The sequence below is a fragment of the Sander vitreus genome, chromosome 13 (assembly GCF_031162955.1).
Source record: "Sander vitreus isolate 19-12246 chromosome 13, sanVit1, whole genome shotgun sequence".
Classification (NCBI taxonomy): Eukaryota; Metazoa; Chordata; class Actinopteri; order Perciformes; family Percidae; genus Sander; species Sander vitreus.
This window is the reverse complement of record NC_135867.1, coordinates 22,022,459-22,094,547: the sequence shown is the minus strand read 5'-3', so window position 1 is coordinate 22,094,547 and position 72,089 is coordinate 22,022,459. Positions and strand designations below refer to the sequence as shown.

The 72,089-nt window shown below is 39.8% G+C and overlaps 3 protein-coding genes across 3 annotated transcripts; 2 read left to right on the top strand and 1 right to left on the bottom strand.

Moving 5' to 3' along the window:
• Positions 1 to 9,605: 9,605 nt before the first annotated feature.
• On the bottom strand, positions 9,606 to 13,351 carry spata22 (spermatogenesis associated 22). The gene is made up of 7 exons (XM_078266675.1): positions 13,231 to 13,351; positions 12,756 to 12,893; positions 12,268 to 12,457; positions 11,526 to 11,865; positions 11,317 to 11,437; positions 11,138 to 11,235; positions 9,606 to 9,797 (listed from the first exon to the last, which is right to left on the bottom strand). The coding sequence occupies exons 1-7, from the start codon at positions 13,268 to 13,270 to the stop codon at positions 9,606 to 9,608; spliced, it is 1,119 nt and encodes a 372-aa protein (XP_078122801.1). The 5' UTR covers positions 13,271 to 13,351.
• A 4,161-nt stretch (positions 13,352 to 17,512) lies between these two features.
• stip1 (stress-induced phosphoprotein 1) lies at positions 17,513 to 26,012 on the top strand. Its single transcript, XM_078266206.1, has 14 exons — positions 17,513 to 17,613; positions 19,751 to 19,960; positions 20,058 to 20,199; positions 20,514 to 20,655; positions 20,926 to 21,091; positions 21,212 to 21,338; positions 22,329 to 22,431; positions 22,741 to 22,861; positions 23,010 to 23,106; positions 23,198 to 23,322; positions 23,421 to 23,457; positions 23,608 to 23,711; positions 25,463 to 25,635; positions 25,723 to 26,012. Exons 1-14 carry the CDS (start codon positions 17,605 to 17,607, stop codon positions 25,793 to 25,795), a joined length of 1,629 nt encoding a protein of 542 aa, XP_078122332.1. The 5' UTR covers positions 17,513 to 17,604; the 3' UTR covers positions 25,796 to 26,012.
• A 2,687-nt stretch (positions 26,013 to 28,699) lies between these two features.
• On the top strand, positions 28,700 to 43,404 carry rps6ka4 (ribosomal protein S6 kinase, polypeptide 4). Its single transcript, XM_078266208.1, has 18 exons — positions 28,700 to 29,748; positions 32,030 to 32,101; positions 32,597 to 32,664; positions 32,775 to 32,925; positions 33,123 to 33,238; positions 34,218 to 34,325; positions 34,475 to 34,555; positions 35,877 to 35,980; positions 36,255 to 36,405; positions 36,507 to 36,668; positions 36,871 to 36,996; positions 38,036 to 38,169; positions 38,330 to 38,423; positions 38,590 to 38,760; positions 39,942 to 40,133; positions 40,218 to 40,377; positions 40,645 to 40,808; positions 40,909 to 43,404. Exons 1-18 carry the CDS (start codon positions 29,661 to 29,663, stop codon positions 41,161 to 41,163), a joined length of 2,397 nt encoding a protein of 798 aa, XP_078122334.1. The 5' UTR covers positions 28,700 to 29,660; the 3' UTR covers positions 41,164 to 43,404.
• The last annotated feature ends 28,685 nt before the right edge of the window (positions 43,405 to 72,089 follow it).

Genomic DNA, 72,089 nt, shown 5'->3' with positions numbered 1-72,089 from the left:
ACTGGCTCCTTTTCTTGACAAATTCAGTGTTTTCTTCTCCCTTACGCCTGGCCATTTTTCTATTACCTCTTTAGGTGTTAAAGCTGCATACTTTTCTAATGCAGGACGAAGCTGTTTGGCAGAGAGGACAGTGATTCCGAATGTGTGTATAGCTTGTGTTTAGGTCGTCACCATGCCCGTATCCTGTTTAGATTTTTAAATGATAATCCAAACTTTAAAAAAAATGAATATTTCATTGAGTTTTCTTCACCGAAATGACATAGACATAGACCAACCTCCAAAAAAAAAGTCTCACACCCGTTAGTCTCACGTTGCCAGACCTTCCTCCACAGCACTGTGGAGGAGGGTCTGGCTAGTCCACACAGCATTCCGAGATGGGAGAAAAAGGGCTCCGGTTTATTGTCATTTCTTGAAACCAATCACAATCGTCATGGGTGGCGCTAAGCTCCAGACACAATGACGGTGCATCTGCAAAATAGCCTCGGGAAGGAACTTGTTTTGGTGGAACGTGTGGACGTTCAAAGGTTGTTTTAGTCGTGATATAGAATACACACCCCTTAAAATCAAGAAGGCCTCGCAACCCCCCTATGAAGCTTTGACAACCCCTGGTGTGAGTCAGGACCCCCAGGTTAGGAACCAGGGAGATAGTAAGGCAAGGCAAGGCAGCTTTATTTGTATAGCACATTTCAGCAACAGGGCGATTCAAAGTGCTTTACATGAAAATAGAAGAATAAAAGTTACAGTGCAGTATAAGAAATTAAACATTAAAGAACAGTTAAAACAGTTAAATATATAAAAGCAGATAAAATAGTAATTTCTCTTTATATGCTTATATAGATTGTTATACAGTGTCAACAATGCAGCTTGATATGAACAGTTATTTAAAGAAAGGCAACATCAAAAAGAAAGGTCTTCAGCCTTGATTTAAAAGAACTGAGAGTTGCAGCAGACCTGCAGTTTTCTGGGAGTTTGTTCCAGATATGTGGAGCATAAAAACTGAACGCTGCTTCCCCCTGTTTAGTTCTGACTCTGGGGACAACAAGCAGGCATGTCCCAGACGACCTGAGAGGTCTGGGTGGTTCATAGTGTAGTAGCAGATCAGAAATGTATTTTGGCCCTAAACCGTTTAGTGATTTATAAACCAGCAAAAGTATTTTGAAATCTGTTCTTTGAGGCACTGGAAGCCAGTGTAAAGTCTTCAGAACTGGAGTGATGTGATCCACTTTCTTGGTCTTAGTGAGGACTCGAGCAGCAGCGTTCTGAATCAGCTGCAGCTGTCTGATTGATTTTTTTAGGGAGACCTGTAAAGACACCGTTACAGTAGTCGTGTAGTAGTAGTAGTAGACTTGGAAAGCTAAGCTACTGTTCAGCTGTAAATCTTCCCCATGCTCCTTACAAAGGTTTAACAATACCATATTGTTTAGACAGTGAATCACTCAGTTCAAGGCTACTGTACGCACTGGGTGGTCGTCGTCTCAGCAGGCGTCTCTCTGTCTGGTTGACAATTCATTTTTATTTTTTATTTTATCAGTTTATTTGTCAGGGACAATACGTATAGGCATTGTTACATCTGAAGTGCAACCGATGCAATGTATGTGGGACTTCTAGCCGTAGGCTAATTTGCACTCCTTGTTCCTGTAGGCTTTTAGAAATAACACACATGGTAAAACACTATAAAATAGACATACAAACTAAAAATTGAAGCAGAAAAACAGGCAATTACAGATGCATAAAAACTAACAGTAAAGCAGACCAGCAGCCACATACAGTACATGCATGAAGATGAACGATACAGCAGGCTGAGGCAGCAACCTAGATTAAACTTATCAGTACACTTAATATATTTCTATGTGTTTGCCAGAGGGAGCAAACACTTACAGACAACACCAACAAAACATGAATTAAAGAGTGCTACATCTACAGTTGAGGAGCCACCCAGTTCCTGTTGAGTTTAATTCAACCCCTCCCATCGCTAACAGAGTTATGACAGCCAGCACACAGTGGCAATAGAGTTTGATCCAAACGCAGAGGTCTTGGCATCGTTATGAAAGGGGCCTCGAAGCTCACAGAATTGAATTTCTTATTAGGAATATCTTGAGTAGAATGAAGTAGAAGCAGAAGAAGGAATTCTATATTACACACAGGGTGTATGAATGTCTGCGAAGAGAGTATATTGGATATCTGACATTTTCTAACAACAGTTACCAGATTTCTACAGCTGAACTCAGGCATTCACATTGAAATACGACACATGAGTGATCCTATGATTGGTGTGCTTCTAGGTTTGGGTAATAATCTAAGCCAGTGAGTTCTGTGTAAGAGTGATGGAATTGATTCAGTGTCATGCTTGGACGTCAGGTTATCACACACCTTCCTGCCCCACAAACCCATTCAATCTCTTTCTCTCATTCTCACTGCTGTGAACCTGTTTCACTGTCTCTGGGAGCAGCTTTCCACTTTTCACTACACCACTGAGAAAGAGATTTAAGGTTTTTTGGCCTGTCTTTCTTTGTATGGTAGTACAATGCTTTTTTTCTCTGTTTTATTTAATTTTGCTTCTTGTCGCAAAAAACCTTTACAAGAAAACAAAGGAGCAAGCCCATGAAGCTATTGCTATTCATTAGGGTGCATAAAGGCCTCCACAGCCTTGCAGCTACCTGAAAACAGGTTGAATGATGAACAATGAAAACTCTGTGCTCATGGCTGTTTTGCCTTTCCAAATCAATATTTCTCCCCCTCAGTCTGAAGTGTGCATTCAAACAAGTTGTCAGTAATAAGAAATACAGCAAGTAACTCAAGGATGTTTTATCCTAGATTAACAGACTGTAAGTGTTGTGAATGAAAAAGTAATTTAAGAAACATAAAAAACAACTATTGGTTGCCATTTTTGCTTATAAGCAACAGCTCAGATTCAGGGATGTTAAATCCTAATCCCCTTCTTTGGCACTGTGTGTAAAGTTTACAATGAAACTGGGACACATTAGTGCCCAGCTAACTTCTCTCCATTATTCACTGTCTCATCATCTCTGAGCCATTATGATAGCCTCGTGTATTTAGCGGCACTCACTCACATTCTCTCCACACCTCTTCACTTTTATTCCTCTCTGTGGAGAAAGGACTGGACTTTCCTCCCTGTCTTGAGTTTGTACAAATGCAGACTGTTATTTGGGGGTTGGAAGGTTAGTAGGGCAGCAACTAACGAATATTTTCATTGTTGATTATTCTGTCGATTATTTTCTCGATTAATCGATTAGTTGTTTGGTCTATAAAATGTCAGAAAATGGTGAAATATGTCAATCAATGTTTTCCAAAGCCCAAGATAATATCCTCAAATGTCTTGTTTTGTCCACAGCTCAAAGATATTCAGTTTACCGTCACAGAGGAGTGAAGAAACTAGAACATATTTACATTAAGGAACCTAGAATCAGAGAATTTAAAAATGACTCAAACCGATGAATCGATTATCAAAATAGTTGCTGATTAATATAATAGTTGACAACTAATCGATTAATCAATTAATCTTTGCAGCTCTAAAGGTTAGTAAACTGTCCGCTACTTGGGTCTATTAGGAGGTAATTGATGGAAGCCCTTGTAGCTTTTTACTGCCTGGTGGCTACTGTGAACAGCTCTTTAAAACCTGTAAGGGACTGTACGGAAATTATTGGGGAGTTGAATCCTATTTTTCCCTCCCCAACGTTATTTTCATTTTTTAAATGTAAAGATCGAAACAAAAGCTATCTTTGTTGTGTAACTGTTAGATTCACTTAGATCTCAGAAGAAAGAAGAAAAATAAAAGTTGAGTCTACCCCTGCTCTTCCCAAAAATGTAGACTAACTTCCCTTCAGCAAAAATAAAATATGTATATTTCTACCAATTCTCTGACCCCCTCTCCCCCCTAATAATTCCCATACAGTCCTAAGAAATTTGAGTCTTTCCAAGTTGACCAGTGCCGTATCTGTTTTAAGCTCAGTCTTGAATTTTTTCAGTTGTTTTTTGTTATTCATAACAATAATAAGGCAACTGTTGTCACTGCTTTCTTATTTTAGCCAATGATGTTGGAACAACACAGAGGTATTCAGTTATGGGAGTCCACATGCACATTGCTCTCCTGTCTGCACAAGTAATGAACACTTTTAAACTTCAGCCTCCCTGCATGGCATCTTGGTGTCATGTCAGCCTCTTTCATCACACTGCCCATTCCTCATAGGATTAGATTACTGGGCCATTTAAGACCCTGTTGAAATAGGGTTGATCCACCCTGCAGTGGAACCTAGAATGCTGTTTCACCTACCTTCATTTGAAGGTTTGTCAGAAAATGTAGACCTCATTGTTCTGCAGTATGTATCCTGTACAGGATGCAATACATGCAGTCTGGCATTTGGGCATTGCACTCCTACAATGTTGATATACTGGCAAAGGACTTTTCTATTCCACACATCCTTGTTCTTGTCAAAACCTCGACTGCCAACAGTTTGGTCGGAGATTCAGGTGTGTTATGCTAGTAGCAGCTAATGTAGCCTTTAGCTGCCTGCCTCGAGCAGAGATAAGAAGCGGGCTACAGAGGTCTGGTAACATCATTTCTTTCTAACTCCACACCCCCAGATGATTTTTTCCCATTTTCAAATGTGTAGTTTTCAACCCCATCCGACACTGACTCAATTGACGTCACTTAAAACAATTTATAGGACTTCATGCAGCTCCCTCTGGAGCCACAAAAGGCTTTATACAACAGTAGCACACCCCAAGACCTGTAAACAGTCTTTGATGTGTAAAATCAAAAAGAAAAGTTCCCCTTTAGTTTGGTTTTATCCCTCTCAGATCTAAAAGGATTAAATTTATCCATTTCGAGTTTGCCTCTGATTTGAGGTTGATTTTACAGTTTTTCAACAGTTCTCTTCTCATTAAAGGCTTGAAGACTCCAGTCAGCCCGAGCTGCAGCTTATCTGATCCAGACACCCGCCCTGCATACTCCTGCTCTGATTGATCAAATCCAGCCTTCACCCTGCTTACCTGACACCTGTTAAAGACTGCTGCCTGGAGATCATTTCTGTATTGATTCTTTGGGGGTTGTGCTGTGTTGTTCATCATTTATCCATTCTACATTTGTGTCCAAGTTTGCTTTAGATGCCATCACTTGTTAGAGTAGCAGGGTAGTGGCCTTGGGTTGCGTGCACACGCCTGTGCCTTTGTGTTTCTTCCACAAAAGCCAATGATGGTTTGATAAAGAAGGTCATTAAAGTGTCATTAGGCAGTGAGCTTTGAGGCGCTGGGACGCTGCAGATAAAACCTAGGGCCACTCTGAGAGCTGGGAGGGCTGGTACAGGGTTGGGATACGCAGACCCTCAATGAACTCCACAGAGAGACACTACGGCGGGCTAGACAAATTACACTCAACAGATGCCTCTCCTCCACCCATTCAGACCTCTTTCTTTATCCCTATCATCCCTTTCCTCCGCCTAACAGTCAATCCCTATGCCCCCAGTGTGCAACTAGAACATCAGTGAAAGCTTCCTACCTCCTCATCCCTGTTCTACCAGCACAATCCTTCACTGCCCACACAAACCCTCAATTTGATACTCATACAGCTATTGCAGAGTAGCTCTCATATGTGCATTGTCTCCCACTGACCGCAAAGCTGCTGCCCTTGGAAAACTGACATCTCCTGAAATCAATAGAGCGTAATAAAAGATGTGTTTGTTGTGTTTTCTAGAGAGCTACTCACTATCACAAGTTCAAGCTTTTCCAGTAACCTCAGCTCGCCAAAGCTAAAACAACTATGACACCTGACAATGTAATGGGAATCCAGCCGGCACTCAGAATGACTAAGAGCAGCAATGATAGCCTGTAGCGCAGTCCATACCTTGCTTGGTAGCACGGGCTGGGAGACTTTACTCAATTTGTAAAAGTGAGCCGCTCTCTGGCTGCATGGGCGCTGAGGATAGTGTGATGAGAAAGCTGATCGCAGCAGAAGTACACAAAGCCCCGGAGTTTTAAAACGATGAGTGCAAATGGATTTAAGGAGACATGAATCATTTTGCATTAGTTTCTGTCAATTACAGGTCATCAAAGCGTTTGTTGTTCAATACATTAAAAGCACTTTTTGGCCACTGTTGGACTTAAACTATCTAGGTCGTGATTTATTTTTACATGTACACATGGCAACAAATCATCAAGTGTAAGTTCAAATGGAGGTACTTCAGCACTAATGAAGTATCAAAATTACACACTGAGACTGTAGGTTTTTCTGCAAAACCTCTACTGCCACCAAGTGGCTTTCAGTTGACACACCAGTAGAGTATACAAATCTAGAATAATATATGTGTGTTTTATTCGAGTGAACCAACCCTTTAAAATAGTTGTTTGTACTTTTGTCTTAATGAATCCTTAAGATTTTATCTATGAAAGATTAAACATTTTAGCTGTTTTTATTTTATTTTATCTTTCCTCCTTCCTTTTCCTTCCTTTCCATTTCTTTGCATTCTACCCGTTCCGCCTCCTTTCTCTTATACTAAACAGCTAAACAAACTTCTGTATTTATTGTTTAATTCTTATTACTGTTTAATATGTTTGTTGGTGTGTACTGTATGCACCTATCACCAAGGCAAATTCCATGTAGGGTATTTACTGCGGCACTAAACTCCTTTCTGATTGTGATTGTGATTCCAACAGCCTATATGAATATACTGTTCGCTGTCTAACCCACTCTGTCTTCTCTGCAGTGTTCATCATGGCTGCTGGACTGCTGGTCTACCCCTTCGGCCTAAACTCGTCACTGGTCAGGTCCTTCTGCGGGGACTCTGACATCTACTACGCTGGCGAGTGCCAGATCGGATGGGGCTACATGCTGGCTATTGTCGGAGTCATGCTCACCGTCTTCTTGCCCTTTTTTGCCAAATATGCACCGAAGGAGCAGCTGTCCCCCACCCCTCTGCCCACGCTGTTATAGGGCATTGATACAAAGTCTTGTTTTCCCCCTTGTGACCACTCTCTCTAACCTGGGCTTGATGTCATGGAGAGACACCTGCATCCCGTTTTTAAAGGTGATGCTGTTTGGGACAGCGATAGCGACAGTGATAACTGAAGCTGACACTCAACAACAAACACTGTCTTCCTGCATCTGTTATGTGACTATTTCAAATTCAATTGTAGATGGAATGTTGTTATCCTTTTTATTATCAGTTTTCTGCAGTTTTGACGTAACTGTTTTCTTCATGTCAGTTCTGCACAACGATGCAGTCAGAAGACGCAAGGACCTCATTTCACATGATTTAAGCAAACATGACCACAAACATAACAAGTACTTGCTAAACATGTAAGTGTTTTTTCCCCTTCTTTTCTTTTGTGGGTAACAAGTCAACATATGTAACATTCCAAAACAGACTAGAGGCTGGTTGCATAAAGAGAGTGGAAGCATGATGTTATGTGGCAGTACGACCCGTCCAATCCAATGTTTCAATAAGAGGTTTTGAAGAACATTCGACTCGACGAGAGAGACACTTTGAACGGTCGAAGACTGAGAATATTAATGGGTCAGCTCTTAAGGAGTTGCATCTACTGACGATGTATTGTGCTAAAGTGTTTGGACTATACAGTACATATGGTCTGGATATAACAGAGCTGATGTTTAAGCTTTCAAAATACCCCATTGAAAAGAGAAATCTGACGCGTTAAAGGATTTTTGCTCTTCAGACTTTGTCTGCCTTCCAGTCTTTTGACCAGGCAGTGAACAACATTGGGAGTCAAGAAGATGTGTTAGCTTTTTAAAGACTGTCTACTAACTGTCTCAAAGAAACGGACAATGGACACAGCATCAGACCTGCCGAGAGGACAAATGGAAATCTCTTCTCATAACAAAGAAGTGGATCATAATAATAAGTAGTGGTTTCAGAGTAAAAATGTTATGTTGGGATACTGCATCCTTTTGTTAACCTTCTCCCCTGAACTGTTTGTGTAATGTAACTAGCTTGTCAAACATGTCGAACAATTGTTTTCTGTCTACAACACACAATACTAAACACTCTAATTCAGGAAAAAATGATTGCAAAAGGCAGGGAGATGTAGGAATTTAGTCAAAATGCATGATGAGATGGGCTTTGTTAATGGTAGAACAAATGATCTAGATTTTAAATGTGATCTGACCAACTTGTGCCTTTTAACATAACCAAGACAAGAGTTCAATACAATTATCTTTTTCTGCTGAATAACTGTGGATCCTGTTGTGTGATGTGTTTTTTGTTTTCTCTTCTATTATACTTTTTTCCTCTGAAATGTTAAGTCTTTCTCCTGTACTTGCAGTACTTAAATGGCAGTATGATCTCATTAACTTGAGAAAATGTTCTTGAGAATAAAAAAAGATGATGTCTTCTAATCCTTAGAGGTAATGGCAGAGAGAAGGGAAGAAAAAAAAAGGAAACCAGTGTACTTGTGTTCAATTATGCCCTGAGACATTTTTGCCAATTATCTAGAAGAGGTAAATCACTTGAATTGCTATATTAAAAGGATGTGACATGCAGCTAACAGATTAATTCCTGGCATCCTTGTCTTTTGTGATTTAGAAATTGAGTGGTAGAGAAGGGAGCTGTACAAATTGAACTTCGCCTTTGGTTATCTGCGCTGAGCTGACACATTATTCACATTATGTGTAAAACGTGGCTTAAAATAATTAGCTCCTCAAGTAAGCTAATGCATTGCTGTGTTTTTGTCAATCCACTTCTCCTTTTAAGACGCTGGCACCATTCCTGTCATGTTTCAAGGACAAAATGTCTACTTCTCCACTTACTCTCCCTGTACACTGCCAATTTTATCAAGCTAGACTCCCTTTTCTAGTAGGTGTTTATGTGCGTGTTAGTGTTGAATACTGGGTCGGATTTTGCTAGTGGGTTAATCTTTAAATATTTCCCAAATTTTGGTTCCCATAATGACATGTCTTGACATTAAGAAAATGAGTGTGATTATGTTGCCATATTTGAAAGAAGGTCAGGAGAGAAATGTTGGTGTGGTATTGGACCTCATACTGTGCTTGACTGTGGGAATGACTGGCGTGACTGCACTGGACTTATTCCCCTATTTGTTGAACCATTGTATGTAAAGTCTCAGCACTGGTGAAAGTGTTTTGGTAGAGTAGAATTATTGTTTTGTCCATTGTGAAGTTTGACTGTAAATAAACTAACTGTACTTGATATCACATGTTATTCTTAACTGCCCTGCTTTTCAAAGATATATTTTGAGATATTACCTCATCGTGTTTGCTTTAACTGAATTAACCTCTAAACAATGTTTGCTGTTCTGTGAATTTTCTTTGTAATAAAAATATTTCAGAACTTACAAAAAGAGAGGCTTTACTTTCCGTTAAACGAAACAACTCTTTATATACTTTATGGACAAGTAAATACAAAAACATTTACGCCAGAACATGCAATTGAATTCAGCTGTTAAAGTTCAGCACAACATCGCAACATGCTTGTTTTTCTACTTCTACCCATAACAAGACATATAGATATATTACTCTATAGCACTAAGCTTGGCTCTCATGCACCCTCATTAAATATTGGTATACTTTCTTCCGATTCGTCTTGTATGGCTGTTGATACATACAGTTTTGATGCTCAGACTTCACTGAGTGATTTGACCAGCGCCCTCATTTCTGCATCGCAGGCTTTGACGGCCTCCTGAGCGTTCCTCTGCTCTGAGGGCAGGCCGGGTCTGACGGACACACACATCAGGACATCTCTACTGCGGTCATAGTTTCCCACACAGCGATGAACTTGACCCCGGATGAGACGGGGTAGTTCCTGCTCCTGTTGGACAAGAGGCACATTAAGTCAGATTCCAGTGTTACTTTATGTTTATACTTTGCATTGAATAAATATATTATTATAAATGCCAGTGTCTGGTCACCACTTGATATAAAGGGAAGTTGATGTTGCTTAGCACCGGAAAACTTTAAAGAGGTTGAAGAAGCAGGTTGATATGCAGGAATGAGAGCAAAAAAGGTTGCATTTATTAACAAATATATTAATAAGACTGAGGGAAAATGGACCCTGGGAAATTAGACAAAAATAACATTAAAACTATAGAAAGCTGCAGCCTCCGGCAAGCTGCCACCAGATTGAATAGCTGATTTACCCCAACATCACATGCAGAAAAACAACAGAAAAAAACATCATACACACAATAGGGTGGACCCTTTTTTTTAGCTGATCATAACCCTGTGAAACAAAAATAAAACGAATGAAACAGTATTGTGTTGTAATGTAATAAACTGCAATGTAATAAATAATTTAACAGAGTCACTGGTAATGTTGGGAAACAGGGTCAAGTGAAAAGAGCAACCTTTTCACAGCCAGTATCAACAATATTCAGTAATTCCTCAAAATGTTTGAGTTTGATTAGATGTGAAAGCCTCTAAATTCAAACTAATGATAGTAACATATTCATACATTCACACTAACAGGTTTACTTGTACAGGAAATATGCAGTATAACCAAAGTGAATCATAATCATGGAGACTCAGGGAAAGTTATTGTGAGCAAATTTACATTGTCCTCTGATAAACTCAAGACGCATTCATTCAATTTATTTCTTAAAGCTACATTGTGTAAGAATGTCTCCCATCTAGCGGTGAAACTGTATATGATAACCAACTGAATATGACTTTCTAGTCCTTCCCATTCCGAGCGCGTTTTAACTCCTTCGGTGGCCAAACCCGAAATTAGCTCTTAGTATCTCCATCGTTTACATGCAGCTGTTCTAGCCACTCCAATATTAACTTTGGTCTTGTTGCTTTGCCTGTCGTTGTCGTTTTAATTCTCTTTTTCGCTTCCATTGTGAGTAATCTCCCCCTGGCACGGTGCCACTGAGTGTAAGGGTGAAAGGCGGAGGTATGTCCCTCTTTGGCTAATGTATTTTAAAGATGGAGGCGCAACATGGCGGCCGTCATTCGAGCGACCCGCTCGTATGTATTCTGAATGATTCTAAATGGCAGATTCTACGCGTACGAGAATACTTTGATTAGTTGGAGGAAGTAATTACACATGAATAAGCACATATTTGTGAAAGAACAAAGGGGTTTTTGCTAAAAATCAACTCAAAAAATTACACAATGTAGGTTTAAGAGAAAGCTTTTTTCCCAACTCACATTTTCATAGAAGACACACGACACTACCTCCTTCCCGTCTCTCATGAGGAAGTTCTTGGCTCCGTGGTGACCCAGTGTGACCGCAGAGTCGAGAGTAGCTGAGGGAGGAGCACAGCCTGTCAGTTTAATGGTGTTTAAAAATACACATCAGCGACAACAGAAACTCCTAATCAACTGACCAAATATCTCAAATAAGTATGGGATTTTGTCTTTAAACTGGCTCCAGTGTCTCATGCCATCAATAACGGAAGTCAGGATCCTCAGTGAGTTCTCAATGGCTGGCTTCATTGGAAATGTGTCCTGTTAAGCACACATACAAATGCTGCAGTGATCAACAATTAATGGCAAATTTTCAAATCTTTGTATATTATTATACATATTTTTTTACCTGAGTTTTAGTCTGTCGTGCAGTCTTAGGTTGATTTGTGCTCCTGTTTACCACATTGGGTGATTTCTGCGGCCCAAAGCTGTTAGTAAACTTCCAGGAGTTGTTCTGTGGCTGCGCTGCAGTAGCAGAGGGCCTGCTGGGTGCTGGGACAGGAGCTGGCAGAGGTCTGGGCTGATGGGCATACTGATGGGTGGGATTGGGCGGTCTGTAAAAGGACTGCTGACCCATCTGAGAAAACCCAGTATGGGGCGTTGGCTTGATTTGTGCACTCTCACTGATGTTGGGAGCTTGATATGTGCTCTGTTGTCTCATTGGGTTGCTGGCCGGTCCCATCTTAGAACTGAAAATGAAATTACATAAACCTATTTTCAAATACTGGGATCTCAAATTGAAACCAAGCACACAATAAACTCATTCAACTTTTTGCTTTCGTCTATGGCTTTTGGTCTATGTTTTTCATATGTTTTCTGTGCCAGGTACACTCTATTTAGTGAGCAAATCAAGGTACATTAAAATCATGGCTCAAACACAATTTGTTTGCTGCCTGTTGCAGCTATGAACAAAGTTGTGTTGTCAATATTTCTGTAAAGCTTTTCAACTGTTTCTCAGGTGTCTGGATGATTAACCACCCATGTATTATTTGAGAATATAAAGGAAAAAATTGTCCAGTTTAAATAGCGTATTTGGTGATTTGGGGGTTTATGATGTTTCAGCATTTTTCATTGTTGTGAATGAAACATACCTTGTACCTCCAAATTTGTATGGATGTTTTATGAGTGTTAAGGTTTTCATTGCAGGGGCAGGTCCAGGAGCAGGTCTGTTGCTGCCATATTGCTGGGGTGGAGTAGATTGTGGGATGGCCTGCCTGTTCCACTGGTGGCTTAGTGGAGCACCAGAGGACGGACCTGAGGCCTGGTAACATCCATAGGTACCTGAGGAAAGGTAGATTCTCAGAGGAAAATCTTATAGCAGCCTCCTCTGTCTGTAGCTGTGTATCTTAATTCATGGGGAGACATTTTACAATATTGTCCTTTTTTAATGTAAAAGGTTCTCAATTGTGTGATTCAGCAGAAGACGGTGATTTTAAACAGTCAGACATTAAACATTAAATTAGACATTAAGCAACATTCAAGAGCAACAATTGCATTTCTAAAATATATTTACATTTTATGTTTTTCTTTGGGTATACTGCCACCTAGTGACTGAAATGAAAGAGCCTGAATGCTTCACCTGATGTGTTGTGAGATGTGGCTGAGCTGCTGCTTGCCATGTATTCACTGTGGGAGAAGAATTCGTTCTCCGAGGGAGCAGATGTCAAAGGAACTCTGTTTCTTTTCTTCTGGTTAAAGAGCGGCACAGACAGGCAGCCTGATGGACACAGCAGAGAAAACATATGTGAACATCAACATCAGACTGCCCAGTACATTAGGCCGGACAGTCTGTAATACTGGTATACTGTAATATTATTATCTGTCCGGGACAGAGAATAATATTTAAAATGTAAGAATAGTTGAATTATTATCAAACAAATCAAATTTACTAGAACAAGCATAACATATTTATTACTGTATTATTTTATCTAACATTAGACCGCAAGACACTAATTACTGACCCTGGCAACCTAACTAAGCCTCTGCCATTTGTGAAGACATTAAGTAACCATATTTTGGAGATTGTGTACTAACGTTACATTTCTTTTACAAACCTGCTGTTGACCTGGTTGGCTGGTTTTCCTGTCTCCTCATTGTGATGGCTTTGAAAAACGTTGTTAGGTTATTGACGTTAGCCCTTACGTTACAGGAAGAGAAGCACCAAATAAGAAAATGGAAAAGACCTTTAAACCGATGTCCTGGTTGGTGTTTGTCACTCGGCTGTGAAAAAAAGTGAAAAAACTGGTGGGTTAACAAAGTTGAAAATACTTGAAAAGTTAAGACAGTTTATAAGGTTATTTGTTAGTTTAGCAACAACTTAAACGTTACAGTAAATCAGCTAGCTTAGGTTAGCTTAACGTTAGTTAAAAAGTTAACAAATGTTTAGACAGCTCATCTAGCTAGGTAACATTACAGCTGTAATGTAAGCTACCAGTTGTAACTGTTCTTTCTTTTACACGCCCACATTATTTTCTATGAACATTAATTAATTACTAACTTCTTTTCGTTGGCTAAAGTTAACAAAAGTTAAACCAAAATTACGACGAAGGGTCCTTTACAGGTCAGCACCTTGGAAAGCGACGCGCGCCAAACACTGGTGACGGATGTTGCCTTCACGATCCCCTAGCAAGCTCGGAGGTCCAAATACTAAGATAATTCAAAAACTTTTTTTGAAAATAATGACAACAGTATTTTTTGTAATTTACAGTGCTTGTTTGTGGTGCATTTTAAAATAAGGAAATATATATTAGGCACATGTCACTGATGTTATTGTATGCCTCATATTAAAGCCTATACATAGTCGTGTATGCATCATTTCCATACCCTTAAATGTTCGCCCTCCCTACTGTTTTACCACTTTGTTTGAGATAATTGTAAAAGAACACAAATCTGTTTGTCAATTTTTATAATGTAAGCAGGCAGTATTTGGCCAGTGCGCAAAATTGAAAACATTAGGGCTGGCGTCTGATCGCATCTTTGACTTTGTTTGTAATTGTGAAGGCCCCAAAAAAACGCGGGCGGTGTGAACGCGCCATTAGACATGAATTGAGCAGCATCCGTGGCCGGGCTGGTTCAGTGGGTAGAGCAGGCGCACATATACTTTGAGGTTAATGCAAACAGTATAGAAGTAACTATAGCTGTTACTTCTATACTGTTTGCATTACTTCTAATGTCTCGACGCAGAGGTTTAGGGTTCGAATCCGACCTGTGACGATTTTCTGCATGTCTCCCCCCTCTCTCTCCTCTTTCTCACCTAACTGTCCTGTCAAATAAAGGCGGAAAAGCCCAAAAATAATCTTAAAAAAAAAAAAAGAGCAGCATCCAGGTTTTTGAGTCAAATTATTTGACTTTATTGGTCAATCTTCAGTGATCAGGGTCAGGTGATTTGTCCAAGGATGCTAGTTTTACTTTGCACATAGAAAAATAGTATCAAGATCTCAATAGTTGAGGTATTACCATCCACATGAAAGAGGGATGAAGTTGCCAAATTAAGTGGAGAAGAGAGAATGAGATAGATAGAGAGCACACCTACAGCCAGCTTCTATGAGACTTTTTTTTAATCCTAGTTCTGAACATAAGTGTCAGTCCATCGCCCTCATCCATGATAGGATCCTCTTAGCCACAGGAAAACACAAAATTCCCATCAAAATCCTTGTCAATGAACTGGAAATCAAGGCACATGTTATAAGCTTCATCTCATTTGTTACAGTCAAGGTATGGTTGCAATGCTCTACTCATATGTGGACCTCAATGGATTCCTTGAGGTGTTTCAGAGGATGATTAAAATAAATAGAGATGGAGGCATCTTGTCTGAGAGACTATAAGGAAAGACAAAGGAAAAGGCTGCACCTGCTCTGCCCTTCGTTTTGCACAGAGCCTGAGGCTAATCTCAGCCTCAGCGTTTCTGTGTGACATCCTCGCTGAGAGTCAGAAGGTCACTCGTTGATCTTAACACATGGCTTCTCTGTTTTGTGTTTCCTCGTTCGGTGCATCCATGGCAACAGCAGCATGAATGGTCTATTCAGGATGGCCTCCACTATATCCTTTGCCTCTGAGCAACTAGGATCAGCAAACAAGTTGTGTAATGGATTAGACTTTATCCCAGGTGAGAAAAAAAAACTCACATTTGTAGCTGCTTTCTGAATACTCTGAATCTCTGGAGTCCAAAACTAATTATTCAGTTACTAAGTCATGATTGCTATAGTACCACTTAGGTTCTGAAGTAAAAGAATATTATATATGTATGGGTTTTGTTTATGCAGTGTTGGCTAAAAGGAAATCATGCTATTACAAATAAAAACAGTTCAGATGTGTAGCGCCCATACACTGTTTAAAACAGGTAGCACCCTGTAGTTAATGAGTTGGGACTGGAGTAAGCTAGGTGTTGTACCGCACTTCAAAATCTGGGGGTGAAATCAGGATGACAGAAGCATTTGCCTACATCTGGTCGCCTGTATTGTAAATGCTGGGATCGTCAGTAAATCAAACCCATTTATTAATTTCAATGTCTGCAAGTATACTGTGTATGTTCACACACACGCACACACACACACACACACACACACTACATATATATATATATATATATATATATATATATATATATATATATATATATATATATATATATACTTAATCAGGAAATCACATTGAGATCAAGATCTGAGTGAGACCACAGTGAGACCTACATACAGTAGTCTGATGTGATTTTGGCTTAAAACACTGAGATTTAGACCAGGACATTGTCTGCCAATAAGAGAGATAGACCAACACTGGCAGTTATGGAAGTAAAGATAATGGGAAACCTGGTTGTAATCCTCGCTACATTTTTAAAGTTGACCTTCAGTTCATCATAAAAATGGAACATCATATTATGTAATATGATAGCATATATGTATCGGTAACACTTTATAATAACCATTGCTAATAAATGGTAAATTGATAGTTAATTAAACTTAAGTTAAGAGTTATTTTAGTGTTAACTAACAACTTAATAATAATTAATAATGTTTACTAATTATTAGTTATGCTATAATTTGTTATTTTAACAGCTTGTTTTTGTTCACATCATAACATTTTTATATATTATATTAAGTATTTGTTAATGATTAAGAATTTTTTTATAAACCATCAATAAACATTATTTGGATGGCTATTATAAAGTTGCATCTGATGAATACAATACTTTCATGGTTAATAATTGTTTTGTAAAGCATCTATAAACATTATTAGGATAGTTATTACCAGTGTACAAATAATCAAATAATCATCGCTTTTATATATTGCCAAAACAAATGTATGGGGCCAAATGAATATTACTTGATGCTTTATAAATCATTTATTAATCATTAACTTATTATTATAAGCATTAGTTGCAACTTTACAATAGCCATCCAAATAATGTTTATAGATGGTTTACAAATCAATGATTAACCACTGACAAAGTATTAACTATCTAAATGTATAAACCTATTATTTGATATTACACTAATCTATCGATAAAATAGCATAAATAAGGCTATAACATTACTAATAATTAGTAAACATTATAAATGATTACACACACACACACACACACACACACACACACACACACACACACACACACACACACACACACACACACACAGTTGCTAGTAACCAAGGAGGACAGGTAACTGACTTCACTGAGTTTCTGCGCGGGAAAGTCACAATCGCCACAATCTTCTGAACATAGCCATACTGAGAAATACAGAGAGAGTTGTGTGGAGCTGATAGTCTTAATTAGCTTTGTAGCAACTCATTTGACAATGGCTTGAATGTAACGGACGTTCATTAATATCAAAAAGTTATGCACTAAAGCTTTTAAAATAACTATTAAATAAAGTTGATCAATTTACCATTTATTAGTGATTGTTATTAAGTGTTACCTATGTTTCTATTAATAACACCATGATGACATCATATTACCTTTTACGTTTCAATAAAAGGCCATGCACTGTACAGCCTATAGGTTTTACTCATGATATTATTTGTGTGTACGTCATAACAACTGTCAAAAGATGTAATGATTGATCTACATATGATATATATTTTTTTACGCTTAGCTGTGTTGAGACTTGCCCTCTCATTTCCATCAATGGTCCTCCACTAACTCATCTGTCCCCAACGTACCATCTATGATATACTATCAGTCAGACAATTCTCCACAGCTTGGAGAGCATGTAACACCTCTTGTGTAGCACATTCTTGTTTTTTCCGTCATCTTCTGGAAGTTTCAGTTGGTGGGCTATAAATTGCCCCTTAGAATAAACCTCACGGGTAAAACGGAAATCGGAACGTTGATTACTGATTTTCTACACTTCAAACTGGCAACCTACATGTTGTTCAAGGGGAGGAGCTAATTCGCACTCCGCAGTAGTTTCTGGAAGGAACCTCATGCTTGCACCATGGAGAAAGTGAGTGTCACAACTATCTTCACAATTCTTTTTTTAACCTTACGTTATCATGTTTTAGAAATAACGATGAGTTCCTTTGATTATACGTGTCTTTACAATACTACTTTAGAGGTTAGTGTAGTGAGCCACCTCTTTACATTTGGACTTCACAGTTTGCTAATATCAGACAGCTAACGTTAGCTAGCTTGCTATTTTAGCGTCAATCCGGTAGTAATGTGTTGTGGTTGATGTGTCTGATTGGGCTTGAGGTTGTTACCGAGCTCAAGGTATCTTGGCAACGCTAGTCTGCAATGTAACGCTAGATAAACTGGAATCCAAATTGTGCAAACTTACCTAGCTAGCTAGGTTAACCGTTTGTTCATGTGTGTGCGGCTGTGGCTAATGTATGATTGCACACGGCAAGGTTAGCTAACGTTAACTGTTAAGCTAACGCATATGACTTAAATTTATCACAGCTGCTTTATCGTTGAGGTTTACCTGCCACTGCAGCCATTGTCATTGCCTTGATATAGCAATATACGCTAGCAAATCACGACAAGATACCCTTAACGCGAAGTAACTCCTGAGTTAGCAAATTATTGTACCACAGCTAACCTTAGCTCACAATGTGAACGCTATCATTATTAAGGTGACGGACAAATGAGAGCCATAATTAAGCCAGTAACGTTAGGTAAATCCTTGTGTTAAAATGTGTCAGAGGACCAACAGCTAAACTGCGACAGGCTGTCTGTAGCACATGCTGCAGGAGTATTTTTGGATCGGCTTCAGCGTTGTCCTCAGTAGCCTGCACTCATACCCGAGGATCTTTCTAGATGCACACGGCACCGCTGTCATGGCTACAGCCGCATTTTGTCGTGTGTCTCTTCTACTCGAAAGTTCTGCAACTGGCCAGTTTAATTATTTGGGTGTATATAGTGTAATATCCTTCCAGACTCTATTTTCATTTTGACAGTATCTGTTGGTTTGTGATTATGTGTGCATTCATAATAGCGAACAGAAGAGTACTGGGGTTTCTTGATGCACCAATGACAGCCTCCAAAAGAAAGCAGCAGCATCAATTACTCGACCTCACTCAGATAAACATTCAGAGTCACCGTTAGTGGCCAAGAAAGTGTGAACACATACAAGGAATTTGACTCTGTTTTTTTGTTGCTCTCAAAGTACATACACAGAAATAGGCATATGGCTAAAAACAAGGACAACAAAGCTGAACAAGGTAAACATAATAATTTGACTACTATGTACAGATAAAACTTTGTATATAAAATAGTGTACGTATACACATTCATATGCGTACACGTACGTACGTACATATACATGTAGCTAAACAATCGGCTCTGAGGATCTCTGAGCATTGTAAACAATAATACAATAGGGCAATGCAAAGTGCAAATGTCCAGTTCTTGTCCATCCCTTGCTTGACTTGAGAACAATTATTTATTGTCTTAGTGTTTTTTCTTAATATTTGAGTATAGCCCTGGTTTTCGAAGTGCAAAGCTGCTTACAGGGCTTTGGATCATATTAATTGTGACTAATTTCACTGATAATTTGTCAGAGTTCCATCTGGCTGGAAGAGTAGGTAAATATTTGTGAAATACAGCCTACAGAATACTAGAAACATTTAAGTTTATTTACATGTGCGTCACAGGGGATTGCGATGTTGCTGTGTTCCAATGTTTTAAGGTGTTAGGTGTTAAGATTAGATTAGGTGTAGTGGTGACTGTGGAGGGTCTGAACAAGAGAGACAGTGTTTTTTTTCTGGAACTGGCATTTTAAAAACTAGGGTCATCTTTGGGGAATTTAAACCTGGCTGTAAGGCTATTAGTATAAGCTAACCACCGTATTATCTTATTTTTAGGCTAAAATTGTAGGAGCATTGCACATTGAGGACCATGAATTTACATTAACAAAATAAAGACATATGTTCTGGGTCTAACATGAACAGCTGAGTGGTTGTCTTTTTTTCAGTTCTGCCAGTGGCAGCTGCGAAAGATGTCTTCTCTGTAGTCAGATCTATATAGGGGATTATGTGCGTGTGCTTTTGTGTAGTAGTTATAGAGCATTCACAGGAGGAGAGCTGTAGTATTGTGAATTTGCCTCTTAATACATAATTTGATTGGCTCTTTCTGGCTCATAGGTTTCAGCATTGAAAGACCAGGGCAACAAGGCGCTGAGCGCAGGAAATATTGATGAGGCTGTACGTTGCTACACCGAAGCTTTGGCCCTTGACGGTTCGAACCATGTCCTGTTCAGTAACCGCTCAGCTGCCTACGCCAAGAAAGGCAACTATGAGAATGCTCTCCAGGATGCCTGTCAGACCATCAAGATCAAGCCTGACTGGGGCAAGGTGAGGTGTCATTTCTTTTGCCATTATACTGTTGTCAAGACGTGTAAGAATACAAATTAAGAAGGCAATCTATATTCTTTCAATTTTGATCAACCAGGGCTACTCCCGCAAAGCTGCAGCATTGGAATTTCTTGGCCGATTGGAGGATGCTAAAACAACTTACCAAGAGGGACTCCGGCAAGAGCCAAGTAATCAGCAGCTAAAGGAGGGTTTACAGAACATTGAGGCCCGGCTTGCAGGTAGAAACTGTTGATTTTGTGATGTCTTTTAGTCTACATTACAATGTGAAAATTGTGTGACTCACTTTTCCCTTCTACGTGGGTAGAGGATTTAGCGATAGCTGCTGCTCACTGCAGTAAAATCACATTGGGAGTGCTCAAGTTTTCAAAAGGAGAGTAGGCATTCCACTTGGGTTTTGTGTGTGATTCATTCAGTGGACAAGTATAAGGGGTTACAGAGGAGAGAAAGCTCTGCTGAGTTTAATCCTAGACCAGTGCAAGATGGACTGACCCTATCATTTTTTACTAATAAACATAATTGTTTACTTCATCAGAGAAATCAATGATGAACCCCTTCGCCCAGCCCAACTTGTATCAGAAGCTGGAGAGTGATTCTCGGACCAGTGCGCTACTGTCAGATCCCAGCTACAGAGAACTCCTGGAGCAGCTCAGGAACAAACCATCGGAGCTTGGCACGTATGTGCATTTTCAAAATTGTTTGTTTCGTTGGGTAGAATTGCACAAAAACCTATTACATAGTATTTGTAGGCCCACTGTCATTCCATATTCTTTTGATATTGTAAAGGATCATCCTCTGTGTTGTGCCTCAGTAACCATTAGCGTGTATAATACTGAAAAGGGATAGATCAGAATCATAAATCTCTAAATTTATTTGGAAAATGTAAATTAGCCCTGAATACTGTGGTATTAGAAATGCATTTGTTTGTTTGTCTAACTGTTTTGCAGGAAGCTGCAGGATCCCAGAGTGATGACCACTCTCTCTGTGCTGCTGGGACTGAACCTCTCTGAGATGGACGAAGAAGAGAACCCTACTCCCCCTCCTCCCCCCAAACCCAAAGAGACTCAGCCACCTCCTCCCAAAGAGGAAGACCTTCCTGAAAACAAGAGAAAGGTAAAGAGTGATTAACTGATCATACGTTTTACTTTTTAGCCATTTTGCCTCTTCTGATGAATCCTTTTATTCTTTATTTATTTATTTTTTTTAAATCCTCCAATTTGTTTTTTTTTGCAGGCCTTGAAGGAAAAAGAACTCGGGAATACTGCATATAAGAATAAGGACTTTGATGTGGCGCTGAAACATTATGAAGAAGCAATCAAACATGACCCCACCAACATGACCTATATATCTAATCAAGCAGGTACATAGTCTCTCATGTTGGAAAAGCGATGACAGCCATTTGACCCATAAAGTTCATATATAGAATTATTCTGAGTTGTCCACCACGATCAATTCTTCTCCACAATCAGACTTTGTAATTGGTTGGAGTTTCTGCCACTGGGCTAAGCACCACAACTAAATCCTCAGATTTGAGGAAAACTCGTGATTGCCAACAAAACATTTTGTTGCATCATTGCGGGCTTCTAGGCCTGTAAATGGGGTGGGAGGGAAGTATGACATGCAACAAAGGTCCCACAACTGGAATGGTACTGGGGACGCTGTAAACATTCACCTGCCAAGGTGCTCCAATCGCTCAGAATTAGTGGTGCAACGGTGGTCCGTACGGATTTCGGTGCCACTTAAATGTCTGCGCTGCTCTCGGATGCTCCGAAACTGACGTTGGAGGCAGCAGAAGCATCGCTGCATGTCACGCTAGCTAACACTAACGTTACACTTGGCAGCATGTAACGATGTTAGCCTACCGTTAGCTAGTAGCTGGATTAAACACGGTTAACATGCTGACAGCTAAACGGTGTAAAAGTGTCTGTATTTCACTGTAGAGGATTCCAACACCGGGACGTACAACAGTCTGCCGCTGTAAACCTTGTGGTGCATTCAAAGTTATTGTAAAATACCCTTTTTTTCATCATTTTTTGTCGTTTACAATTTAGCAATTTACTAATGGAAAGTTGTTGTTAAAATCTATTATTACATTTTTAATAAATCATTTAAATTTCCCTCTTTTTTTGTGCTGATCCGAAAATTGATCCAATCCGTGACTTAAAACTGTGATCCCAACCGTGAGTTTTGTGATCCGTGTCACCCCTACTCAGAATGCACTAAAATACTGACCCAACAGTGTTACTACCAGTTCAGCTCAGTTTAACCAGTATTTAAAACTGATATGATTATTAACTTAAAATGTTGACTTTGAATGTTAAATGTGTACTCATTTTTATTATCACTTCAGCTGTGTACTTTGAAAAGGGAAATATGGAGAAGTGCCGAGAACTGTGTGAGAAGGCCATTGATGTTGGCAGAGAAAACCGGGAAGACTACAGACAAATAGCAAAGTGAGTTCCGTTTTTTCACTTTTGTCTATACTTGAGTGAATCTACCCACACTTCCCCTCAACCTTGAGGACAGGACTGGTATTTTGTAGAGCTTATATATTTACAAATTCATTTATTTTTTTATTTTACAAATTATCTGTCTATTGAACTTGATTTTTTTTCAAGAGCACAAACGTGGTTGTGTGACTGGGGTTGTTGGTATTTGTTAATAAGAATTATTACTGAACTATTCTTTCCTTAAGTTAAGACCTCCCCCATTCTGAGTTTGTGGCTCTTATCATCTGCGGTCTCCTCCTTCTCTTTGTATAGGGCCTTGGCTAGGATTGGAAACTCATACTTCAAGCAGGAAAAATACAAAGAAGCAGTTCAGTATTTCAACAAGAGTTTGACGGAGCATCGTACTCCCGACGTCTTGAAGAAGTGTCAACAGGTGCAGTGCAAGCTGATTTCCTTGATTTCCAATTATTCAGTATTCAATTATTCAGATTTTACATTTTAGGTGGTTTATATATATATATTGTTATGAAAACATAAGTGGGCACTTGACTTATACAATGATACTGTATTTGGTTCGGCAGGCAGAGAAGATATTGAAGGAGCAGGAGAAACTAGCCTACATCAACCCCGACTTAGCACTGGAAGAGAAGAACAAGGGCAACGACGCCTTCCAGAAAGGTCTGTAATAGTTGTCGTGCTCATTGGTTGGTCATTTCATTCTTATTTTAAGAACTTGTATAAAGATGAGCTCCTTTTTTACTTCCCACAGGAGACTACCCCTTAGCCATGAAACACTACTCCGAGGCCATCAAGAGAAACCCCAAGGATGCCAAACTCTTCAGTAACAGAGCGGCCTGCTACACAAAGCTGTTGGAGTTTCCACTTGCTGTGAAGGTACAGCCATCCTTACAACGCATCTCAGTGACTCAGTTAATGACATTCTAACCTGACAAAAACAAATGACTTTAAGAATCTTTTTTTCTTTCTGTCAGGATTGTGAATTGTGCATCCAACTTGAGCCCACCTTCAGTAAGTAGAAAACTTTGTATTTATTACCATTTAATTCACATTTAGTATGAAGAACTTAAAAAAAAAAAAAAAAAGTAGTATTTTATGCTGTTAACTGTTAAGTTCAATTGTGGTTGGTTTAACACCTAATTGAAACACATCTGTCCACAGTAAAAGGCTACACGCGTAAAGCAGCTGCCTTGGAGGCAATGAAAGACTATTCAAAAGCTATGGATGTGTATCAGAAGGCTCTGGAGCTTGACTCTTCCTCAAAGGTATTTTCCATGTTACTACACAGCTCTGAAAATTATACCTGAATTTTCAAGGCCTTGAACACTACATGTGTGACAAAATATTTTGGAAAAGTATGGGTATTTACATATTACATTTTCCAGTAAGGCTCAACTGTTCCAGGTTTAGTACTTTATCTAGTTACAGATCTAAATAATAGGTCATCACCTGAATCCCATTTTGTGACTCAAGTAATGTAAAGAGGTTCAATAATCTGTCACCTTTCTGAAAACGGGTAACTTGGTAGTTATGTTCAAGTATTGATAGTGTTGTCAGACACGTTTCTGGTGTGTGAAGACGTGAAATCCACGCAACAGAAACAGCATGCAGGCAGTGTGTAGCCGGCCTTAGGTGACCATCAAAAAAAAAAATCTGAGCACCAAAATCTATAAACAAGATCAAAAAGTTAGAAAAAGTGACATTTTGAAATACTCTGATAATGGTGTCTTAAAGTGCTCATATTATGCTTTTTGGCTTTTCCCCTTTCCTTTTTTATGTTATATCTTTTTGTCCATGTTAGGGCTCGGACGGTATGGATTTTGTCTTACCGCGGTTGAAAAGCAAGAAATTCCCGCGGTAGAGCGGTATACCGCAACCCCCTTACGAGAGTAACGTAAGTTAGAGCGAGAATGGCAGGGTGCCTTAAGTGAGTGACGTCAGTGCCCAAGGAGAGCGAGCGGTAACGGAGAGTAGCGTATGAGTGCCGCTGTGAGGAAAAGCGAGAGGAAAAAGAGATGGTAAAGTGAGTTAAACGTGAACAATAAAACAACAAGCTAGAGCTTCTCCAGGCACGGGGGCTTTATCTATGGTCAATACTGCCGGTCAAGTGAATGGTGTTACCCCCGAAAAAACATGGGCTTAAACCTTAAAACAATATGTTGCAGCTGAGCAGACAGAGAGGGCGACTCGACAGTTCGCTAACTTGTTGCTCTCTCTATCAGTATAAGCCGCTCTGTTTTAGGCTACGAAACGCAAACAAAATGCAGGCTGAAATTCAACGTGCCGTTTTATCGGGATAAAGCTATAAACAGAAGGAAACTTTGTTAGCTGCTAGGCTAATGTGCAATGGTTAACGCTGCAGCTTAACGTTAATGTGTCTACCTCAGCTGAGAACGGAGAAATGTCTTTACCTTTCCTACCGTAATACACGGTAGGCAGTGATGACGGTGACGAGCTCAGACCCGCGGTAGGCGTCACGTAGCCGCGGTAATGCGGTAACCGTCCCAGCCCTAGTGCACGTTATAGGTTTATAAAGTGAAAAAGTCCACCCCAAAGGGACTTAACATCTTCCAGAGAAAACACTGTTCACAAACTGCTCCAAACAGCTCTATTGTAGTTCAGCCTTTACTTCTGTGATGAACGTGTCACTTTGTAACACGTGTTATAATGCTCGCCTAGCTGCTAGCATGGCACTCCCTCATACTCTGCTACTGACTAGCTAGCAGCACTTACTGCACATGTTGGACTCCCAACAAAGATGGAACAGAAGTGAGATGCCTCACTCTGTAGCTAAAACCGAGAGCTCAACACATAGGGTGAAAAGAGGAGCTGCAGCAATGTGTAGTACGACAAATATATGGTGTTTTCTGAAAATTAAACCACATAAACCTATTCCTGACAACCTCTAAATACAATTATGAACCTGAAAATGAGCATAATATGAGTGTTATTCATACTTGCTGGACAATGATAATTTGCTTTTTTCTTCTTCATAATTTGTCCTCTCCACATTCAGGAAGCCACAGAAGGCTTACAGCGCTGCATGATCAATCAGACCACAAGGAATGACAGTCCTGAGGAAGTGAAGAAAAGGGCCATGTGCGATCCCGAGGTGCAGCAGATTATGAGTGACCCAGCAATGCGCATGATCCTTGAGCAAATGCAGAAAGACCCTCAGGCGCTTAGCGAGTAAGTTTACCAACCTTTTTTGTGTCACTTTCTGTCTCTCAGCATGATGAATTTAACGTTTTTACTTTTTTTCTGTTTGATCCTCAGCCACTTAAAGAATCCAGTCATTGCTCAGAAGATTCAGAAACTCATTGATATCGGACTGATAGCCATTCGTTGATGAGAACCAAGAGACTCAAAGACAACAGTGGAACAGCGTGCAAATCCCTCCAAAATATTACATCCTCCTTTCTTGCCTTCAATTTCAAAATGATGTTGTCTTTAGTCTCCCTGTGTATGTTTTTAAAAAAATCAGTTTCACAACTTTTTCATTGAATATAAGAAAGCATCTTGTATGTCATCTGGAAAAGTTTAGGACTCCAGAAAACATCTAAAAATGCTCAAATACATCTTATAATAAACAGTACAATTCAGTGCACAAGTATGTGCAGTGTTTAAAGGGGAAATCCACCCTAAAGCAGATCACATATTCCTATTGGTTTGTTTTAAGGAAACAAAAAATAGAAGCATTTGTAAACTCAAAATAAAGAATATAATATAGATCAAAAATTGAAATTGTCAACATTGGTCATGGTTCTTAACTCTCTAATTGTCCTTTTTAGGCTTGAGTAAACATGGTGCTTGCTGAGATGTCAAGTTTGTTTGCATCACTTGGTCATCTCCCACACCTCAAGTGGAAAGCTGAATCTATCCTATCTACTGGCCACTCGCATGCAGGTCCTGAATCTTGTTGGGTATTATTTTTGTACATGAAATTTTTCAAGCTTGGCTTTCTTTGGCTTAATGGATGGTTTTATTTGTGTGCAGCTAGTATCATAAGAAAGCATTGAGCGTTACCTTGATTGTGGTAGCTAGAGGATTTATTTAGACAACTTGTAACTGAGACTGGAAAAACACTACTCTATTAAGAGTCTAGAGATATTTTGCCATGAAAAGTGATATAAGATTGATCATTAACAGTTTAGTAAAGGTCCCATGGCATGAAAATTTCACTTTGAGTTTTTTTTAATTTTTTTTTTTTTAACATTAATATGAGTTCCCCCAGCCTGCCTATGGTCCCCCAGTGGCTAGAAATGGCGATAGGTGTAAACCGAGCTCTGGGTATCCTGCTCTGCCTTTGAGAAAATGAAAGCTCAGATGGGCCGATCTGGAATCTTCCCTATATGACATCATAAGGGGAAAGGTTACCTCCCCTTTCTCTGCTTTGCCCACCCAGATAATTTGGCCCACCAATGAGAAAGAAAGAGACGACATGGCTTGCAAACAAGTGAAGGATGGCAGTTGGTCAAAGCCACACCCCCACTCTCCAGCTTGCCCCACCTTCTCTCCTCCTCATTAGCATGTAAAGCTACAGACACACAAATGGCACATCCTAAGGAAAGCTCATTGTGGGACTGGCTCTAGTGGCTGTAATTCTGCACCAAGGCTGAATTTCGGGAAAGAGACTTAAGATACAGTATCAGACTGAGGCCTATATAAAAGCATCCAAAAAGCAGCATGTCATAGGACCTTTAAACACGTTCATACAGCAATTAAGGCAGCCATGTTCTTTTTTTGTAATAGTCTGAGAGATTTGGAGGCAACACTCTTGTTGCCATTTGAAGTATTAGCAAGACAAAAAAAGAAAATTCACTTCTCTGTGAGAAAGATTTAATCGTGATTTGACGATGAAGTTTAACTTTGTGCAGTCAACAGGAGGTGCGTCGATAATTCAAGTCAAAGTAGATACTTTTGTCTGGCTTCAAAAATTGGTTTCCCAGGCCTGAAAGTAGAAGACTGCTGGTCAAAATGTGACAACTTTCCTGTCTTAAATATTTTAAAAATAATGGGAATACTGTGATAGTTAAATGGTGGATTTACCTTTCTAAACTAGCAACTATTGGTTGAGTGATGGGGTCACAATTATCTCACTTCAGGATCCATCTTTAATGTTTGTTGACTTGTCTTAGAGTGTCGCAGTGCTACCTGTCACTACTTCCTAAAGTGTATTTTGCCCAGCAAAATTAGTTATTTAGGTGAATCGTGCCAACCTCCCATAATCAGCAGACTGCTCAGCTTCTGGAAATACCGGTACAAGTGTTTATATTGTTAAGACACTTCAGATACCTCAAAGTCAAAACATCGTCATAGTAGCTCTGCTATGGTTTCCAAGAGGGACTCAAATATGTTAGAAATGAACTGTGACACCTTTTGTTTTCACATTAACAGAGCAGAATTGCTCTATCTGGGTATTTTTTTTATAACTTATGGCAAACAACACAACAGAAATGGAGGTGTGGGAATTTCTACATCAAAGTGCATCTTAATCATAAACAACACGCAACAAACGTGGAACTCTCATGATGCAAAATAAATTGTCAAATGGAAATCAAGTGTACAGTGAAATATACAGTATCTGAATGTATTTTAAAGGTCAGTGGTGGCTTTTTTGTCGTATTATAAGACCAATGTTGACAGTGAATCAATGCAGTAGTAGACCTACAATCTATAGTACAGCCTTAGTGTGATTTTAAACCTAGCAGTGCACACAAATAAAAAGTACAATAAGAGATTCTTCATACAAACAATTATGCTTGTCATCATTTATACACTTAATGTGTAAAATGGCATCTTCAACATAGAGTACTGTTGATATATATGTGTAGTATACTGTATATTGGCAAATATTCCTTTCCACAGTTTGGGCATGTCAAAGTTGAATGAATGCCTTGTGTCACAAAGGTTAACATAAATTAAACATTGTTTTAGTGCTTGAAAAACCGTGATAAGTGTACATATACAGGCACATACAGTTTGCATGTCAACTGTAATCTAGTTAAAAGGTGCTGGGGACCCCACAAAAACCCTATGAGCCACCCTAGACCATGTACCTTTATTGCCCAGTCCCATGGTTTTTCAGCCATTTGGACGTTTATGTTAAATTATTTGGTTGTATATGGTGAGAAATGTGCACAATTTGTCTCCAATTTATCATACGGATGGAAAAATGTAACTACCGTGTTTGAAAGGTTCTAGCTAATCTAACCCGTTGTCCTGCAACATCGCTCCTCCCACACTGAGGGTTCACGTCATCACGTGACTGACCGTCGCCCAGGTTGTGTCGAAAGCATCCGTATATTAGCACTTAGCTAGCGAGCTATCCGCTGACAATAAATATAAAGTGAAGTGCAAATATTTTTTACAATGGGCGAATTGTTACCGTGGCCCTAACGTTAGTGGAGGCAAAGAAGATAAGAACCTACCCAAACTGGCATTTCCAACATGGCTGAAGAGGCCAGTTAACAAAGCTAACGTAACTATACATTAGCGTTAGCTAACGTTCAAACTTTGACGGGCAATAGCAGCAATTCGTTAACTAGGTGCTAGTTTGCCAATTTACTACTAACGTTTTCCACCCAGCCAGGTAACATATCTTGTTATTGTAGCAATTAGCTATGCTAAGTAGCGTCGTAGGTGTTTACGCACTAACTAATTACGCGTTATTTTGATCAGTCGTTGATGCAAAACTTGCGTTAACGTTATTACTAAATAACATCAGCTAACGTTAATTTATGAATGGTTAAGGTACAACTGTTAAGCCGCTAATGCTAACGTTAGTTATTTAAACTTCACTGTAACTTTCATGAACACAATTACTTAAAATCAGATTCAATACTAATGATCTTTCACCTAGCTAATAGTGAAAAATAAAGCGAACAGCAGCTGTAAAGTGAATAGCTAACGTTACAAATCTGTGTTTTGTGATTAATTTCGACCAATCGCATGTTATAAATAATGCTAAACACCAGAATGTCAAACGCATGGGGATTAACGTTAGGGCAGCAGTATTGTCTAGAAAACACAGCTGTCCGGTCATTTCGTTAATCCTTGTATTCTTCATAATGCAGCTAACGTTACAGCTAGATGTTTATAATTGCTGAACGTGTAGTTTTACGTTAACGTCTTGTAACGTTATACCTAAACATTTGGCTACCTACTTCACCTTTAACAGTCTGTATAGTATATAGTCTACTTTAATTCAAGTTATGCCTGGGGACGCATCTGATAGTAGTGATGACTCCGATACAAAAACAAATGAAAAGGCCTGCACCGTCAAGCATCAAATCACCAATGGTAAGTCAAGTATACGGTTTGTAATCAAGCACAGTGTTATATACACTAAGTAACCACAAATATAGAAACCCCTGCACAGTGTAATTTAATTCCTTCATTTAATGTATACAACATTTGTGAAACGTATATTTTTGTAATTTCTAAAGCTTTGTCAGTTAAAAAAATACCTCGGATTACATTGCAAGGTGATTCTAAATTATTTTATTAGCTATGCTTGCTTCTCCACATACTGTACAAATATAAAATATTAGAAACACTTGATGCCGCGCAATACAACACAACCCCAAAATGTACCATCTAATTCAATCAACACACACATTATGTTCTCAATAAAATTACTTAATGTCAGTATTTTTTTTTACTACTGTATTGTGTTGCATCACATTATACAGAGGTTTTTATTTTGTTTGTCACTCAGTGTATGTAGTTGTGCTGGGTATCGCCAATGATGTCCCGAATCGATTTGATATTATATTAACATACTAAAAGATCAAGTTTTTGAAATTTATTAGGCATAATTGATCAGATAAGATGACTCAAAGATATTTGATTTTAATTGGATATTCGATTATTTTAACCCAGCCCTAGTATGTAGATAATAAGAGTGCATGATATATCGACTCAGTATCATTATCACGATATCACGTTGCCAATATTATATCGAAAGTGTCGCAATAAGTATGCAATATTTTGTTTATTTTGTGGAGCACTGCGTCCCGTCTGTTGGCTGTGTGGCTTAGTTGTGTTTGATTTAGAGCCCACTTGAAACACTATAATGATCATGTTTCATTGGCCAGTTACCGTGCCACTTGCACGTGTTAGTGCAGCTCAGCGTACTGGTCCAGTACGTAACAAACCCTATGGAGCGAATCACGTGTGTGCATATTTTGACAGAGTGACAGAGTGAGTGAAGAAATAGAGACAACAAAATGGAACGAATCAGAGAAGCGAAAGAAAAGTTGTCCTGTTCTCTTTATATATTTTATACTGTCCAACCAGTAAAACATGTCCTGTTCTGTAGACATGGTCGTTATTTATTTATTCATGTTGTACCAGTCCAATATGACCGTCAGTTGAAATAAACCTTGTGTTGTAAGAAAACTTGTTTTATTTGTTATGAATATATTTTGATGTGTTTTCCCATAACTTTTGTAATTTTACATATGTTTGAAAATATCGAAATTAATATTGATATTGCAATATCACATTTTGTCAATATCCTGCAACCCTAGTAGATAATGGATTTTTATGTCCTTCAGTATACATTCAAGTAATTAATTGAAAAGCTCTTGCCCACCCATGTGCCAAGCTTTCAGAGCATCCGTGCATAATGGCCCTGACACACCAACCTGATAATCGGCCGTCGGACAGTGTGGCGAGGTCGGTGACTCGAGTGTTGGGTGTGTTCCGTGCCGTCGTCCGTCAGAGGAGCTGTCGGCCTTCATTTTGGCCGACTTGACTTGCTGGGTCGGAGGGCGGGCAGTCGGACTCACTCCATCAATCTGATTGGTGGAGTGCTAACCCAGAAATGACGAGCGGGATGAGTGACGAACGCCTCTCAAAATCTGACGAAAATCTTTTAAACTGACCTTTTGTCGATCTGAAATGAAGACAGACAATTGGGTTGGTGTGTCAGGAGCTTAAGACCCGAGGAGACCCATTGTTGCCTTATAGTTTGTTTATGGAAGTTGTATGTTTCCCAGAAAATAATTTATAGTGTAAATCTTCAAAAAGAAATCTACACAGAATCACATAAAGCAGAGAATTGCTGCTGTAATCCCTTAGTGTGTTGAAAATGTCAGGTTAGTGGCAGACTTGGCTAGTAGTTAGTAGTCTCACTGGATATTTTTCATCAGCTGTCACATGAGTAATATATTACTGTACTTACTGTGTAGATATTCATTAAAGTGCAACAACCTTTTAATCTATAGAGAAAAGTGCAGCCGGTAACATTGTCATAAATTATAATAGCTAATAGTAGCTGCTACTAGTGAATCTTCAAAACATTGACTAAGATAATTAAATACATATTTATATTAGATGCATGTCTTTCACTCTTACGGTACGTGTAAAAAGCTGTAAAAGTATTATTACTTTGCCATTGTATGCTTATTTTTGTAGAATGCTAAAAGTCAAACACAGTTCATGTGTTGGCCTAAATTGACAAACTCACAGTTAAAATATGGCATCTATTAAAAGAAGACCGCTAAAAACAGCAGGCAACAGAAATTGAGCATATATTCCGTGTCTTTTAATTGTGGTATTTTCTTTCTGGCACTAGCTAACCTCACAGGTCACACTGAGAGGGTCGGCATGGAGAATTTTGAGCTGCTCAAAGTCTTAGGCACTGGAGGTAAGTGTCTACATGAAGCATAAAATATAAATGCAGTTATTGTCAAACCTGAAGAGAAAAATTAGAAGGACGCCAGTATGAGGTATACCCAAAGCAGACAGGATGTATTTTCCTGCCATGGTTAAATATCTTAAGGGCAAAGTGTTTATAGTTATTTTTTTGTTGACTGTGAAGAGAGAGCCTGCTGTCCCTGATGACTTAAATGCTGGTAAAACATTTCTTTACATTCATATCCTGGTGTGGGAGTGGCAAATCATTTAGACAGCATAAGAACAAATCTGAATGTTTATAAGGTAGACTGTAGATGTATCTGTTGTTAGATCTCATCCATAATGTATACCTATGAGAGATCTGAGAGGCTGTTTCTATCAACAAAACAACCCATGCTTAAATTGTGTGTGCGGGAATGTTTTTGCATATATTCCAGTTCAGTTTCACTTTTTTACTAGAAGTAATTTTAACTACTGGATGAAATATTTATTTGTCCTTGTCTAGCTTATGGAAAAGTGTTTTTGGTAAGGAAGAACACCGGTCATGATGTGGGCCAGCTGTATGCTATGAAGGTGAGACTATTTGTCTAAAGTATTAAACTAAATGTGATCAAGAAAACTTTTTAAAAAAAATGTATTTAAAATACTTGCACAGCACAAGTTTATTTTGATTACTACCCTAGGTGTTAAAGAAAGCAGCTATTGTTCAAAAGGCAAAGACGACAGAACATACTCGCACTGAGAGGCAGGTGCTGGAGCACATCCGCCAGTCTCCCTTCCTGGTCACGCTCCACTATGCCTTTCAGACGCAGAGCAAACTCCATCTCATCCTGGGTGAGTGGTAGCACACTACAACCACATATGGAGAACTTTCCTCAGTCTTAAAAGTGCCAAATAGATGTTCTCTTTATGTTTCTGTCTATTACTGTTTGTCTGTTTGTGGACATTTTGTGCACGTGTGCTTGTGTAATTTTTGTATTATGTTTCTTCACGCTCCTTGTGTATTTTCCTGTGTGCGTGTGTGAGTACAGACTATGTGAGTGGCGGGGAGATGTTTACTCATTTGTACCAGAGGGATCACTTTCCGGAGGAGGCGGTGCGGATTTATATTGGGGAAATAATCCTGGCTCTGGAGCACCTGCACAAGGTGGGTGTTGATCCTTCCAACTCTGTAACTTAAAGCTACAATTATCGGCAGAAGAAAGACAAAGCACTCTTACAGAGACACTACACCAACATATCACTTTTTTATATTGTTATGGCTGATGCGTTGACAAGCAGTTGCGTAATTACACAAATATAGCAGACACAGAGCAACTTCACCACCCCACTGGAGGCCTGACAAATGTAGGGTTAGGGTAACCCTAACCCTAACCACCAACTCCTTGGTTAAATAAATGGGCCTTTAGCTGCGAAATGTTCGACTATCTTCACCAGATATTCGCTAACTACGTCATTTGGTGCGGGAAGGGCAGGAAATCCCCTCTGGGCTCTTACTTTACTGCCTGAAATACTCTCGAGCTCACCAAAGTTAACTAGTTGTTACCCAGTAACGTTAAACAACTACTGTAGCTGTAAGTATTGCTCTTAACCCAGGTCAGCAACTTGGGCGTTGAAGCTTTTTTTAAATGAAGTGCACAGACCACAGTGTGGAAGGTAGAATGTGTGCATTTTCAAGGTTGTTTTGAGAACATTATGAGTACACCCTGGATGTTTTTATTAATTAGCAGTAGTGTGTAACGTTTTGACCTTCAGCAGATGAATTGGATTCACAGTGCAGCATTTAAATAAATAAAAAATCTTGACATTGGAAAACATTTTTGAGAAATCACCATTCATGCAAATTATCCAAATTGGCTGAAAGCAACATAAACGACATAATGTTGAATTTTATGGGTCGTTGCTTTGGATAGCAACAGCACCCTTGGTGACTAGTATTCTCATTTCCTGAGGTGATGTTGCAATTAGGTTGCGCTTCCGTTTGTCTAGGCAGTGTTTACTTTGACAAGTTTTAAAAACCACTAAATGGGGTTGGGTTGGGGTTATACTGCATGCCAGCTCTGTTCACACATTGCTTCACTTACAATAAATAAAACTGGTCATTTTTCACTGTGTTTGTTGTTCAGCTTGGGATTGTGTACCGAGACATCAAATTAGAAAACATTCTCCTAGACAGTGAAGGCCATGTGGTATTGACGGATTTTGGGCTCAGCAAGGAGTTTCTGGAAGAAGAGGTATGTAAACACGATACCAAAATCTAAACATGTGGACACTGATACGTGAACTGTGAGTTATCTGTTATTGCAATCCTAACAATATTTTGTTCATATAAGACAAGAAGATTTTTATTGTTATACTTTGTCTTCCCTTTTTTTCATTACAGAAGGAAAGGACCTACTCTTTCTGTGGCACCATTGAGTACATGGCACCTGAAATCATCAGGGGGAAATCTGGGCATGGCAAGGTAAATGTATGAGAGTAAGGCAGCAAGCACTGGTGTTCAGTGTTCAGATAATGCAATTGTTCCATTGAGATCCATTGGGACTTAACCATTTAGCTGTAGATATTTAAATTATAGTTAAAGACTAAATGCTGTAGAGCCCGAGTTTAGACCACAGGAACTTTCCCCCAGAACTAGGAACCTTCTGAGGACTCATTGTGTTTCAACCTCATAGACCAGCGTCTAAATTGAGTTCTGGGGACATTCGGGGTGGGGTTTGCAGGGATGACCGTCGCTGATTGGTCCAACACACAGCGCGTCTGCTTCAACCCACTGAGCGCTTTATTCTTTAATGAAGGAAGTACTCTTGTATCGATTTATGACCATTTTAGGACGACAGAGGACATTTCTCTTTGTTTGATAACATTCAAATTACATTTAGGTTTTGCTCTCGGCTTCCCAAAAGACAGTGAGAAAAAGAGAGAGATTTGTGTGAGCCAGCGGCCACACTGAACTGCAGGCTGCAGACTGTGTCTCGGGCGAGCGAGTGAGAGAGCGTGGCGGTGCTCTGAATGAGAGAAATAAAACAATTTTTTCTGATGGTCTCTCAGCGGTTTTGAGGCACAGTGAGACAAAGTCCATTTATTTTTTTTCCAAGTGTTTTTTTTTTTTTTTAGATAATATAAACTATGGTCTTTCTATCTTGTATACACACACAAACACCCACCTCAAATATACACAGAGTTAATGCATATTTGTTTGATGTTAGTTGCCTGACAAAGGAACTAAGTAGCCTACCAGAGTTTGCTTGTTTTCATTGACGACACTATTTTACACCAGACAAACTGGCTTGTTGATAAGCTTAACTGTGGGCTATTGCCTAAGTTAGACTGGCTGCATTGAGATGTTTTGATAATTTCACAACAATAACAAACAAATCTGAGGTTTAGGGCAAACTAGGGCACCTAGTTACCTGGCTGGCTGTCACCAATGAAGGCAGGTCATGCAAACGTGGATGCTGCTCCGCATGGCGCTCGATTTGTGTGCGTTAACTGTGGTGGCTGTGACAAGAAAAGTCGAAGAGGGAGGGGCAGGGGCTCGTGCTCTCTCGCAGTCATCTAGTCAGAGGCCAAAAGGGCAGGTGCTAGAGCACCACCTGGGGGCTATCTGTGCATGTGCCTGTAACCATACATTAGAAAAACATAATATAAAACATAAGATTGACATTTGTGGTTATGGAAGGCAATCATTGTCATAAAAGACAGCCCAGGTACCACTAAATAAATACTCAGTGGGTGCCTTATCTGCTAAAAGTTTGTCCTTTTTCCTCTGTCTTCTCCTTCAGTCGGTAGATTGGTGGAGCCTTGGGATCCTGATGTTTGAGCTTCTAACGGGCGCATCTCCTTTTACCTTGGAGGGGGAGAGGAACTCCCAGAGTGAGGTGTCAAAGTGAGTGTGGCCAACCTCATCTCCATAAAACATATATTCAAATTATCAACCTTCCTTTTTCTCAGCTCATAAAATGTATCTCAGACATTTTGTTGGGAGGTACCTTCTTTCATTAATCTATTTAGCGCAAAATGATACATTTGGTTATCGTTAACAGTGAATATCTTAAAGCTGCTCTAGGATTTTGTCATACAGTATCATATGAGTATACTATGTTACCAAAATGGGCATTATTTTATATCCTTGACTATCTTCTCCACCCCTCTCCCATCAGACGTATCTTGCGCTGTGATCCTCCGTTCCCCTCTATGATTGGACCCACTGCTCAGGACCTGCTGAAGAAGTTGTTGGTGAAAGACCCCCACAAGAGGCTGGGCTCTGGACCGCGAGGGTCTGAAGACATCAAAGCACACACCTTCTTCAAGGTCCTACTCACCTCAACTGCGAGTCACTTCTTTTATCTCTCTTCCCCTGTCACCTCTTATTCATCCTTAACTCTCTCCGTCTGCTTTTTGTTTCCTAACAGGGACTGAACTGGGCCGACCTAGCGCAGAAGAAGGTGCCAAGTCCATTCAAGCCAGAGCTGAAGAGTGAACTTGATGTGGGGAACTTTGCTGAGGAATTCACTGGGATGGATCCCGTCTACTCTCCGGCGAGTACGCCGCCAAGCACTGACCGCCTGTTCCAGGTTAGTCCTTGCTGTCTGAACCTTGACCCTTTTTGAAAAGCTGGATTTCCAACACAAAATAATTGTAAATAATATAACTGCCATCTGAAAAAAACATACATTCATTCTTTCTCTCTCTCTTTCTCTCTTTTAAAGCTGATTATTCAGAGTGTAGTACGTCGTCATACACCTAACATCACTAACATTACTTTTGTAATTTCAGGGATACTCCTTTATTGCTCCCTCCATCCTATTCAACAAGAACGCAGTCATGGGAGACTTTGTACAATCCCAGATTGGGGCTGATCGTCCAGCTTCAGCCTCTGTCCAACGCAGTGCAATGTTAGAGGTACGGATCTTGTCTTAAGAAGCCATTTTGGTAGATCTGTCCTTGATTACATTTTTTTGCAGTTGACTAACACTCATACGATTTTGTCGACTAATGGGTTAGTTTATTTAATCAACAGATGTGTAAAAACGACTTTCTTCACAAAGAATTATGCAAAAGCACTACTTTAAGTCTTGTGTTTTCCAAAGATGTGCTCATAGGTTTCTTGATAATAAGTTATTCCGCATGAAAAAAAGCCTAAAACATGACTAATTGACTAAAGAACGTCCGATTAGTTGACTATTCAACTAAGAAGGGGCTGCCCTACATTTTGGGTTAAGATAGTTATGTTTTTGGGCAATTAGAGTTTTGCAAAACCAGCGTATCTTAATTGGAAGCCCTTCTGTAATTTAGACAGATGTAAAATAGCATCTAATAAAGACAGTGTTTCTTAATTAAAAAAGACAGGAAGGAAATGAGGAAAATAAACTATTTGATTAAGCCTATGTTATTAACCAAAGTTGGCTTGCCTTATTTCACAAGATTGAAGAAATATAACAATTATCAGGAGACTCTGTTCTCAAAGCATTTTACAGTGTTACAGTACCTGTTTAGAAATGTTAAATCTCAGGTCAGCCTGTCTAGTTGATGTTGATCACATTAGACTGTGTGAAGTAAAGCTACTGCATTGTTTTCAGCCAGCAATCTGAGAAATCTGACGTAATAATTTATTTGTATTCTTTAAAAAAAAAAAAGTGTACATCACGGCGCGTTATATTTGAGGAAATCCCACAGTATGATTGCAGTGATAGATGATTTTGGATAGATGTTGATATACTGACCAGAACGTATAAATCGTAACATTTTTCTCTATAGCAAACCCTTCTCAAGTATGTAAATATTGACTTTTCAGGTTGTATCACACATTGGCCAATGCACACCAAAGCCAGGTCCTTTTAACACTGCTGGAAGCCACGTCCTATTGCACAAGGGAAACAACAAACGCAGTACATCTCCTTTAACAGCTCAGTGTGACTCATACCATCTTTTCTTTGTTCAGGAATCCCATTTTTTTCAGCACTATGAGCTGTGTCTTCATGGGCCACCCCTAGGTGAGGGTAGCTTCTCTGTGTGCAGGAAATGCCGACACAAGCAAACTGGCCTCGAGTATGCCGTCAAGATCGTCAGCCGCAGGTAAGTGGAGATGTGATGCTGCTACACCATCTCAGTAATAGCTTTGAGTTTGTGTGCATTACTATGCTCTACAGTGTCACTGTACTGTGGTGGTATAAAGCACAGAATGTGCTTGTTAACATGTGTTAACTGTCTGTCTTAACTGTGTTGACTGTGTTAGAATGGAGGCAAACACCCAGAGGGAGGTTGCTGCTTTGAGGCAATGTGAGAGTCACCCAAACATTGTAAAGCTGCATGAAGTCTATACTGATCAGGTATAGTGGAGGAAACCCACACAGGATGGCATGTGCAAATACTGACATACTGTAACATTAACACAACAAATAGTGAATATACTGTATGTACTTTCAAGGATGGAAACTTAAGCAATGTGCAACAGCAAAACCATTGCATGAACTCTTCTTTTCTCTTCTCTGTCAGTACCACACATATTTAGTGATGGAGCTTCTGGGAGGTGGGGAGTTGCTGGAAAGGATCAAGAGGAAGAAACTCTTTGGAGAGGCCGAGGCCAGTCAGCTGTTACAGAGCCTGGTGTCAGCTGTTAGCTTCATGCACGAGAATGGAGTTGTGCACAGAGACCTCAAACCAGAGGTGGGCTGGGCTAGGCTTTGATGGCTTGATTAATTCCTTAGAATATACAGTTAAACCAAGTAAAGTGATGACTGTAATGACACAATAGCACCGAGCAGTGTCTTGTGCACATGCATGTATGTATGATTCTTTATATATGAAAACGGTCAGTCTAAAGTCATTGCATGCATAATTCTACTGTATCACATCATATTGAAATTAAAAATACATTTCAGTGATTAAAAATGAAACTTTTCCAGAGAAGTTGAATGTCAGAAAGGAAGCCATGGCATGTGGAATTATTTGCCCGAGTAATGTGGTGAAAGTGAGATTAGTGGTACCAGTGTGAAGTTTTAATTGTCACGGTATTTTTCCGCTGTGAACTGCATGTGTTCTGTGCGCCCCTAGGATGTTTAGCAGAAACTGGCTGAATACCGAGTTATAACCGACCAGCTTGATATGTAGGGATGTTGGTGTGCACATGATTTAATCGAGGTAAACACAGTGGACAACAGTGCATAATGTCTCTACTGCGGTGCGGCACTTTCCAAAATGAAGGCTTCAGATTTATAACACACATATCCTGCCATCTTCAGATGGCTGTGGGATTTAATTAACTGAAGGAGAAGGCTTTGATATAGTATAAAGCTGCTGGGAATGGCAGATAGTGGTAAGAATCGGTAATTAACTTTTAGTTCTGCACAGTGTTTTACTGGGATGCCTGTCATAATCGCATAAACTTTAATTTTTGATGCCATTCTAAATGCATTTACTGGTTGGAGAGCATTTAATTAAAACAAGTTTATCTACATTATTCCATAATTCCTGCACATTGCTTCTTAACTATTGAGCTTGCGCTTGTTGACAAAACCAAATGATGAATCAGATCAGATGAGTGATGTGGAAATAGCTGTTGTCCAAATTTTCACCAAAATATCAACAACTACTTTTGCGCTGCCTCATCTGCTTGACCTGTACTCCCACCTTTGCACCACATTGACTGCACTGGGCACAAAAATACCACACACACACACACACACGGGTAAAGCATACAGGAACATACCAACTTGCAGTATTTAGTGGTAGTGCTAGTATTTATTATTGGTATTTAGCAGTCTTTGCTCTGTCAGGAAAGTGGAGTGTAAAAAAAGTACAGAAAAATGAGAGCGGATAATCATAGATTTAATTTGTTTCCCTTGCAGAATGTGCTGTTTTCAGGTGCGGGGGAGGACTCCGTGCTGAAAGTAATAGATTTTGGATTTGCCCGCCTGTGTCCTGCAGGCAGCGCCCCCCTGCAGACTCCCTGCTTCACGCTGCAGTACGCTGCGCCTGAACTTTTTGAGAGTGCAGGATACGACAAAGCCTGTGACCTCTGGAGTCTTGGGGTTATCCTGGTAATTTAACTTAAATCTGCTGATTCCGTCTCATCAGTAGGGCTAACTGAAGTACTAATGACTCTCTGTGTGTATTTTCATCAGTACACCATGCTGTCAGGCCAGGTGCCATTTCATAGTGAGCAGCGGGGGATGACCTCATCATATGCTGCTGACATCATGCAAAAGATTAAAGAGGGCGATTTTTCATTGGACGGGGAGGCCTGGAAGGGCGTATCGGAGGATGCCAAAGAGCTTGTTAAAGGTATGTGATATAGTTAAAGTGACACATTTGTGGTTTGCCTTAATTATTTGTTCTGCGTTACAAAACTAACATAGTATGTTCGTCTGTGGTTTCTGCCTGCCGTGTTGGAGAATGTGATGGTGGATGGTGTAAGGAGTTCCAGTGCTTATAGGACTCGTCATCAGTCAGAGAAATGCTTTTTTCCACACCCCGTCTTTGCCAGTCAGCTTGTTTTGTCTGCATCTCTTATATCTTGTTGTCTTGTGTTTGTGTCCTCTATCATTTAAGGCCTACTGACAGTGGACCCAGAGAAGCGTCTTAAACTCTCTGATCTGAAGGAGAACAGCTGGCTGCAGGGTGGAGCATCCATGTCCACCACTCCTTTGTGCACTCCAGATGTGCTAGAGTCTAGTGGGCCTACTGTCCGCACCTATGTCAATGCCACCTACAAGGTAATAGCATTGTGCACAGAAGTTCTGAAAATAGATGATTGCGTGAACTTGAATGAATGAATGTTTCATTTTACTTTTCTTTGTTAATTTCTCTCACCAGGCTTTCAACCGTGGTAAGAGAGAGGGCTTCTTTCTGAAAAGTGTTGACAATGCTCCCCTTGCAAAACGCAGAAAGCTGAAGATGACAAGTACAGGTGTTGAGACCCGATGGAGTTCATCCTCATCTTCCTCCTCTTCTTCCACTTCCTCCTCTGCCTCCGCCTCTGCCACAGCATCCAAAATACAGCCAAAGCAAACTGTGACCACAAAGCAAACTGTGACCACAAAGCAAACTGTGACCCCAAAGCAGAGCTAGCCTAAATGGCAGGCGAGAGAACAGAAGGAAAATGAGGAGGTATGCGCTTTTACGGGCAACACAATGTCCCTCAGTGGTGATAGAGTCACCTAGTTCCAAAACAAACATACTGACAAACCAAAAGACTGGTTTAGGTTAGTGTTAAGTGTTCAATTCAAAATTGTATTCCATGTTTTAACAGCAAAGCAACTTTGTTCATCATGCCATATTCTCCCCAGACCAAACTCTATTTTCCTTGAGTGGATGGAAGAGAAGATGGTAGAAGTCTAGTTTGGCATTTTTAAGATGCACAGAAATATGTGGCCTTGAGAAAAATATTATCATTGAGTATTCGCTTTACCATAGCATGGTGATATCGCACACTAAAAGTTAAAAATGAGACATTTACTTATTTTCACTGTGGGTAAGAAACAGTGCCTGGCTATATAGGGATAAAGGGAAAAAGGAGCCATAAATGAGCAGAAGCCATATACAGCAACACAGTGAGTATATCAATTGAGCCGTTGTGAATACACACACATTTGCACATAGCAAATGAATAGTCTTTCCAGCAATTCACAGGCCCAATCCTTTGATTGTATCTAGTTATACTGCCACACGTAAAATGATTAGCAAAAATCGGCAAAAGTTTTGTCTCAAGGGCTGTGCCACATGTAGGCACTCTGCTCTGTAAAGATAGCAGTTTTGTGGAAACTTCATTTATTTATTTTTTTTGCAGAGAAAGTAAATGATCAAATGGTAAAAAAAAAAAAAAAGGCAAACTGCTGGAAGGACTGAGCACTGAGGGAAATGCTTATGATATGTATAACCTTTGAGATTGCAGAGGATGCTGTAGTTGGGTTCTTCTCTATTGGATGCAGTTTTAACTGTGTCAGTCCTAAGGGCACTGACATTGTAAAGCAGTCACACCTCCAATACACTCCCAACTCTACAGATCCCATTGAACACAACGTAGGTGGCATGTCTTGATTGATGGCTCTGATAAAGTATTTTGGCAAACAATCAGTTTGACTTGAAGTATCTCGCAGTACTAACCAAGTGTCCAACAGTAGCACCTGTAAAAACCGATGAAGACACAGAAGCAGTCATGAAACAGAGTGCGTTTTTTTCCCTCATATTTGCTGTAAATTACTCGCATTATTGTGCCGCTCTGAACATAGCATGCTAATCTGTTGTGATGAACTGTAAGAACCTTTTCCATATTTTGGTATCACAGGCGTACTAAGGAAATGCCTCTGAAAATGTTTTTATGCTACCAAGTGCAGTTTGAGTGTTTGCACGTAGAGCAAAATCCATGATGGGGATTTCGCTTGTACATCGCCTTGGGCTTGTGAATTTTAAAAGGGTATTATTATGTTTTTTTGTTGCCCTATCAGACCAGCGCCATATGTGGCTATCACAAATACAATCTGATTTGATACCGTGAAATATTGTTGTCCCTCAGCTTGTTGTCACCTGGGCTGTAAGCGTCAGCCAAATATGTCTTTTTACACATGTGGTTTTAAAACATTGTATGGCTTCGAAATTCAAATATTGTTACAGAATGAAACACTTAATCATGACTTTAATATGGTTCCGATGAGAACATCCTGCAAGTTCTGTATATACTCATCCCAGATTTTAGAGCAAAATAATTATGTAATGTAATGATTTAAATTTTGAAAACTGTTTTGATGGTATATTAATTTCCTGATGTATTTTTATTTTTTTTTTAAACATGTTGCACAGTTGATCAATTATACACATTTCAGCTTTAAAGGTGCTTTCATATTTATTACATGTAATTGATTTTGAATTTAATGCTGTGGTAATGGGATTGATAATTAAATTGGCTCTTGTGTACCAGCATTGAATGTGTAATGTGTATGCGTGTGTGGCTGTGTGAGAGCATAAATGGCGCTGGGAGGTTGGTTGTACCGATATTTCTTTACCAGATGAAGCATTATTGCAAGTTACTGTATTATTTCCTTGTTGTTTGTCGCCTTTGTTTAAAAGCTAAGTGGTTGTTTGTGTTTGAACGTTGACATTTTGACATAAGAAACTGTGCTTTTATTGGTGTTGATATTCTTTTGTTGTAGTAAATGATGTTTCCTTTTCTCTTTCTTTTTTTGAGCATTACTATTTTACTGAAATGCACTGTCACTGATGTCGTAACTGGGAATTTATCTTTTGCACCAAGATTCTTTTTTCGGTTGGTGCAAAATAAATATGACTTTTAAATAAATGGTTGTGTGTTTTGTCTTTTGAGTGTTGTGATTGTTTTGTAAATGCGTGTGAGAGTCAGAGTGCTCATTAGTTTGAGCATGGTCAGCACCACCTACACTGAGATCCATACATGCTTCTGGTGAGACTTTGAATTATTGGTACCATGTCAGACACAATTAATTATACAGCAAGTTTGATAACCTTTCCATTTGACAGACGCCATTCCAAAAATGTTGGGATGAGATGGAAAAGCTTTGACCACAGAATAAGATCAGCTTCACTCTTAAATTGTGGAGCCATTGCCAACTCAAGAGCCTACGTATGTCTCTCTCTCTCTCTTTTGAAAATCCAGCTGTTCCACTAGCTGCTCCCTCTAGAGGTCTGGAGAACTTCCGTTGTGTAATCTGGATGCTGCGTTTTTTTTTGTTGCATTTGTTTTTGGGGTTTATGTGCTTTTCTTTTTGCATCGTTTTTTTATTTGCAGCACGTTTATGTATTTGGTTGTGTTGTGATATTTGCAGCGCGTTTATGTATTTGGTTGTGTTGTGATATTTGCAGCGCGTTTATGTATTTGGTTGTGTTGTGATATTTGCAGTGCGTTTATGTATTTGGTTGTGTTGTGATATTTGCAGTGCGTTTATGTATTTGGTTGTGTTGTGATATTTGCAGCGTGTTTGCAGAATGCTGCGCATGTGTTGTCAAATGAATGAAGTTGTTTTTCTTTTTGCATTGCTTCTTTTTTCGGGGTTTGCGTGCTTTTCTTTTTGCATTGTTTTTCATTTGCAGTGCGTTTATGTATTTGGTTGTGTTGTGGTATTTGCAGCACGTTTGCTGAATGCTGCACGTGTTGTCAAATTAATGAAGTTGTTTTCTTAATTTGCTTGTGTTTTGTCTATTTGCATGCGTTTTTTTATTTGCAGGGCATTTGCCCCTGTCGGCCACCGTAGTAATGCGGCCTAAAGCCTATACACATTCCTTTTTATGGTGCCCTACAATACTAAGCTAGTATATGATCATGTTTTAATGTCAAACATACTTGTGGAAGGCACAGTGGATCTAGAAGCTTACCTGTATCATATGTAAGCATATCTTAAATGTTGTTGATTTGGCGGGCCCCCTGCAGTGACTCTGAGGACCCCCTAGGGGTCGCGAACCCCATTTTGAAGATCTCCGAAATAAGCAGTTGGCAGCAGAGAAGACGCTGCAGGTGTGTCTGCAGAAGGCAGCTAGCTCCAGCTTCAGAGAGGTGATACCGTCGATGTGTTTCACCACCGAGCTAAATCCTAACCACGGAGGGGGTGCTATCATTTTAACAAAATGGTAAATGTTATTCGCAAAACAAGCAGTCAAATCCAGCATCACGTCCATATTGTGTATGGTTGTGGTTACACAGTAAAAAAAAAAAAAAAGGTTGCATCTACCTTAATTATAATTAATGGCCGATTTAATGCACCTGGCGAGCATGCTAAGTAACCCAAATCAAACACACCCAAACATGGTTATGTTCAGAAAAAGATCATGTTTTGGGTTTTTAGCCAGAAAGCCCCCGAAGGCTAACTTCGTTGCACACTGGGTGAACATGGGAGAAGTTTGCCTTCAGGGCACAGTGCACACTAGATCTGGCTAACAACGCTAAACATGCTCACAGTGGATCATCCATCAGCGTCCAGTCAGGAACATTTACCTTCAGTGAGGTGGGTGAGGATTTTCTGCTGTTTTTGACAATAGCCTACTGGTAATCCCTGATGGGACTGCAGAGACTCTTTCAGCTCAAAACATTTGGAATCTGAGAAGCGTACTGGGACACAGGGACTGATCGAGTGGACTGATAATACAGGGGACAGAGAGGCTGAGTGGATTGATACTGGGACAGAGAGACTAAGTGGACTGATACTGGGACATATAGGCTGAGTGGACTGGTTAACACTGGGACAGAGAGGCTGAGTGGACTGGTATCTTGCTTTGAGAATAAACAAGCTGAGAAGCTGAACCTAAAGCAGACTGAGGAGACTCCCAGAATGCTGTTCAGACAGCAGGTGAGTACAACAACACACTTCCTCAACTCATTCTACAGATGAGGATGTCAACAACCAGTGCCTTGCTAAGCGTGTGTGTGTGTGTGTGTGTGTGTGTGTGTGTGTGTGTGTGTGTGTGTGTGTGTGTGTGTGTGTGTGTGTGTGTGTGTGTAAAATAGTATCTCCTTGTGCTTTATGTGTGTTTGTGGCTGCATTACATTACATACATCAGGTCTCCATGTATCTATGTATCTACCTATGGATGTATCTATCCATAGGTCTCTATGTATACAGGTGTTGTTGCCTTGGTGATGTTTTATTCTGCTGTTGATTCTATAAGAAGTATCAGGGTTTTATTTTTTTAAATGTATGTGGCTTAATAAGCTTGTTGCACCCACTGCAGTGCCTACATGTTGTTGATTGTCTGAGTTTTGTCTTTTTCTGGTTAATTGTAGTAAGGCTACACTAAGGGGGCTGTAGGAAGGCAATTGTAAATTTATAATTGATAATCAAATGTAGCCTTTGCACAGGCTGCAAAGTGCTGTCTATTGAAAAGGAATGTATTGTTGGTTCGGACAAAAGGGGTTATGTTGCTGATGTTCCACTAGTGTGTACTTTGACATTGAATGCAATTTATTTTGTAGCCTAAAGACTTTAATTTAACAGTAGTATCATATATTATCATACTTTCCCTTTTTACTTTTATAAACTTAGCACAAAAAGTAAGGACATTTGTGTTTGGTAGATTATTTCTCTGTGGTAACAATGCTTTTTGGCAATACATCTTATACCGTTGGAAAGCCTGTTTAGTTCCCTTTCAAGTGGTGCCCCATTTGTAAGGAACATGCATTTGTGGGATGAGCAGCAGCGCTGAGTATGTGGGTTGTGCCCATGAAAAATGTTTGGCATTGGCGGAGACAATTTGGCAATTTTTTCATGGGCGCAACCCACATACTCAGCGGTGCTGCTCATGTTCCTTACAAATGGGGCACCATTTGTAAGGGAACTAAACAGGCTTTCCAATGGTATAAGAGTTATTGCCAAAAAGCATTGTTACCACAGAGAAATAATCTACCAAACACAAATTTCCTTACTTTTTGTGCTTAAGTTTATAAGTATTTATTACACAAGTACTTTTACTTTCACTTGAGTAAAGTTTCTTTAAAGTAACAGTTCTTTTACTTGAGTACAATATTTTACTCTTTCCATGTCTGGCCTTTATTCCTTGCTTATTTATTTCTGTTCTCCAACTTGATTTCAATGTTCTGGAAATTCCTGAACTTTGTGACTGTCCAAATCTTTAACTGGAAAAAATAAACATTTGTAGTAAGAGTATGTTAGGTGGCAGGAACCGGAGAGTGAGTGGAGTGATTTTAACCTCTTTTAACACTGTGTAAGAGTTTATTTTCATGTCAGACAATCCCTATTTCCTGCTGATATTTTTTTTGAGCTGCTGCTTAGAAGTGATCATATATGATCACTTCTGATGGTCATACACTGCACTGTACTGCATGTTACTGCATGTTTTGTACAGTTTTTCACTGTACATGGTACCAAAGATGACCCTTAAATTCTATTTCTTAGTTTCTCTATTGCTAGCAGGGAGCTACAATATCCCATTGTGTGTAGTGAGTTTACTGTACCATTAGATGGCTGCTGTGTGCTGTCCTGTGTCCGTTGTGTCCTGTTTTAACTGTCCTTTAATCTCATCCTGTATCAGCTGCTCCTTTTTCTCATTTGGTTTCTTCTGTGAAAATATATGAATGCATTCCTGTGCTCAATACAAATCAATTGTAAGATACTTTTAAAATGCCTAATATTGGATTACTTGATTGTTTTATTAGTCATCTAGCTAAATGATGCGATGTATGACGGTCAATGGGACAGGATTAGACGAGTTCCATTTCCCCACATTAACGTTTGAAACATTGCTCGGGACAAGACAGCAATTAACAGCACAGGGCACGGGGACACAGCCGACACAGGGCAGGACAGAAAAGGACACCTAATGATACAAGACCTTCATTACACGGGACAAGACACTAAATTACACCTTCTCACTATATTACACCCTTTCTCGTGTACCGCCAAGCCAGGAGCCTGTAAAAGACAGCGTAAGGCTTTGTGGCCTGAAAGAGATGCACTGAGCAAATAATCTGTTTTGTTTTTCTGCCTTTTGTGTTGGATGCAGTTCTTTTTTCTTAAGCAGTACTTTGAGCTAAATGGTATCAGCACGCTAACATAATAATAACAACCAAAATGACAATGCTAAGATGCTGGTTTTTAGCAGGTACAGCATTTACCATGTTCACCATCTTAGGTGCTAAGATTTGCTAATTAGCACTTAACATGAAGAATAGCTGAGGCTGATGGAAATGTCTTGAGTTTTGAGTTTTGCAGGTATTTGGTCATAAATGTGTGCGGGATGAAAAGTCAGGGAGTTACCAGTCATTAGGGTTCATCCTCTGAGCACCATGAATATCTGTACCAGATTGCAACTCAATCCATGGAATAGTTGTTGAGATATTTCAGTCTGGACCAAAGTGGTGGACCCACAGACCGGCATTGCCATGGAGCCACAAAAGGGGATATCATATTGGTGGTGATCACGCATGCGATAACACAAAAGCAAGGAGAAAGCAATAAAACTGATTGGCATGCTTTGCAGCCCGCTCATTGATCGCTGGCTGCAGATGAATTCCCAGCTGACCCTCTGGGCTAATCAAACTCTTCGCTTCACATATTCTACAGACTGTGTGCTGCAGCAAAGGCCGCTGTTATTGGCATCGCTTACAAACAGCTGCACTTTCTGAAGGGCAAGGGTTTTGTCTCTGCAGGAGGAAGCAAATGTTTGTTCATAAAACTCACACTTTCATACACAACAAGAATGAAAGCCAACAAACTGTTGGGGGGGGGGACAGCTCTGTTGGCATTGTAAATCGAAACTATGTTTAGCAGGAATTAAACATTAATTAGAAGGTCATTTATATAGAAATGTCATAGAATTAGAGTGTCATCTCAAGCATAATAACAGTCACACATACACCCATAAAAGTGCGATAAAAAGCTGTTATTAGTTTTCTAGTAACAATTTGCAGTCTACCAAAAAATACCTTTGAGATGCGATCCATTCACAGTTATGGACAACAATATTTTGTAATGTGTTACAATTCTTCGTAGTGTGAGACCTTGCAGCTTTAATGAAGCAATGAAATGTAATGTGGCACTAAAACAGGTCTGTAGTGTATATGGGAGGGTTGCTACTCTTGCACAGCTGTCCAGTGTAAGCTTTATGTCAAAAACTGTACACTAAGTGTTTTAACTGATGAGGGTGCTTAATGAAATATTTAACAGGCTATTATATCTATTAGTTCCCTCATGAACTCTGACGCTGTCCGTGGTCCTGAGCGCTGCACCATAAATTCCACACCACCGGGGGTCAGTAGGGGGCTTGGTACTGACAGCACAAGAGCCACAGTGAGCAATTGAGAAGCGATGGATAACATGAATATAATGTGTCATTGAGTCATTAATCAAATCAATCCCCAGGTGGATGATTTGCACAGAATAAATGTAATATATTGAGCATGACAAAGACAGATCTGGATGGAACGCTTGCTCAAAATCATCAATTACAGTTGGTGCGGTTTGGAAGTGACCCAAGAAGTGAGTGCACTTCTTTCAGACAGCAGCGCACACACACAAAAGGGGGAAACATTTGCCGGTAGCACCATCAGAGCAGATCACACATACAGATGTGGTCGTAGATTTCTCTATTAAACATGTCAATAGACAAAAAAATTGTTTGCGTTGTGTACAGGCTTCACGGGAAAGCGAGGGGCATCAAGACACTATTGACTTGTGTCATATAATGGAAACTGTACAGTACTATTATACTGGTGAAAGGAATAGATTGGAATATAAGTGATGTCATCATGGTTATCTTGATTTGGTCTTGAGATTTCAAATATTTAACAGAAAACCTTTGTTATAAACTGAAAAAATAGTGCATTTAACAGACAGGGAGTTGAGTTGCATTCTGGGAATTGTAGGATCCATCCCCTTTTTGAAGCTTGACCTATACTACTGACTAAAAGTTAAAATTTCTCGGCCTCTGCTGCACCAAGTTTGACCATTCTCATTTTCCCTCTTTCTCATAGAAGTCCTCCAACTTTATAGATTCGCAAAATTAAATCGCAAAAATACCCCCAAATTCATCCTTTTGCCCTACTTAATCCTTTGTTTTCCGGACATGTTGTTGCTTTAGCAGGGTAAATGAATGCCTGAAGAAGAAAGCAAGAAGGAATGCTAAACGTGTAAAAATATAGGCGTTATATAGGCGTAAAAAATACTGTTGTCAGTTGATCTCCAAAATGACGAGGACTAAGTTTTGAAATTGATGACCGTGCATTTTAACTTTGAGTTTACGTCATTGTGTTGAAGACGTTTCATTAACCTAAGGGTCAACACATTCTCATGGCTTACAGCTTCCTCTAATTAAAGTTAGAAATTAAAAACAACCAGTAAGAGGTTTTCACCTGGCAGTGACAGTTTGTAAATTAACAGCGGTATGTAAATGAATTATTTTCAGCTAATGAGTAAATCATCTGTTCTCTCTGTATTGTGGCTGAAAGTGCATAGCATGCTTGCTGCTTTGTCAAAGAGCATCATTGAGTAACAACCTTGTGGATATGTAAGAATGATCCTTTGTAGTGTATGTGTTCCTCCTCCCTCTTAACTTTGTCCTCCACTGACTCTGTGGCATTTACACAAAAACTTCAATTTTGCAGTAGCTAACATCTGTGAATGGATGTCAAAAAACTGACTCATACCGTGCACACAGAGCTCCTTTACTTAATCATGCAGGTCGACCCAAGAGATACTGAGAGGATAAAGATATATATATTTCTTCAGCAGCCTATTTAGATAGCAATTGGGCTGAGAAAGGGGGGAAAAAAGAGTGCACTTGAGATGCCTTATGAATATGTCGACACAATGGGATTTCTGTTACGAGTGTATAAGAGGCCCATAGCAGTCAAGTTTGTCTTCGCCCCCACTAGGGCTGCAATATACTGTACAAATCGTGAAAGGCTGCGACATATCGCACAAGACACTCAGTGAAATTTTGTGTTAGCAAAAAGCAGTAGAAAACTGCACTTTAAAATGTTACTGTCATTCTTTTTTTAGTGGTTCCAATTTATATTCAATTCAATGTTCAATTTGTTCCATAGAAGAATGTTGGAAATGATTTCCTTTCATTTGTTTTAAATTCAACACGTCATTTGTTGTATTTTAGAAGAACACTGTAACCAGCAGAAAGGCATAAGTAAGAAACACTTTAATATCTGTTTATTTATCGCAAGTCATATCTTTATCGATAACGTTGTCGCATATCACACATTTTTGCTCATATCGTGCAGCCCTAGCCCCCACTCTCTCCACTCTGTAGTAAAAGAGCCTTCACCAACCGACAGGTTCTCAGAACACAGAAACTATGTATTGATTCAGCAGCTAAAAAGGCGTTTTCAATTCACATACCTTTTTTAAACAGCTTTCCCTGCGCTTTTTACTCCACTAGTTCCATTAACCTCACCCTGCCCTCTGGCACCCATCACCCCTCTCACTGTCTGTTAACCCTGTCCACTTTATTCTCATCCCATCACTTCTGGTTCAGCTGAGATATGATCATTACTTTTCCGCACATGTCCATCTTTAGGCATGAATGTGCAGTGATACGAATACCAGTGTAATGTGTGTTGTAAAAATGTAAAATCACCAGTGGTAGTATCCACAGGACAGTAACATCCACTTTAACAAGCCTGTTCAGACTGTTATAGATTCAGTTGGCAGCGGTGATGCCGTGTATAAACAAATAATCCAAGTCTGTTAAAAAAAGGTAAACATTATTGCAGCATATAAAAAATCCCACCACAGCTTGAGCAGGGCAAACCTGAAAAGATGACGAGGCAGCTTATACACATGTTGAACATGTCAAACTAAGAACGCGTGGCATGAAAAGAGCTTTCACAAAGAGGAGGAAGGAGCAGAACAAAATGAAAGGGGGAAAATCATGGATGTTGCACTTGTATGATTTCCTAAGCTTTTGTGTAATATAAATTATGAGGCATATCTATCTCTGCGGCATTGTTAAGTGCACCTCCTCAGTATCTGATCTGCAGGGCTGTGAGCAGTTTATTAAAAATGGAAGTCATTCTAAATGAGCCCGTAATTCTCAACCCTTTCAGGAAATCTTAATGGATCCCAGCCTATCTCTGACAAGGTTAAACGCTTCAGGAGACAGCGAGACACGTTAACAGACTAGATTATGGAGAGAGATGAATACTAACCAGCACATAGCTTCAGCTGGCACATTAGACAATGTCATGAATGAGTATGTTTGAACAGCTAAAGAATATGTTGATTGCATACTGTATCCTTCATGCTATCGATTCTTCATAACGTCTTACGTCTTGCACTGAATTATCAGACACAAAACCACATTGAAACTCCTCGTACAGCGCCGAAAGCTCAACACACTGCAACTGTTTGTTTTCTTACTTTGCAGCGTTTTTTTCTAGATGCTGCACATGTGTTGTCAATAGGGCTGGGTATCGTTCAAAAAATGTTGCTACCGATACCAATACTGTGACTTCGATACCAGTTCCTCAACGGTACTTTTTTTCGATACCAATTTTATAAAACAAAAATAAATTACAACATTACGGCACAATTCCTTTTATTTATTTTTCAGCTCCTACTATGTGAGCCCTGTATCTGCGTAAGGTAGAGTTTGTCCTGCGTGGCTCTACTACGTGTAACGCTAAACGGCCAATCGCCAGCATTATTAGATCTTGGTAGAAACACACTGCATGCTCATTGGCTCACTGACGCTGATGAGATTTACTCCTTAGGTACTGAAACTGGGTATTGAATGACGAGGCATTTTTCAATACTCGATACTCGAATCGACTTTAGAGGCAATTCAGTCGGTGCCTAAAAAAGTATTGAATTTAGTACCCAGCCCTAGTTGTCAAATTGATGAAGATATATATTTTTTTAAGTTGCTGTGCGTTGAGCTCTCAAAGCCAGCTTGTGCATTTCACAGAGCTGCATTTTGAATGCTTTCACTTAAGCAGAAGACTGTTCTCTGCCCAGCATGTTAACTGTACCTTTCAGAGAAGTTGCGCAGCAGTCCAGCCTCTAGTATCAGCTGCCCTGCAGGCTTAATATATTTAATAAATGCACATTAATAACTGCACAAAATCCTGTCGACTAAAAATCATCAGAGCAGCCAGATTGTTGGATTGCCATTCACGAGGTAGAGCTAGTTATACGTGAACTATGAACTGTAAATGTTCTACCAGGATGAACTGTCACTTCCGCCTCTCCTATATGGCCTTCAGATGACACCACTCGAGCAATGTGTGGTACGCTTTTATGACATGAGATTGTTTAAATAATACAGTGTCTTTGTTTGTTTGGCGAGGAGTGCTTTCAAAGTCTTTGGGGTAAGCTGTTCGTATGCATCTTTAATGTCACACGTCCCCATGTATAATGAATAAATATAATCTGGAAATGCCCACAGATGCCATGGAAACTGTGCTTAAATTAACATCCTGGTATGTGAGCACATCCTCTGAGTCCTTTAGGAGCTTCTTGTAACTGGAATAAGATCTTGGCTGGGCTTTTTGTGAATGTAATGTTTACATGAAGTCAAAGCTGCAGGTCTCAATCATTAATACGTGTGCCCGATCTGACATGACTTATTGAACTCTGCTGTGAAACCTATGTAAGTTTAATTTAAATTACAGTAGGGGTCTTTAAGTTTCCATTTAGGGCTGCACAATTAATCGCAATATTATCGCAATATGGACTAGTGCAATATTGAAAATCGCAATATTTGTTAAAGGCAAAATATGTCAAACCATTCTGAATTTAGTATTGTGGTGCTGCAGAGACATCCCAGCCTACAAATCATATCCTACAGACTAAAGACAAAAGTCTTTGTTTGGTACAGATCTTCTCAAAAATCACACTACAATCATTTGAATGTTTTTAATTTTAAGATTTTTTTTTTTATGAAAATGAGAATAATGATACAAAATTGATAATTCTCTCCAATATCGTGAATCATATCGCAATTGCAATATCAGCTACCTATTTCCATCGATACCAAATATATTCTGAATTTGGAGGCTAATATGTATGAAATGATGGGAAATTTAATGCAGGTGTCACGTTTAAATATTTCACTTAAAGAAAGCATCATATAGCTGTAAAGAAATGTTGGGACAAGCGTTGCTGACTATATATGTGATTATATCATACAGTGTGGATGTGTTTTTTAGATTTAGATAAACATACAGTGAAATTTAAAGGAAAACTCAGACGTTTGTAGGAGACTGTTCCTTTATTCATGAGGGTATCAGACATGGAGGCTGTGAATGGCCAGTCTGCCTTTAAGGACACCCGGCTTTCAAAAGGACAACCTGTCATGCATTATTATGTCTATCTGTGATCTGGGTCAAGCCCTTGTAATGCATGAGTGCATTTACAGGCACACACAAGAGCGATATGCAGCACACAGGACCGGCGTTTCAGAGGAAATACAATCACCTCTATTGTGGACTCTGCGCCCCTCTTATTAACAGTCACTAAATTGCTCTGAGCTGATGTGTATGTGTACAGCAGCTATTAGAGCGCCTACAGCTATCGCTGAAGCCTCACAGCAACGACGCATGCATGGACCACATTTGTGCTGAAACTGGCACAAGCTGCTGAAGGACACATGAAATGCATTCCTGCCCTTGTGCACAAACAACAAAGCATAGTAATTACCAATGAGATGCTTGATACTCTAGATGCAGGAGTAGGGGTGTGCGTGCGTGCATGCGTGCGTGCGTGCGTGTGTGAGTGAGTGAGCGCGAGGTGAAGGCTGAGAGAGTGGATACTGCACAATAAGGGAAGAAATCTGTGTTGTGGTATCTTCATTATTAATTTTGTTTCTCCTCATGCGTTGCCTCAGTTATTTGTTTTAATTGTTTCTCACTTGCATAGATAGTACAAACTGATACACACTGCTCATGTGTGACAAACTTGAGGATGAAGATATATGTTTACTATTCAGTATATTCAGTAGCCTCTTTGCTGAGAAACTTGGCAAATAACAATCAACCTGCACACTCCAGTTCTTTTATACTATGATGAACAAAATAGTGCGTTCATAACTGGAAAACAAAAACAAGTTTTTGAAATGCAATTTATTCACCCCGGGGTAGACCCAAAACACGCTGGAGAGATTATATATTTCACCGCCTTGGGAACTCAGGAGGAGCTGGAAATTGTTGCTGGGGAGAGGAACATCGGGATGGAATTCATTTATTCCAATCATCATGGGCACTGTAGTTTTTTTTATATTCGCTCTGCTGCTGGAAATACTTTTAAGGGCACCAAATGTATATTCATCCACAGCTATTTACTCCTGTTTAAGTGATGGCTACTAAAAACTACAATGCCCAGCTGTTTTATGAAATTACAGAGACTTTTTAAAATTGTATGTATATATTTATATATATATATATATATATATATATATATATATATATATATATATAATTAATTAAGTCATGTTTAATTGAATCCAATTAGCAAAGCCAACATTGAGCTCAATTTCCGCAAAAGGTCATTTACTATAAACGTTCAGGTATCTGTCCCTCCTGACCTTTTTGATGCTGTTGAGGTTCTGGCAGATGTTGCCCTGGGTGGGAAAAATGAGAAAGATTTGACAGAAAACGAATGACCCCAACATCTAGAGCTATTCTCACATCTTGGCATGAAGCCAGGGAGCGGGGCGCAGCTCTGACCTCCTTGCAAACTCTGAAGCTTTTCTGTCTCCTTCTGTCATAAAACCATTTGACGTAGGCTAGTGGGAAATAAAGGACTGTATTGCTCTTGAGACTCACTGCCTACATGCATAGCAGATCACTGAATCGATAGCTGCCCTCGGTTTCTCTCCTAAGTAGCTCCCGCTGGGAGAAGCGAGTGCTGTCACTGAAACTGCTCCCTCAAATAACACAGTTTCAAAGGTGCCTAACATGTCCATATCCCACAACACTTTCACTGTTAAATTACAGATAACAATATTGCTATACATATACCCTCTCATTTCTGTCAGGTGGACTCATTAAATAGCCTACGCACTGTATCTGCTGTTCAGTTATTGTCAACCACTTAAGGCTAGCGCTACTTCATAATTTCTCAGGCCTTCTTAATTCATATACAAATATCCTGGATAGTGCTCTGCTTGTTATTATTCATGTCTTAGTCTCGCATTGCGAGACCTTCCTCCACAGCGCTGCGGCGGAGGGTCTGGCTAGTCCACACAGCATTCTGGGATGGGAGAAGACACAATGATGGTGCCTCTGCGATATAGCCTACATGTGTACGTTCAAAAGTTGTTTTAGTCGTGCAACAGAAAACTCTTGGACAGATAGTCTCGCTAGCTGTCTGGATTTTCCCTGCAGAGATCTGGGGAGCAGTTAACCATAGTCCTCATGAATTCACTGGAGTTTAGAATGCCAACACAAAGAAAGCGGAAGGTGAGGGACATCCGGCGGAATTTCCGGCAGCACCTGAACAAAACCCCGAAAATGAAACGTCTTTGATATAGACTATTCATGACCAAAGGCCAAAGAGTAGGTGTAGAGCACTGTTAAGCAAGTTAAAGAACAGGTTTACAGGAGATAAAAAGTACAACACAGCCACATTAAGATTTACAAATACTGTAACAAATGTAAAGTGTCATGTAGTTACCTTTTTACACCATGGCACCCACTGCTATAATTATTATGAGTCATATTTCTGTATCGCTCTCTCTCTCTCGCGCTCTCTCTCGCGCTCTCTCTCTCTCTCTCTCTCTCTCTCTCTCTCTCTCTCTCTCTTTCTCTCTCTCTCTCCTCGCCACTGTCGCACCAAATGATTGCTCTTGGGGGGGAATTGTTATGTCTCTGTAAATTATAGAGTGTCTAGACCTAACTCTTTAAAGTGTCCCTAGATAACTTCTGTTATGATTTTACAAAAATTTAATTGAATTAATAGGTGTAGGCCAACGCTCAATCACTCAGAAAAACAGCCAACAGGTACAACAGACAGATTTACGGATACATATTTAACTTAAAATAAACAATGAATACAATTTATTACCCCAACATGTTACATGTATTTCTTTCACTTTCTTCAAAATGAAAATGAGCATATAATATTTAAGGTTCATTAGGACAAACAAGCAAAACAAAAGGTTGCATGTTTAATTGGTACATTGATGTGGTCCGACCACACTGACAGCTTGCTTCTTTTAATGCATAGCAGATACAACCGAGCCACATCACACATATATGATATTGGGAACATGCAATTTCACAGTGAATGCAGACAATGGTGAAAATCTGTCTTCCAGCAGCAGCCAAAACCTGCCTGTTAGCTGAGTAGCGTTGCATCTGGTTGTTGTTGTTGTTGTTGTTGTTGTTGTTGTTGTTGTTGTTGTTGTTTTGTATGTTGGTTCTGATTGCGTCCAGTCAGACTGGGCTGAAATGTATCAGCCTTTTTCTGAGCTCTGTTTCCAGTGGCAGGTCTTTCCTTCGCTTTCTCTGACAGTCACTATTTCTTTTTAATGCTGAGCTGCTGAGAAACTCCCGAGCCAGAAAGCGCATTGTGTTACTATGACAACCGGCAACCGTGGGTTGTCATGGCATTAGCTGCGGCATAACTGCATATTAAACAGTTCTCAATACGGTGATTTTGATATTTGTTGTTCCGATATGTTTGAGAACATTATAGTTTGTGTGAATGTAAATGTTTTTTAATGTGGTGAAACGTAATTAAAAACGCAGAATAAATGAACAATGATATGATAAATCTTGCGGCGCCCTTGGTCTGTCCTTAAGGCACCCCAGGGTGCCGCGGCACCCACTTTGGGAGCCACTGATGTGGAAACTGGAAGCACTGGCTTTAGTTCTGAACTGGAAGACGCTCTAACTGTAATTGTGAGTTAACAAACCAACATGTCTGTATGGGAGCAATCAACCAAATAAGCATTTATATTTATATTCATATCCCATTTGTTATGAGAGTTTTGTGTATGAACGTAGCCTACGACTGCTCTCTCTCCTCTCTATGCTGGGACACGCTGTGATACACACTGTATGCATGTTGTCCATGTGAGGAAGTACTGGTGATGTATGAAGAGAGAGGATTTCCTCTTAACACTCACTCACCCCCCCCCAACAATATGCATCTGTGGTGATTTTGTCTCCCTTCCCTGCCTCCAGTATTTCTGTCCCGTATGTTGTTGGACAGAGTAAGTCCGCTCAGTGGTGTGGAAAATTACATCATTAATTGGGAATCATCAACAAGGAATCTTTGATAAGTAATTTAGCGGGTCTTCAGCGGTTGTGGGGGATGAGCTTCATGCTGTGAATAACTCGCCCTCTATAATCTATTAAAGAATAAGGCTGGCAATATTATATATTTTGTTATATATGTTGTTCATGAAATCCCATTTTAAAAAAAACAAGCAGCAGCAAGACGGTGTATGTTGGGATTGACTCAGAAAACTTAAAGTGCCCAAGCCTGGCATCACCAGACTTATTCGAAAACGTGTATTAGTTTGGAACCTCTTAGTTAATTTTCGATTCCAACGACACAGACCAAAATGCCTTTGCACGTAATTGAATAGACCTACAACCAGTCAGAGCAACGAAACAGCGTAGCTCTGAGGGACATGCAAGTTGGGGCGGTGCTTGTTTTAAAGCAGGAAAAACATGACAGCCTGATGACAAACTTTTTGAAATTACAGCTAAACAGTACACAAACATTTTAGGCGAGAAATAGACAATACAGTAACAGAATCTTGATTCAGATTTCTTAATGTTTTTTTTTTGTTTAATGTGAGGGAACCAGACATATCTGCCAGAGCAAATGAAACATGAGCTGGCAGATTCATCTGGTTTACAGGCCCATATTTATGGTTATGAAGAAACATCGTACTAAACAGTGTAGCTCACTGATGTTTAATAGATTTATTTAATAGCCATAGAGCTCTATGGCACAGAGGAATAGCATATATTATTAGGCTTTAACTACCAAACAATATTTATTAGTATTATCAAGTCATTGCTGGTTTTGGTCTTTTTCATGGAATTTGTTGAAAATAAGAAAAAAAACAAAATATCTACAGCTTTATTACCACTGCTGACCCTCCACAGGGGGTACTGCTGTGCCCAAACACCTCTTTAACCCCGAGTTTCTCTTCTCTTCCTCTCCACCCTGCTCGTCCTGCTGCGCCAGCCTGCTCTGTGTGCCAAGAATGCTTCACATCTGCCTCTGCAGGGTACAAATGATGGCTACGATGTGGATTAAAGAATGTGTGCCTCTGTAAATATTTGGTTGTGTCTCAGTGAGTCCTGTGGATAAATGCCACTCTATATGGCAAAATAACAGAAGGGCTGACTCTCGACAGTAACTACCCCCCACTGCCGTCTGAAGGAGTCCAGCCTGACGGTAAGTCCTCTATCCCCCGCAGGAAGAGGATCCCAGGAATATTTAGTGAAGTAGGAGAAACAAGGTCGTAATAGATGAGACCAACATCACTTTCATGTGTGTGTATATATATATATATATATATATATATATATATATATATATATATATATATATATATATATAATTTATTAAATTAAATTACCCACAAGGACAAACAAAACATTCTGAGCAGTTGGGATTCATTAGTCAGCAAGTCATGTCATTTAAGTTGAATTTGACAGCTGCTTTGGGTTTAATTGAGTGGTCAGACTCATTTCATCCAGTCAAAATGACTGTTATCAATGTTGTAATGGATCACTACCCATTGCGGTATACAGTAGTTAGATTGGTTTGTAGATCGCATGAATACGAAAAAAGGATATTAAAGTTTAAAATGAACATTTTACTCGTCCCTTCCTTCCACGCCTGTTTATCACCGTTTTCTTTCTCCAGCTATAAGACTGATTTCTTTTTCCTCCTGTGTGTTGAGTGCTGATTGACATGGTTTGCCCATCTATTGCTTATTTTATGTGTCTCTAATGTATACAAAAAGCAGCCGGATGAATGCTTTAAAGGGAGATTGAACATTGCAAATGTCTATGTAAATGGAGAAGAGGGAGACATGATTGTGTTAGTACGTAGTACGAGGCCCCATAGAAAGGTGATGTGGTTGGAAAGCTGACATTGTTATGCTTCCCACAAAACCCATTTACTTTCACATGACTGAAATGTCCTGCCTTCATAAGCAGTCCTTTGAACGTTACATGCTTTTCTCGGTTTTATCTCGCTATTTAAAATTGGATGATGTGACAGGTAGGGAAAGTTCAGCTTCACTTCTTTAATCTTTATACTGTAATTCTGAATATGTAAATGTGTTTCAGATGAAGAAAGCTGTGAGCCATTTATAGGAAAAGCCCACTGTTGCAGGCTTCACACACTGTACGCTAAATTTATTATCCACAAATTATTCTGTAATTGTGTTTTATGAGGTACTTGTATTAGATCTTGAGGGTTTTTGTGGAAATGTACTGCAATGATTTATACCTTTTTTCAGTTACTGGGCTTACCTGAAAGGGTGTGAAGAAATCAAGAAACACACCATCCAAACTGTTGATCTATCTCCCTCTCTACAGTGTTTTTGGGCTTCTGTGGTATCGAATGTTTCCATTCAATACCGACATCACACTCGAGAACCGACTTCAGTCATGAAATTGTGATTCTCATCGGATGAGAAAAGTTTTTGAACTGAAGCATCCACGAGGTAATGCCTCTGCACTGAAATGAGAAAGTAATGGCTGCAGTGTGTTTGTCCTGGTAGATTTAATTTCTAAATCACGTGACAAATAGCATCTTAAATGGTAATGTACAATGATTCCTTCAAGCTGGTGGAAATATTTCCGTGACACGAGTCATGTTGTAGAAAATGTTAGAGATTATGCAAAGGTTTTGTCTTTGCATCTGAGCTGTTGGAGATGTATATATGATATTTTCTCTGAAAGTTGTATGCTGTGTACAGACCGCCGGTGACAAAGCCACAGGCTGCAAGTCATTTTGAATGGAAGCCGGTGACATGAAGCTGCAAACGCCTGACACTTGTCGCGGTGTGATGGGCATGACACGCTATAAATCAATGCTGAGCTGGCCTCAACCTTGTTTGGTGCTCCAATGACGAGATGAAGTGTCAGCCAATCATGTTTTGGTTTGACCATCTCCGGTCACCTGCTCTTTCCTCACAGCTCCTGTTCGGTTCCGTCGAAAAAATGGAAGAAAAACATATTCTCGCCTTTAGCCAGTTCCCAGTGCTATTTTTTACTTTTTATTTTTTACCGCGACATTAACTTAAAAAATGCAGTTTGGCAGTAGGAAGAGTAGGTAACGTTTATTTTTTTTAACGCACAATGGCTAGCTGTGGTACAGTGTTATTTAGCTAAATTAGCTGTTCTATGTAAACTGTGTACACACAAGCCCATGACGATAAACCACGTCAATGAGCAACACCACAACGCCAACAATATAGCTGGTCACTCTTGGCCATTTTGTAGCTTTGTAGTGTGACCATACGGTTAAAAGAAGACCCTAAAAAAAAGTTTTTTAAATCAGCTTTCTTACACTTTCACACTATTTTCTGCCAGTGTTGTGTGTTGTAGATCAGTGTTGTTTTTTCTGTGCTCGTTTTCTCACTGGTTGGAAGTGGTTCGAAACATGTGATGTCACTTATTTGCGTACACCAATCAGGTTTTAGCAATACTCCAATCAGACTGCTGTGGGTTGTTTGTTTGTGTTGGCAATCAAATCTGATCAAACCACACCCACACAGTCCTGAAGAAACAGATTAGCTCATTTTGTTATTAAACTCTTGATAGATAATACAGTATGTAAGGATATTTTTTCCCCCAAACTTTAACTCAATTGTTAAAGTCTGGCAATGATATACTGTACGAGTGTAAGGCAATGTATTTTTTTAAGCCAGTAAGGTTTAAATTGGAGAGTAACATCTTGTATTCTTTATGCTCTGCCTCTTGCAGTAATTATGGTTAAATAAATACTATTGTATTGTATAACTTCAAAATATTTTACTACAAATTGCCTACTAAGAGCCAGGCTAGTTGTCCTCCTTTGCCTAGTCTCTTTAAAAGTAGGATGACATTCTACAAGTTTCCAGCCAGACTCACACCAGGTCACAGCTACATGTTGTGTGTTCACCACTGGCTCATCAGGACGACCCAGTGCTATCATTTAGTCTGCCGTAATTACGGAAGAGACTTGCCAGATGAGCCAACTCTTTGCCAATTTTGTGTGGTTTTACCGCTGACATGTGTGACCAGTGACAGATGCAGCTTATTTACTAAAGTGCACATGATCATTTTCATGTGTTTGTGTGTCTGCTTTTTGGTCAGCTCTCTTTTCCCTGTGGCGACAAAACTGTGGCTACACCCAACATCACGTCAACTACTCATTCGTGGTTGATCATTGGTGGAGTCAGCTTCATGCTCCCAGTCAACACAGCAATTGGTGTCTCTATTTCCCGTAAATCTAATATCTGCATGTCCCCATCTCCACTACAGTCGCCTCTGAAGCAGCCCCACTCCCCTGTGCATAATAGATCTTCCTTCTCCCTCGTGCACTCAAAATTCCTTGTCATTAATTAGGGTTTCTCTATTGTAAATGATCATTCTAGCCACACAGTTTGTTACATTCATTGTCAGGCCCGTGTGGCTTTGACTCTTGCACTCCTAATGGTCTTATTAATGCTTGGCTGTAATTTAAGTTAATTCTAGCATTACACTAAATGCAATTTGCCTTCTGTATGAAAACTTAAGCTAAATGAGTAAATGTTAATCAGGATTGTCCAATTTAGAGGAGCCTTTGGTGATTGTTTTCTGCATGACGATGGAGAATAGTTGAATGGAGAAGAGGATACAGTCCAGGAAGATGACACTGATTTCTATCAATGTAAAAGTCTTTAAGCAGACTCTATTGCTTTCTTGATCTTAAAGATTTCAATGACAGTCCTTAATGCAAATATTTAGTCCCTGCTTTTTTCCCCCCATTCTGACATGTTCCTGTTTCAAATTGCTATTAACAGTTGCATCAATACTGCACTTTCATGCTGGGGATGGAGAGTTCAGCAGGCTGTTTTTCTTGGGTATGACGACTTGTCTTTTGGTGTGGTCATTAAGGTTTTCTACCTTGCCTCACATGGTTTTCAAAAAGTCAATACGAACCATTGTAGCTGTTCTGAGGCGCAGTGTGTATGTAATCAATGTCAGTTTTCTCACCAGTGATCACAGCTTTAGATAGACTTAAAAGTTAAGAAAACACAGAAATAAGTGCACCTTTAGCCTGAAAAGACTCCCTGTTTGCGGTGAATCGAACCTTAAACAGGCTGAAAACCTGTTAACAAGAAGAGAAGTGCCACCCATTGGTAAGGGGGATTTATTACCCAGTCAGGGTGTTGATTACATGACAGTAAAGACAAACTAAACTACCCTTCACTCCTCGGCTTTGCATGGTTTACAGCCTGACCTGACATAAATATCACTGTCGGCTCGCTGCTGAAGCTTCTTATAAAAGAGCGGGATGATAACAATTGTCACTCAACAGTAACACCACAAAGGTTTTTTAGCTGTGAATAACACAGCCATGATCATCTTTTTTTGTTTGCATTTCCTCCATTATAGAGCAAGCTACAATACCACCATAGATTGAAAAAACAACTTAAGTGTGCAGTAAAACCAATGGTGATGTCTTTAACATGGGTCAAAGCCTTGTAGACGTTGTAGTCAACTGTATTCTGTAATATAACGCCCATATGCTCCTTCTCTTTCCCTCTTGTTCTCACTATCTGCTACTCTTGTTTTCCCACTGGGTAGAGGAGCTATAAATTAAAGTGGGGAATTACTGCTAACTGTTGGAATAAATTAAGGCGCTTTTGCGTCTGTAAACACCGTCTGACTGCGTAATTACACTCCCACTCCCACTGAGACGCCATGGGGAGGGAGGATAAGGAAAGAAAAGCAGCATAGATGGAGAGCAGTTGCAATGGTTGAGAGGAAAGATGAACAAAGTGTCAAAAGGGCAGTCCTGCTGAGTCCTGGACACTGCCTTAAGGCACTCAGATTAGGGAGGAAAGGTGACTTTGAACATCAGGATCTCAATCACCATATTGGTAATTGCATCTTAATGATATAAAGCAAAATACTGCAAACTACCTCAAAATAGCATTCCCAACTACTGTAAATTGCTGTTTCCTCTGAAGTAGTCTGGATCAAAGGAGGTAGGCTACATTTTCAGGATAATTGCCTCACATGTCCCTCACGTTCCGCTCTCTGTGTGTTGCCATTCTCAAACTCTGTTCATCTCGGGACAACAACCTTTGAGCTAGCAAGCTACACGCTGAAAATGGCAAGTACATTACATCCAATACATTTTGGATGGTGCAATAAGGCAGGCCTGCTTGGTTCATTTGGGGAATGATTGTAAAGATTTACAAAGAATGTGTTTAGGCATTTACTATCTAACTGGGACGTTTTGGGATCGATTGGTGGGGATTGCTGTGGATGAAGTACACACGGCGATACACTGGTGAGAGCAAATTACGTTTTTGTTTTTTTCAATATTTTATTATCAGATTTCGATTTTACAACAGTGACAACACACAAACAAAACAGAATATGTCACCACCGTACAGTACTTTACGGCTGTCAGTCTCTTAGACAATATGTGACAATATTTAAAATATCATGAGTGAGGCAGAATACTGTATAGGTAGAAAGTATATACAGAGCTCTTACTCATCTATACAGACAGGTCCAGGTCATGGAGTAATTTAGCAATGAGCCAAAAAAGGGCCCCAAATTCTCAAGAAGAGTTTGTTCTTCAGATTAACCTTATGCAGGCACAGCCTTTCCATCTTTATAATATACACCATTTCCTTAAGCCATTGTTTAAAACAGGGTGGATGGTAGACTTTCAAGACAGGAGAGTGAGCTTCTTAGCCACCAGCATTGCTAGGTGCAGAGCGGCTTGTAAATCACATGACCAACCAAAGATAGCATGCGCATGATCAGGCAGAATGTCTCTGGAATAGGCTTTAGAGAGCCACCTGAAGATCTCTGTTTAGTAATTATATAGTGTAGGGCAGAACCAGAAAAGGTATGCTAGTGATCCTTCAGCCGAAAGGATCACATTTAGAAGACTCTGATGGGAAGATGCGGTTCAGTTTTGTTGTTAAATAATGCAGTCCATGAATCAAAATACTGGATTAGCCTGTACCTCGAGTTAATAGAACAACAATGGATCCCTGGGTAGGCTCACCATTTTAATGGCATTGACTCGTCCAATCATGGATAAGGGTAGCATCCTCCAGGACTCAATATTTGCTTTCAGTTTAGAAGTCTAAAGAGACGCTCTGGGTTCTGGGTCAACTTAAGTCCAAGATAAGTAAAACAATCCTTCACAACTCTATTTTTTAGGAATGCATCTGTGAGTTGATCTACTAACTGCATGAATTCGCTTTTCCCCCAATTAATAACATACCCAGACATTTCTCCAAAGGAATTTATGTAATTTAATAGGATGGGACAGAAACTGCTGGGTCAGATAAACAGACACAGAGGTCATCCGCATGTAAAGCCACACGAGTCTCTGCGGCACCAAGCTTGATACCTTTATGTCTGGTTGTTTCCTGAAGCCAACTGCCTGGGGCTGTAATGCAATGTTAAAATGCAATGTTCCCTTTGCGGACACCACATTGCAGAGAGAACGGGTTGGATTTATCCCCATTTTTTTAGTACAAAAGATTGTGGGTTGGTGTATAATATTTTGACCCATTCTATAAATTTATCACCAAAGCCAAAAGAGCAAATTACGTTTAACCATGTATCCAGCTAATTTAAATAGCTCACGTTACTGTATTGTATATGTTTTCTTTTGCGGAGTGCAAATGTTCCACCAAAACAAGTTTCCTTCCCGAGACCATTTGCAGAGCCGCCGTCTCTGCTTCCAGAGCTTAGCGCCGCCCAATATGATTGTGATTGGTTTAGAGAAGTGCAAACAACCCCAGAGTGTTTTTTTCTCCTATCCCATGTGTTTGTGGTGTGACAAGACCTTACTCCACTGCGCTGTGGAGATAGGTCTGACAATATGTATTCTATATCGTTACCGTTTCACTTTTAGGATTGTTCAGGTGTCCCTCGTTTTGGCCGGATATCCCTCCCCTTCCGCTTTCTTTGTGTTAGCATTTTAAACTCTGGTAGATTTATGAGGACTATGGTTGACTGCTCCTCGGATCTCTGCAGGGTAAATCCAGACAGCTAGCTAGACTATCTGTCCCATCTGAGTTTTCTGTTGCACAACTAAAACAACTTTTGAATAACACGTTCCACCAAAACAAGTTCCTTCCCGAGGCTATTTTGCAGAGTCCCCTTTGCTCCGTGCAGAGCTTAGCACCGACCAAGACGATTTTGATTGGTTTAAAGAAATGCCAATAAACCAGAGCACGTTTTTGTCCCATCCCGGAATGCTGTGGAGAGTAGCCAGACCCTCCACCTCAGCTCTGTAGAGGAAGGTCTGGCAATGTGAGACTACCTCTGGAATTACCTGCAGTCTCTATCTCAGCACTGTTTAGGGATTCTTTACATATTTAAAGTGCTTGGGCCTTGTGCATTTTCTTCTGAAGAAAAACCTGTTGAACATCACAAAACACTGAAGCCCTCACTCAATCTGCAGTCTAATTACAATATGGCCATGTTAATGGCAAATCACATTTAGCAGCACAATAGTTCATTGGATGGACTGAAAGCCACTTTATCACAAAAGGATCTTAACAGCTGGCTATAAACAAGAGCCAGATACACTCGGCCTTCAAGGACAGCACCATCATCAGCCTGTGGTTTGCCAGTATGGCAAACCACAGAGTTAGCCTGTATTATGAGGACCAGGTAAATTGAATTAGCACATTTGAAAACACCCACATCAACCACTGACAAGCCATGCACTCAAACAAGCTGAAGTAATAGTTCTTTCAGTGCTTCAGCGTGCATCCCAGGCAGCTAAATAGATGGACAGAGTCCATAAAGCTCAGCTCACCTTACTATATGATTGTACAGCAGCTGTAAAAAAAAATCATGACAGTGATTAGACTTATTGACAGTGGTGGAATAAGTATTCAGATCCTTTACTTAAGTAAAAGTACTATTACCACACTGCAAAATTACTCTGTTACAAGTAAAAGTCCTGCAAGTATGTACGTTTCATCAGGAAAATCTACCTAAAGTATAAAAGTACTTAATGCTACAAAAAATCCTCACATTTTTAGAAACGATCAAAACAGTTCTGTCAATCAACTACAGTCATGTGAAAAAATTAGGACACCCATGCTAAAGTTGACTAAAAAGAGGAATAAGAAAAATCATATTTTGCAAATTGATCTTAATGCCTTAATTAAAAAAATGAGGAAAAATCCAATCTTTAAGGACGGCAATTTTCTTTGTGAATGAATAATGTATCATAAATAAATAAATGTTCTTCCTTAAAATACAGGGGGCATAAGTAAGTGCACCCCTATGTTAAATTCCCATAGAGGAAGGCAGATGTGTATTTTTAAAGGCCAGTTATTTCATGGATCCAGGATACAATACATCCTGATAAAGTTCCCTTGGCCTTTGGAATTAAAATAGCCCCACATCATCACATACCCTTCACCATACCTAGAGATTGGCATGGGGTACTTTCCATAAAATCATCTCTCAATGCAAATCAAACCAGCTATTAGGCTAACTGAAATAAAACGTTGGCTTTTTTTAATTAAGGCATTAAGATCAATTTCCAAAAGATGACTTTTTTATTCCTCTTTTTAGTCAACTTTAGCATGGGTGTCCTAATTTTTTCACGACTGTAAGTGTTTAATCGGCTAATCATTTCAGCTGGACTTACAGATAAATATTGTTGGGTAGTTTCATTTTGAATGTGTTTTAGTGTCTGACAATCATAATGTGTAAAGTCACTAGTAACTAAAGCTGTCCGGTTAATGTAGTGGAGTAAAAAGTACAATATTTCTCTCTGAAATGTAGTGGAGTAGAAGTAGAAAGTGGCATGAAAAGAAAAGACTCAAGTAAAGTACAAGTTTCTCAAATATGTACTTAAGTACAGTTCTTGAGTAAATGTACTTTGTTACATTTCACCACTGCTTATTGATGACTTGCATGCACATATTAGATAGCTCCTCTGCTGTGACGGTGTAGTACAGTATATTTCTAGTATGTCTACATGTAAGGAGCGTTAACATTCAGCACAATACATTCAGCGTCACACAGTTTGCCAGGGGCATGCACCTTTGATAAGCAACTGTGACAACTACAAACTAGTCTGCTTACTCACCAACCCATACATAAAAATCACCTGTCACAACATTTTTAGGAAATTGTGGCAGCTTTAATGAAAAAGTTGCAGTTCTGTGACTCCACAGTGCATATATCATTCAGATTAGGAATATTTGGCTGCACATCCCCTGTGCATACCAGAGAGACGTCAAGCGAAGAGACGAGGCCTGTCATAGGGCTAAGAAATAACACTCCTCAAACAGGTTTAGTTTAGGTTAAAGACCTCCTTGCCTTTCTGTCTGGCTTCATCTCTCAGTGAGGAGAGCCACCCTTGTAAGTTATTCGTTCCAAACACCCAGTCTGTTCTGCTCTCTGTTCAAAGGGCTAAGGTTATCATTTGGCCACGCTACAGCACTGTCAGATGTTACAGTAATTGTTTCTCCGAGAAACTGACATTTTAATGCACACACAAAATTACATCAAATGCATCGAGAGCACAGGAGAAATCGTTGAGTGACTGCATTTTTCATTTTTCAAGGTCCTACTGATGCTCTGCATTGTAATTATAAGAGTCACTGATCTTTGCCTTTTTATGTGTAAGATTCTGCTTTTCTACACAAATCACAAGCCTGGCTTCCCATTGAACATGATCGAGGGACATAAAACAATATCAAAACTGTAGAGACGGCACATTTTGCGTGTGCTTATAAAAGTAGGGATATAGGCTAAAGCTGTGCCACACCTAATCATACTAGCTGATTCATGGAGCGCTCTCAAGCAGACAAGTTTTGGTTTTTGATGCACAACTGAAATGTAAGCAGCTGGTCTGAGCTTAGGGATTCACGACACTCTGTCCACACAGGGCTCGGTCCCTCCCACATGCGAGCCGTGGTCCACATCACTCTGGGGACTGGAGCAGATATCCAACCAATTTGAGGACCACTTTGAAAACGCTTGCTGTCAAGGCTCAGACTAACAGTGCCATGATTGGACAGAATCATAACCTGCCCAACACGCTGGGTAGATCAGAGTGGAGCTCTAATTAAAAAATCTAAAAAAAACACCAATCAATCTGACAAATAGGGAGTGAGACTAAGACCGGCCAGGGCAAAATATGTGGGCAACTGTTGTTTTTCCAGAATGCAACTGCAACAAGACGATTTTCTAGACAAAACCACTGGGCACAAAGGATGGATATAGATGGATGGATAGATGAATGTATAGTTAATTTACATTTGTAACATTATCAATGATCTGTATAGCTTATTTTGCACAAGTTCCCACTGCAGTTAAAACCCAGCTGAGTGAAAGAAAGGGAAAGAGAGACTTGTGAAATATGCACCGTGTCTCACTGTTATTCAAAGGACACAGAGGAAAGGCTTTCACAAATGCGTTCCAGCCTCCTCCTCCCTCTCTTTTAATCCTCTCCATCCTTTACGCCTCATTCTTTCTCTCCTCTGCTCCTCTTCTCCAGCCTCAGCCGGCAGATTGTAGCTCGAGATTTTTTTTCTTTCAGAAAATAAAACAGGTTTCAGCGCCTCGGGGGCAATTTATTCAGTGCAAATAGCGGATATAGCTAAGGGACCGCACACTTTTTTTTGCAAAGGTGCACGGATGAGCAAGCACGGACCGGTCCGGTGAGTAATTGACATAATAAGGCGCACAAGTTCGCCAGCGACTCGGGCACGTTTTATTTCTCAGTATTACATACAGTATAGCCATGTAGTGCCGCAGCGGGGAGATAACCGGGCGGAGGGAGCAGTTACAGAGAGGAGACCGAGAGAGAGAGAAGGAGAGAAGGAGAGAAAGGAGCTGGCAGCACATGATCACACAGGCTATCCAGTCACTGATCAACTGGAGCATTCATAATTGCGCTTGCGACAACATATGGGAATACAACAAGGCGAGATTGTGGTCACACCTGCTTCTGGGGGACACCGGAGGACCCGTGCGGGAAAAAAGGGCGGCCAAATCTGAGGGACTTTGCATCAAACCCAGCCGAGAGAGAGCGTGGCATCCGAAGCACCATCCGGTAGGTGAGCCTTGATTGATGTGCACTGACTGCCAATATGCTGTTCATCATCCGATCTGGCCAAAATCAAAAATCATCCCATCAGTGTTTTATTGCGCGTTATAGCCCCAACAAGTATTTGACACATAATTGTCTTACGATTTAAGAAACAAGCAGGTCTGTCTGTGAAACAATACAATCGTCCTTTTTGGCAAATATGCCAACCACTTGATTAAGGATAGCCTACGTTTTCTTTCCACTGAATTGCCGGCAGTCACATATATAAGCTTCTGGTTTTGAAGGCCCAGTCTGGATATAAATCCAAACAAAGGAGAAGAGACAACATAAAAGCTACAGGGATTGGGCAGTGATGGGCATGCAAGAGAAAAAACAAAAAGAAAAAAACAAACTGCATATTGAAGCCACAAAATGTAAGTTTACAATTGTGATATTTCAAACACCTTTGCACTTGTAATGTGTATTTAATGGAGTAAATGTCTGCACAATTCAGTGAAGAACAATCAAAACAATGTTTTCATCAATCATACACTTAAATAATATATAGCCTACTATTTTGGTTTAGGGTTAAATGATGACTGTAAAGTTGGTATGATGTGTTCTGAATAACCTGAAGGCATACACGCGCGCGCGCGCACACACACACACACACACACACACACACACATATCCCACCCCACCCCACCCCCACTGCTGGGTTCCCATTGACTTATCTGACTTGTGGATAGAATGACTGCATATATTACTCCTGCAGCAGTGCCTCCCACCATGCATGCCCATTAAATTGTCATTAAGTTGGTAAAACAGTTGGATGTAATAACGCTGCGAGCTGAAATCAAAACGACGTTCTGTAAATCTAAACGTGTAAAATAGAATTATTATTATTGCGGTTTAGAGGATCAGTCAGGGACAGTGCTCATGTGTCCACTGCTTGCTTCATACACTCGCTGAGCTGATCTAGAATAGAAATAGAAAACAAGTCCAATTCTAATAGTTTTAATCTGTGTCATCAGTACAAAAATCAAGCTGTTTTTTCATGTAAATGTTCTGTCAATATCAACAACGGCTCTTTCAAAAACATTATTAAAGGATTTTGGGAGATGATGTCGACCAAACACAGCCACATTTTCTATGCAGCTCATTAAATAATCCTGTGTGCTGAATATCAGGATGAATGTAGGTTTGGCAAAAACCCACAGAGGGTTCACTTCACGGAGGCGGAACCAAACAGGGTGATGAGGACTTGTGTGAATAAGAAACTGCAGAGGCTTGAGACAAGCCCGCCACAATAACTTGATCTAACCTGTGCGCATGGCACACGGGCGCTAGACAAACAGATGGCATCGCCAAAGGGATTCATCATGTGAAAGTTGGAAGTGGTATTCTTGGATGGACTACCCTCTGACTCGCTGGCACCGAGGCCTGCGTCTGGCAGTAACGATGGCAGTCACGGTGAATGGCCTCGCTGATTACATCACTCACTTTTATGACTTACAAAATAAATAAAAATCCACCTGTAGTTGCAGTGTAGCTGTGAGCTGCAGAGTGTTGCTGAATGGATTTGCATGGCTTCATCATACATTAATAAATATGCAAGAAATTGAAATTTGCAATTAGATGACCAGCTCAGGCACAATGCAGCTTCTTCTAGTGATGTTGGATGACTGGGTCATTAACATGGTTATTGAATAGTGTGGCTTTGTACTTTATTTGTTGATTTGAAGTTAACTGTAGCAACTGCAAGACCACATCAGAGCATGGGGACACTGATTCATTTGGAGAGTACAATACTTTTTATTATCTGTCAGAGACTGTACAGCAGTCCTGTTGGATTTTTCATTATGTGGCTGTAAATCCAGTTCTTTCACAGCATAGCCATGGATGCTAGTTACAAACGTTTCTATGGCTGCAGTACTGAGCTGCCTTGTTGATTACTTCATTGAATTAAAGAAAAAACATTTAAAATCAGTATATTGTGTCAGGTGATGAATGTCTTTGGTAAGTAGCTATGTAATAAGCAGGATAATGTATTGGGAGCCATTCATTATTGCAATTCGTCTTAGGGCTTACTTTGGATAATGACCACCTCACTGTAAGTGTGCCTTACTTGGCAACCTGTAGCGGATCAGAGACCCATGCTGTTGCTGCCAGTCTCAAATTATTAGTGCTCGTTTCAACTGGCTGTGAATGCAAGGTAACATTACTTACATTACCTATTCATGTTATTGACGTTTGACTGATGGCTAGATCATTGTGTACTGATCTCTGTCAGATTAG

What these genes read in the sequence shown, in the direction of transcription:
- spata22 (XM_078266675.1), bottom strand. Translation starts at nt 13,270, where the DNA reads ATGAGGAGACAGGAAAACCAGCCAACCAGGTCAACAGCAG. An exon ending in CACGACAGACTAAAACTCAG is followed by an intron (nt 11,438 to 11,525) that starts GTAAAAAAATAT and finishes TGTGCTTAACAG; the next exon opens with GACACATTTCCAATGAAGCC. An exon ending in ATACTTATTTGAGATATTTG is followed by an intron (nt 11,236 to 11,316) that starts GTCAGTTGATTA and finishes CTCCTCCCTCAG; the next exon opens with CTACTCTCGACTCTGCGGTC.
- stip1 (XM_078266206.1), top strand. An exon ending in TCTTGAAGAAGTGTCAACAG is followed by an intron (nt 22,862 to 23,009) that starts GTGCAGTGCAAG and finishes TTGGTTCGGCAG; the next exon opens with GCAGAGAAGATATTGAAGGA. An exon ending in CAACGACGCCTTCCAGAAAG is followed by an intron (nt 23,107 to 23,197) that starts GTCTGTAATAGT and finishes TACTTCCCACAG; the next exon opens with GAGACTACCCCTTAGCCATG.
- rps6ka4 (XM_078266208.1), top strand. Translation starts at nt 29,661, where the DNA reads ATGCCTGGGGACGCATCTGATAGTAGTGATGACTCCGATACAAAAACA. An exon ending in CAAACTCCATCTCATCCTGG is followed by an intron (nt 32,926 to 33,122) that starts GTGAGTGGTAGC and finishes GTGTGAGTACAG; the next exon opens with ACTATGTGAGTGGCGGGGAG. An exon ending in ATGAAGTCTATACTGATCAG is followed by an intron (nt 38,424 to 38,589) that starts GTATAGTGGAGG and finishes CTTCTCTGTCAG; the next exon opens with TACCACACATATTTAGTGAT.